This window comes from Labeo rohita, chromosome 8 (genome assembly GCF_022985175.1).
Source record: "Labeo rohita strain BAU-BD-2019 chromosome 8, IGBB_LRoh.1.0, whole genome shotgun sequence".
Classification (NCBI taxonomy): domain Eukaryota; kingdom Metazoa; phylum Chordata; class Actinopteri; order Cypriniformes; family Cyprinidae; genus Labeo; species Labeo rohita.
This window is the reverse complement of record NC_066876.1, coordinates 20187440-20259528: the sequence shown is the minus strand read 5'-3', so window position 1 is coordinate 20259528 and position 72089 is coordinate 20187440. Positions and strand designations below refer to the sequence as shown.

The 72089-nt window shown below is 36.3% G+C and overlaps 6 protein-coding genes across 11 annotated transcripts in view; 3 read left to right on the top strand and 3 right to left on the bottom strand.

The window, feature by feature from the left end:
- The window catches only part of LOC127169290 (uncharacterized), a 5153-nt gene extending 4890 nt beyond the window's left edge, over positions 1-263 (top strand). For all 5 annotated transcript variants that reach the window (XM_051116537.1, XM_051116538.1, XM_051116536.1 and 2 more), the window contains exon 6: positions 1-263. This exon is cut by the window's left edge and continues 504 nt beyond it. The gene's annotated coding sequence lies outside the window, so the exon portion shown is untranslated.
- A 1212-nt stretch (positions 264-1475) lies between these two features.
- prok1 (prokineticin 1) lies at positions 1476-5691 on the bottom strand. The gene is made up of 3 exons (XM_051118085.1): positions 5424-5691; positions 3986-4111; positions 1476-1624 (listed from the first exon to the last, which is right to left on the bottom strand). The coding sequence occupies exons 1-3, from the start codon at positions 5493-5495 to the stop codon at positions 1505-1507; spliced, it is 318 nt and encodes a 105-aa protein (XP_050974042.1). The 5' UTR covers positions 5496-5691; the 3' UTR covers positions 1476-1504.
- A 4471-nt stretch (positions 5692-10162) lies between these two features.
- On the top strand, positions 10163-12665 carry lamtor5 (late endosomal/lysosomal adaptor, MAPK and MTOR activator 5). The gene is made up of 4 exons (XM_051116533.1): positions 10163-10323; positions 10410-10471; positions 11892-12009; positions 12303-12665. The coding sequence occupies exons 1-4, from the start codon at positions 10289-10291 to the stop codon at positions 12361-12363; spliced, it is 276 nt and encodes a 91-aa protein (XP_050972490.1). The 5' UTR covers positions 10163-10288; the 3' UTR covers positions 12364-12665.
- Positions 12666-19450: 6785 nt separating this feature from the next.
- Positions 19451-37871, top strand: slc16a4 (solute carrier family 16 member 4). The gene is made up of 11 exons (XM_051116547.1): positions 19451-19771; positions 20332-20454; positions 21438-21564; positions 24571-24703; positions 24785-24917; positions 24991-25134; positions 25216-25377; positions 27186-27761; positions 32084-32295; positions 34982-35075; positions 36683-37871. The coding sequence occupies exons 3-11, from the start codon at positions 21542-21544 to the stop codon at positions 36886-36888; spliced, it is 1683 nt and encodes a 560-aa protein (XP_050972504.1). The 5' UTR covers positions 19451-19771; positions 20332-20454; positions 21438-21541; the 3' UTR covers positions 36889-37871.
- A 3615-nt stretch (positions 37872-41486) lies between these two features.
- rbm15 (RNA binding motif protein 15) lies at positions 41487-47834 on the bottom strand. Its single transcript, XM_051116546.1, has one exon. It carries the CDS (start codon positions 47684-47686, stop codon positions 45122-45124), a length of 2565 nt encoding a protein of 854 aa, XP_050972503.1. The 5' UTR covers positions 47687-47834; the 3' UTR covers positions 41487-45121.
- Positions 47835-52366: 4532 nt separating this feature from the next.
- Positions 52367-59386, bottom strand: alx3 (ALX homeobox 3). 2 transcript variants are annotated; one of them, XM_051117800.1, is made up of 4 exons: positions 59010-59386; positions 54918-55192; positions 53477-53602; positions 52367-53165 (listed from the first exon to the last, which is right to left on the bottom strand). In XM_051117800.1, the coding sequence occupies exons 1-4, from the start codon at positions 59332-59334 to the stop codon at positions 52809-52811; spliced, it is 1083 nt and encodes a 360-aa protein (XP_050973757.1). In that variant the 5' UTR covers positions 59335-59386; the 3' UTR covers positions 52367-52808. The 2 variants fall into 2 exon arrangements, with proteins under 2 accessions (XP_050973757.1, XP_050973758.1); XM_051117801.1 differs by having other exon boundaries at positions 54918-55189.
- Between the last annotated feature and the right edge of the window lie 12703 nt (positions 59387-72089).

Here is a 72089-nt window from a genome sequence, read left to right as displayed (position 1 = left end):
GAAACTCTAGATTTTGAAATCGGTGCAAACCAGTTTTTGCAATCCAGTACTTCTTTAGGCAGCAACAGTTAGACCCATTAGAATCTAGAAATAGTCTAAAAGCTAGGCAACATAAACAAAATGTGGTGATGCCTGTAGTGTGTGACATATTATGTTAGTATCGAATAGGATTTAAGGGACACTGGGTTAATCAAGGCCACTCAAATGAATCAAGTCTACCAATTTCCACAAACCATACCAATAAATTCAGCAGTGACATTTTATGGCAACCTTGTTTTGTCTTCATCCAAGTCCTTGGATAGGTAGTTTGTTGATCTGTTGATGTTGATCTTCCAGCAGGTTTTAGAGGTAAAGAGAATCCATTGCATTTACTACAGAGTTCAGAGGAACTTGTTATTTTTGCAATTTCTATGAACTGATATTCAAACTGAACCAGTCATACAGAACAATTAAAGACTGTTAAACAGAAGTGAAACTTAAAAAGGGGGATTTTAAATACAAAATGACTGTTGTGTGCACAAAGGAAAATATGTTTTAGGTGGACTGCTAATTTAATATTGACCACCATTCTTCCTGTTGTTGTTTTTACACTTTTATTTTAGATTTTTACATAAAGCAAAAGTTTTTACTGTATATTCTAACACATATCTATCATTTCCAATTTTGGCAGCAAAAATTAAACAAAAATATTTTTAGGGGCATCTGTTTTTCTCTTCAGTGTTTTGTTTTCATTAGTATCTTGGAAAATTAAACTGATGATTTTTTCAAGCTTTGTTTACAAACAGTTGTGTTGACACCTCAATACAACGGTGAATATTTGTTTTATTGTTAATGTTTTATTGTTGTATTTTGTTTTTTTATAGAAATTGTCAAAGGGTGAGCGTTGACATTGTTCAAAACTGTCCATGTTTGAAATTAATTTAAATCATTATTTTTTTCCTGTCATACTTTGCACAAATAATATTTGTGTTAACAGATGCATTAAAGGGGAAGGCAGTGAAAAGTCAAAATACATAGGCTAAAAAGGTACAGCTCACATAGACACAGCTAGCACGTGTTCACACAATAAGAAAAGCACAAAGACCATTTAGACTGATAATAATTTAATTACCATAACTTTGCCTTCATCAAATCCACAGCATATTGAAGATAAATTCATCCAGAAATATGATTCCTGCCTAAGCACATTCCTTACAAAATGACTGTTGCATGTATACTCACATAAAAGTGATGAAACTAACTTTGTTTTTACTCTTAACTGTAGTGGATGCCAAGGTAAACCAGTAATTCTGAGGCAGACCAGAATCCACAGTGGATAATGTATGTCGGCATTTCTGGGGAAGCTGGATAACAGCGTTTCTGTAGTGCAAAGTGCATGAGAGTGAAAAATGAAAATGACCAAAAAGGTGCTATGGCACTTGTTATCAATCTTCTTGTGCTGTCCCGCTTTCCTTTTCAAGTATTCCCCACCTTCATTTGTCTCTTTCTCACACTCTTCGCAGTGTTAAAAGTCTATGCTTTTGAAGTCGCTGGTACAGCGATATCTGTTGTCGCTGTACCTGGTGCAAACCAGATGTGGCAGGCAGGGGCAAGTGTGATGTTGTCTCTTGCCAGGGAAAGGAACCTGCAGGGAAGTCCAAACATAGACAATTAGTCACTAAATTATATTGTTGTTTTATATCATTAACACTTTTTTGATCAGCATTGATTGTAAAAATATAAATTGCTAAATTCAAATGAAAGACAACATTTTGTGTATATATATTTAGGTCTGCTATAATGATATCATTTTAATTAAATCTTTCAGCTGTTCAAAACTCTATAGGTTTAAGTTTCTGTTTAAGGATCTTGTCAGTTTTGCTAGTCATCAATGAGTCACAAACACCCTCCAAATCCGTTTTTCTTCGCCTCGTAACCTCAGCTGAATGGCAAAGCTTCTGTATCTCTGAATCAGTCTAAGACTGTCCAGCACAGTGATAAACAGCCCTGATCTGTGTGACGTTCGATCAATATCAGTTAAACTTATCAGCAGATTCTTTTATAGCTTTTCTCAGTCATCTCTGGCAGTCACACATGTTTACTCCACAATCCAATCAGCTGTTTAAAAAAGAGATTGCAATCTTGTTTTCAATGCGTTCCTTTTTACCCATGGGGGAAGTTAACCCAAAAATCTTATTTACTAATAAACGCATAAAAAGCATAAAAGAAGATATTTTGAGGAATGTGAGTAACCAAACAGTTGTTGGTTTCCTGTAGGGTTGGGCTGATAGACAATGCTGACAGACATCACGATGTTCAGTTGAAGAGTTCAGATGCAAAACCAGCTAAAAGCCATCTCGGTCAAAAATGAGATACTGATACTGAGTGAATGCTCCTGACACATATTATATGTCCATCAAACACTTTTACTTCAAACTCACTAAATTCCAGCCTCAGCCCAATCAGAAGTACCAGTACTTACATAGAAACCTATACAAAGTACCCAGAAAGAAATACTCATTTTAAAGAAATACGTCAGATGGATTTAGCTGGTTTTGCATCTGAACTCTTCAATTGTCATCTTGATACCTTTCCGCACTCTTAGGTAATTATACTGTGTTGGCATCAGAGAACCGCTATTAAAATATGAGGCATTGAATGCATGTTCATTTTTTACTTTCACTTGGTTCGCGATCATGTACTCCGTAAATAGAGTGTTTTCGCAATGCGTCATCAATCGGCCAAATTGGCGGCACTGAAGGTAAACAACGCCACTGCACCAAAGGAAACTTGCATATTTTGCTGATTATTGCTGCTTAAAATGGTCAATTATTGTCATGTTTTGGGTCGGATCGTGAAAAAAAAAACATTTGGAGGAAAGTTACTAAAAAGTGGAAAGCAAAACAAGGAGAAGAGTGCAAAAACTGTCTGAGGAACAAAAGGCATTTGTGGTTGGCCAAACTGAACCAGGATTTTCAGGGCAAGAATCTGGACAACATTCACGTTTGTTCTTTTCATTTACGGTCAGGTTGGTGAAATATCTAAATAGTGCTCGTACGTATCTTTACCACCTATTAACTTTAGTTCATCAAAATATTGTGCTCTTTCCTGTTTACTAAGTCCTTTGCTATATGATTTAGCAGCTTCCACACATTTTTTCCATTGTTTATACAGCATAAATTAGCAGATCAACATACTCAGTAGTACATTAACTGTGCAATTCATGCTGTTGTTTACATCTGAGTATCACCAATATGGCAGAGCATCTGGTAACTGACCAAGTCGTGACGCAAGTGCAAACCCTCTATGGAGCAGCAGTACTTACCACAGAATTCACCATTGTCCTATCAGTCATCTCTTCTTATTCTGTTAAGTGTAATTTTATGGACTGTAATGTAGGCTAGCCCCAGCAAGCAGCTAACCATGTCCCTTTAGTGGCACTGTAGAACACGTTATGCATTTTCCGTGCCTGAGTCATAGTGATGTTTCAGGTGCGTTCGACTTGAAGCAGCGCTGTGTGGACCGACTGGTGTATGACCTCAAAGAGCAGACAGCTCCGTATGCTTTCAAATTGCTCTTGCAGTATCTTGATGTCATCTGCTTCAAGTCGAACACACCTATCGTCTGATGCCAATATGGTAGACATTGCCCAACCCTAGTTTGCATTGACTTTCATAGTATGAAAAAAAAAAAAAGGCTAGCCTATGGATGGGTTTTCTTTCATGTTCAACAGAAGAATGAAACTCATACAGGTTTGAAACAACTTGAGGGTGAGCAAATGATGGCAGAATTAAAAATCTTTGGTTGAACTTTCCCTTTAAGAGTTATTTGACCATCCATATAAGCTGTATTTTCTGGTCTGACTAGTCTAAGATAAAATTGTCTTTCTGTCTGTATATCTCTATTTCTCCTGGCTTCTATTTCTCTTTCAGTTCTTATAACAGTTAGCCCCTGTTGCCTCAGGTCAGCCAGATGGCTATGTGGGAGTGTATGTGTATCTGTATACCTTGTGGCTGTACGGGTGGCATTCGTCTCCTTCCAGCCCCTGGGGTGTGCACATACGCAGGCCTCTGAGCCACAGACTTACAGCACAGCACAGACCCACACCACACTGCACATCCCTGTCACATGCCTGACACACAAACATAACACAACACAACGTCAGTCACATACCATATGGCATTTATTCCTACTATCTTACTCTGGCTTTGTAGAAGTCTTTGTTAATTTCTAAGTTACAAATAAGTACAAAGAGAGAGGTTAATTAATGCAAATGAGTTTTTGCTTATCCACGTTATTATAAACGTCCTATCTGGATTTTTTTAATAAATAAATTAATTATGCTTCTCTCTCGGATCTATTAAAACCTGTGACAGTCAAACAAGCTCAGGTACCTCATTTAAAAGAGAGGAAGCTACTTTCTTGGTAAGTCTCAATATGATCAATATTTATTTCCAGTGCAACCATTGTTTTTTGCTTAAAAGTGAATTAGTGCAATAGTAATATTTAATATTCTGCACGAAATGACAATACTCACTCACATCAAGTTAAATGTGACTCTAGACCACAAAACCAGTCATAAGTAGCACGAGTATATTTGTAACAATAGCCAACAAAACACTGTATGGTTCAAAATTATAGATTTTTCTTTTAAGCCAAAAATTATTAGGATATCAAGTATCATGTTTCATGAAGATATTTTGTAAATTTCCTACCGTAAATGTATCAAAACTTAATTTTTGATTGGTGATATGCATTGCTAAGAACATTTCGACAACTTTAAAGGTGACTTTCTCAATATTTAGATTTTTTTTGCACCCTCAGATTCCAGATTTTCAAATAGGTGTATCTCAGCTAACAAACAATACATAATTGGAAAGTTTATTTAATTCGCTTTCAGATGATGTATAAATCTCAATTTTAAAAAAATTATGACTGAAAATTTATGACCCTTATGACTGGTGTTGTGGTTCAGGGTCACAAATATGAGTCAAACGGAGGATGTTGAATGGGGATGTTAATGATGGGGCCGAGTAAATAAATAAAGCAAAAGGGGGAAAATGTGTGATAGAAATGCAAAATGGTTAGTCTTTATGTACAAAAATGTGGAAAAACATATCTAAATTTTGATTATGAAGAAATTGTTTGTATAAAACATTTTTTTTTCTAATGCAAAAAAACAATTAATTGACATATATTGGCTTAAATGCAAACATGCTTTTTAAACAATTAGTCAAATCATAAATGAACTGAATCCATTTTGGAGATAAGCAAACCTCCTGCTTTTTCAACATTAGTTATTAAAATGTATTATTAAAACCATTTATGCAAATGTATAATTGCATAAATGAATGATCAGTTAAATTAAAAATTAATTAAGTAATACAATTAAATTAAATTAAATGAATAAAAGTAAATCCTGCAAGATGATTTGTCGGACTTACCCCTGTGATGACGGCACATCTGCACCAGCTCAGTGACAGCAGGAGCACGGACAGAATCAATACCCTGCACATAGCAGCAACGGGACACAAACACACACCTAAACACTAAGAGCTTGATCGTTATTTTTTGTGTGCGTGTCGTTCTAATTCTCCTTATTGATCTCTGTTCTATCCTGTGGAGCTTCCAGAGAATTTTGTATGGCCTGAGATGAGTTCACTTCTCTGCTGTTCTTGTCCTCTTGTCTCAGAGTGTGGAGTCTTTGGTAACTTCTGAAATCAGGTCTGAGGTCTGGCTCTGTCTCTCTCTTTCTTTCTCCATCTCTCTTTCTCTTTATCTCCCCTCGCCCCTCTCTTCCCCCACCCCACACCTCCGCAGGGACTTCGTCATCTCTTTCTGTATGACGCTGGACCGGATGATGGAGAAGAGACCTCGCTGGACGTTTCACTTCAAGCCAATCCTTCCTAATGACACTGGCTACAGTAGCACATTTTCACTGGATTTGTGTGGTGATAAATCAGATGAGTTAAATTTAGAACAGCATTTTTTTGTCTTACATGCCCCCAAAGCCCCATCAATAAGGCTTAAGTACTTCTTAATTGAAACCTGAAATGTGTTCATATTGTCAACTCATTTTATCCTGGATATCATTTAAAATAAAAATACAATTAAAGTCACACAGCTGAAATGTGAGTGGAAAAAGGTTTACCAAGTAGCACATATATTCTGTTATGAGTGCCATCCACACTAGTTTATGAGAGTACACAAAACAAGATTTTGTTAATTCATTTATTATTTTATTTCCTTAAAATACCCTTTTTAATCAGTTTTTTCTGTTTTAAAGGTTTAATCAAAATAATTTTAAGCACCCCTGGTTGGGAATCACTACAGCTCAAATGACTGTACAAAATTTCTGTAAATTCTCCAGTTAATATTTATATATTTTTTTACTTATTTATGAACATACTCATATGGCAAATAAAACATTTTTTTTTCTGGCCAAAATATATTTTAAATATCTGACTCTGGACCACAAAACTAGTCATAAGTCACACGGGTATATTTGTAGCAATAGCCAACAATACACCAATAATTGTATGAATCAAAATGATCAGTTTTTCTTTTATGCCAAAAATCATTAGGATATTAAATTTTGTAAATTTCCTACCAAAAAAATAATAAAACTTAATATTTGATTAGTACTATGCATTGCTAAGAACTTCATTTGGACAACTTTAACAGCAATTTTCTCAATATTTATTTATTTGTTTATTTATTTTTGCACCCTCAGATTCCAGATATTCAAATAGTTGTATATCGGCCAAATATTATCCTATTTTAACAAACCATACATCAATGGAATTATTTATTTATTCTATACCTTATTTATTCAGCTTTCAGATTATGTATAAATCTCAGTTTCACAAAATTGACCCTTATGACTGGTTTTGTGGTCCAGGGTCACATATATGCTAAATATATGTTGTAAACAGTGAAACTCAATGAAATATATATTTTTGAAATTAAAAATATATTTAATTTCAACCTTCATATATATATTTCATTTATTATATATATATTAATATATTTCAAAATGTATTAATGTATTTAAAAAAATCTTTGTGGCACTGACGACTGATAAAAGACTTTTGTAATGTTGACTAGTCCAACCACACATTGGTGGGTGGAGTTAGTGTAAAAAGACACTTTGTTACAGAAAAAAATAATAATAATAATTAATAAATAAATAAATAAAAATATATTACAATTTAAATATATTTTGGCCATTTTCCCCTGCCATAAGAGTAATTTAATTTTTTTTTCATAGTAGTAGTAGTAGTAGTATTTGCAGTACAACTACCTAATTTATTCAATTATGCAAATTTTAAAAGAGTATTTTAGGCATTTTTTATTTTTTTTTACATTTTGAAATACACAGGATTTGTAATGATGTAAGATCTGTAAGGAGTTTGAAATTCTCAAACAATAATTTGAAAATATATTTCCAAAATGCTTTACTACATTATCAAAAAGTAATAGTTCTCAACACCTTCATCATCCAATATCCTCCATGCATCCTGTTTCATGCACAGCTTGTTAAAGTCATTTCAATTTTTTCCCCCGTTCCCTCATTCACTGCTCCACTAGGCACTTGTTCATTTTACAGGAGTCCACAAGCCATAATTATCACCTTCTCATTTGAATCATTAAGATTCATCGCCCTTTACAGTGCCAAAGTAATGTCAGACTTGCAGCCAAGTTTCAGAGTATCAACACAAGTCAAGTAAGTTCATAGGAAATGAGTCATCAGCGCAAAGGGTTGACGAGAGAAACATTTATTTTTGCTTCCTGACAATATGATGCAGCTCGCAGGTAAATCACAACAAATTAAGCACTTGTCAATTCATTTGAGACGTTTAAGCCTACAGTCACTCCATGACATAATATACACTGTCATTCACTGACAATTTCATACTTACAAGTCTCAAATGTGCCATTCAGCCACAGACAGTTAAACGCATTCGACATCATGTCCTCTCAAGCCTGAAAACTTCCTTGACCCAGCAGTAGCAAGAGTAATTACATCTCATCATGGACACACATGCCCTATACTCACTACAAACAGTGAGTTTCTCATGAAGGGACTCTTTAAAAATAAGGACTCTTCAATTTCATGTGTCATATTCAATCTGGTCTCATCTTTCTGCTTTTGCCGCTGGAAGGTCATTGGAAGGCCTACGCAGTATTCACACAAAGATCTGTGGTTTTATGCAGAATTAGAAAGCCTCCCTGTTTACATGTTTGGTTTTAAGTATTTTAATTGTGCTTTAAGCTAACAGTACATTTAAAGGCATAGTTCACCCAAAAATAAAAATTAACGTTGTTCCAAACCCGTAAGACCATCATCTTCGGAACGCAAATTAAGATATTTTTAATGAAATCCGAGAGCTTTTTGACCCTGCATAAACAGCAACACAACTACCACATTCAAGGCCCAGAAAGGTAGTAAAGACATCAGGGTGAGGGTGAATTTTAATTTTCGGGTGAACTCTTTCTTTAAAGAAATACAATTATGACATTTTATGTGGTCTTGCACCTTATAAAGACCAGCACACTCTGCATCAGAAGCAAATAAAAATGTGGATATAGACTATATAAACTGCTGATCATCAAAGACCTTGGGATGAAGATACGTGATGAAACGCAGCTATACAGAATCAATGAGCTTACTTGAAATTATAGCTAAATAAAATATCCAACTTGGCGGCAGTTAGAGTGAAAGATAGCAGGCTGGAAAATGTCAGTCCTGTCTGTTGGGATTTGATTTATGTTTAGCGAGAGCATGAAAATCCCATTAGTTAGTCAGCAATGCATTACTTGACTGCAGTGAAAGTGATGGATGTCACTGACGCCCAGGCCACGTAATTACATTGCAACTTTTTGCCCCGTCAGCAGACCAACTTGGCTCTAACCGCACAGGACTGGGCAGAAATCATCAAGCGTTGCCGGCAGGGGAGAACCCAAGTTAGCTAAAAGAGCCTGAAAGCTGTTAAGCATAACTTCATAGTAAATGCAGTGTGAAAACTGAGCCAAAAAAACAAAATCTTGTCATTTTTGGCACAATAAGTCCTGTCTTTTGCAATAATATTAGTATATCAAATGGACCTCATATCCAAAATGTGATATCCATAAATAAAGACAGACAGAAATAATGTTGCTCTGCCTCATATTTGCATGTATATTGAGTTCAGTAACCTGATTTATACTTTACACTTGCGCAAATTGTGTAGTGGTAGGCTGTACACAGTATGTGTTAGTCTATATGCTACACAGTTACATAAACATACATTTTATGAGTTTATATATTGGATATGACATAAAAAAAATGTCTTTGTCAGAACTGATTCTAAGCAGGCTGACAAAACACAAAAGAGCGTGCCTCACTATCACAAGTTCAAAATGGAGAAGACAGCATTGCTTTCTGATAAAGAACTTCTGTTCAAATACAATTGATGGTGAGAAGCAGGACTGGTCTTTTATTCTTCTTTTGGTCAGAGCGTGGGGTCGTCTAGAGAGATATCAACAGTGAACATTGGCACGTTCCCCTGGGAGTTTTCATTGACAATGACAGCGAAATGTTAACCGGATGTATTTGCCCTTTAAAGAATTCTTTAGGAATGTATCACTTATAAAAAAAAAAAAGAAGTAGATGAAGATGTTGATCTAGCCACTGAATCATATGTGCTGCAGTCGTGACGTCAAAACTCTGACTAATTCACCATGGGTTCCTCAAGATTTCCCTACGGCGTTTTATAATGGTTTTGTTTTTTTAATTTACAAGTGAAACATGGTCTGTCATAAATATAAATTGACTTGAATGTCAATTTATATTTCTGGGTTTTGACGTCACAGCTACAGCCCTGCAGGAACATCTATCTTAAGCTGGTTGCTGAGTTTTAGCAGCCTACTACATTGTAGCCGTTTATGGTTCAAGCTGGTAATAAACCATTTTGGTCCAGTAAAAACAAACATTCATCTTGTTAGTTCTCTTGTCATATGTCTGTTAACCTCCATCAGATTACTGTTTATTTAACCCAAACCCCGTAATGTATTACAGGCTACATGAAGAGGGTTTAGCTGCTTACAGTATTTTCTTATTTACAGGCAAGATTAAACTTTGAGCTAGATGGCGCTAAATCATTTTCGCGTTTAGTATTTTTTCCTTAGAGGGCGCCGTAGTGTTGTAGTCGCGTGTTAGAATGTCAGCTGACATCCCGGAAGTAATACAAATAATAAATATCGCTGTTACTCTCTTTACAGTTTAGCATTTTCCTGTTAAATTAATAACGTTATTTAGGCTGCTATTATGGAGGGTGCACTGGAGCAGCATCTTGACGATACGTACGTTAAATGTATCATTATTTTTCAAACATGTATAACGCTACTTATTTTGGGTGTTGCTTTACTAATCTGTTTTCTTCCACTAGAATGAAAAATCCTGCCATTGTTGGGGTTTTGTGCACAGACGCTCAAGGCCATAATCTAGGATGTAAGTATCACTTTGTGTCATTTATACGCTAGTTAATTTTATGTTAATGTTTATGTAAGTGTACAATGGAAGGTTTAGCCAAAAAAAAATAAATAAATAAAATAAATACACTGCCGTTCAAAAGTTTGGGATCAGTAAGATGTAAGTCTTTTTGCTTATCAAGGCTGCGTTTATATGATTAAAAATACTGAAAAAACAGTTATATTGTGAAATATTTTTGCATTTTCAAATAGTGTTTTTATATTTTAATATATATTAAAATAGAATTTATTCCTGTGATGCAAAACTTAATTTTTAGCATCATTACTTCAGTCTTCAGTGTCACATGATCCTTCAGAAATCATTCTAATATGCTGATTTGTTATGAGTGTTGGAAACAATTGTGCTGCTTGTTGATTTATTGTCAGTGTTGGGAACCTGTGATACTTTTTTTCAGGATTCTTTGATAAAATGTTAAAAAGAACAACATTTATTTAAAATACAAATCTTTTGTTAACAGTGTAAACTACTGGGTCAATACATTTTTTTCTTTCTTACTTTGAAAGAAATTAATACTTTTATTCGGCAAGGATGTGTTATATTGATAAAAAGTAATAGTTAGATTGTTAGAAAGTGATTGTTAGAAAAATGTCTGTTTTGGATAAATTCTGTTCTTTTTAAGTTTTTAAAATCAAAGAATCCTGAAAAATAAATCAGAGGTTCCAAAAAATAATAAGCGGCACAACTGTTTCCAACATTGATAATAAATCCGCAAATTAGAATGATTTCTGAAGGATCGTGTGATACTGAAGACTAGAATAATAGCTGATGGAAATTCAAGTATATTTAAGTATATTACAATAGTCTGTTGTTTTAAATTGCAATCATGTTTCATATTATTACTTTTATGTATTTTGATGAAATAAATGGAACTAAGAATATAATAGACTTCTTTATAAAAAAAAAAAAAAAATTGTGGTTCAATTTAGTTTACTTTCATAAAACTGGTGACGGTGTTATTACTCAAATCACCAATTTTATAACCCAAACTAAAAGTATTATGTGTGTTTTTGTATATGTTTATATTACTTAAAAAAACTGTTACATATTATCGAAAATATAAAAATAAAAGCTAAATCCAGCTACAATACTGTATATGATTAATACTAAAATGACACTACTTTTATAATACTTTATAAATTTTAATTTTTTTAATAAGACCAGTGACAAACTCCTTAAAGATTACTTTTTTTTTTTTTTTTTTTTTAATGTCCAAAACAGTATACAGGTATAACATTGAACGTGTCTTTGAATAAAACATAAGGTTACAGAATTTTGCTGTGTGTTTTCTTGAATATTTGAAATCTGTTATATTGCTTACCATAATTTGTGGGTAACCCATGTCCTGTAACTGTCAACTTCTTCAATGTTTCAATCTCAGGCCGTGGCTCGCTTTCTGATGAACATGGAGGAGTTGTGTCTGTGCTGGCCAAGCAAGCTGCTTCTCTAACCAAAGACCCCACTGACTCTCCTACTGTGTGTCTGGAGTCTGACTCTGGGTAAGAAGCAACTTGATAAACATCTGCCTTGTTACTGTGATCTTGCTTAGGCTTAGTTTTAAAAGACAACAAAGAACAATAAAAAAAAACTCCAGATCTTAAATGTATAGTAACTTTGCTTTAAAAAATACAGTTTAATAATTCAGTGGCATGGCCATCATTAGAAACTGAGGGCATATTCTTCAAACTGCCCCCCTGCCACACACTCTTCAGATAGTATGTGCACTAAAGTTTATTATAACATGATTTTAAGTATTAAGTGGGACCCTTGTAATGTAATTCTCTCATTGCAGGAACATTTTGGTGAGAACACATGGGACAATTACACTGGCTGTACATAAGATGGCATCATAAATTCAGTTTGTTTCTAATTGTCAGATATTGAATGTGTGCAGTGTTTTTAAACATCATTATTTTGAGTTTGAAAAGCTTCAGCGGTCTATTGTCAGCAACATACAAGTTTAATGATTAGCTGTGGATCGTGTCTTCCATCATTTTGGAAACCATCAGATATTTGTGTACATGGTTAATCAATCATTTCTTTTCCAATATCTGTACTTTCTTTCAGCCATACTCCACAGTTTAGATGTTTATTGCTTTTTGTTTGGTCAAACTTTTGTTTCCCAGTTAATAAATGTGTTATTTAATGAAACTAATTTTGACTGAGTCTAATTTGCTCATTTGTGAGGGGTGTTTTAGTTGAAGTACCATAATGTTTTCAGAAGAGGGCAGTACCTGTAACACATTTTGCTTTAAGCAGAACACTAAAGATAATCTCAATGATTTTACATTCATTAAGTAAGTAATTGGAAATTAGTTGAACAGGTTGAAACAGGTGAGTTTTTTTTCAACATGCTTCTTAGTTAATTAGGTCAATTATAAGGCAATTTTGTCAAACAGCTAGTGTTTAAAATGTAACTTGTGTAACTTTTCAATTATTTTATTAATGTAACTTATTACTTTTAATTACTTTTTAATTACTTTTCTAAATTTCTAATATTTTCAACTGTTAATCATTTTGAAACATTTAAACCAAGCAGAGTTAACCTTACAGTAGCACTTAACACTGTTTACTGTCAGACTTTCAAAATTTTGTATCAAAAGTTTAAGTTAAATTAAGATTATAATAAGGGATAACATACATCTTTATTTTGCGATAACAACTGGCTGAATGTACATTATCTCACTTATTACACAGCTGCTTGACAGATTGTTTAGATGTTTCGTGGCAAAATTATTAGACACGAAACATTGATCTGCGTTGAAATATTTGAACGCAAAGCTTCCACAAAGAAATCAGTTGCTAGCAAATGGCAAGTTCAAACTAGACATTTTAGGGATACAGTGCAGTCATACCAGTTTTTTCTTACACAACATTTCACCACATAAATAATTAAGTAGTAGTACTTGTTTGTTAGTTATCTTAATCCATTACAGTGTATAAAATAAATAAATAAATAAGTAATGACAACAGTTGCATTTGTATGAAACAATAGAGCGAGTCCACGATACCAGGATGACAGAATTAAGAAACTGTCCACATAATATTGAATTAAGCTTTAATATTTTATGAGCTAACCAAACTCAAAGCTTCCGCAAAGAAAAATGATCAAGCATATAACACTGACTTAAGTTGCCCCGAATGAGTCTGAGCTGTGTAATAATTTAATTTAAAGCACTGCCACCACAAATTCGGACTTTTTTTTTTTTTTTTTTGCTTATTTTTTGGAGGGCTTTTTATGCCTTTTATTGTGATAGGACAGTAGAAAGATAACAGGAAAGAGCTGGGAGGAGAGAGGGGAGCGGAATCGGCAAAGGACCTCCAGACGGGAATCGAACTCGGGTCACCGCGCTATATGTCATAACAAGATCATAACATAAATAACATATAGAATATAGTTTAACATATAAGAAATAGTTTAATAGCTGTGATACTGCACTCTAAAAAAAATTTTCTATGATCTACTCAATTTTTTTGGTGAAACATTTTTACACTGAAAAATATTAAGTAAATTTAAAAGTTGTGAAATCATTGAAATATACTTTAAGAATCAAGTAAATGTAACTAAAAAAATTAAGTAGATTCAACTAATTCAATTAATTAATTTTTTTAAATAAAATTGAGTAAATATAATTAAAATCTTTATGCAATGCAATAGTAATTCAATAGTAAATCCGAAACAAAAAAATTGAGTAGATTTAATTTATATTTTGTATATACAAATATCCTATATTTACTTTTTTTTTTTTTACTTATATATTTTTAATTGTATTGTACTTTACAATAAATATAACAAAATTAAATGACAAACAAAACACAGTATTTTAATTACACTTTTATTTGCCATATTTGACCATAACTGCATTTCAACCATACTTTGCAAATGAAAACTTGTTACATAAATTTTAGCCACTGAACTGTGGACACTTACAAACATACAAAATTCATCAAAAATAACATTTAAAATAATAGGCATTAACCGTTGCTTACCAAATTAGACCAAAGATAAAAAACATGTCATTAAAGGGTTAGTTCACAAAAAAATAAAATTTTGTCATTAATTACTTACCCTCATGTTGTTCCAAACCCGTAAGACCTCTGGTTCATCATCAGAACACAAATATATTTCTGATGAAATCCAAGAGCTTTCTGATCCTCCATAGACAGCAAGGGTCCTACCACTCTCAAGTCACAGAAATGTAGTAAGGACATTGTTAAAATAGTCCATGTGACATCAGTGGTTCAACCGTAATTATATGAAGCTACAGGAATACTTTTTGTGTGCAAAGAAAAGTAAAATAACTTTATTTAACTCTAATTGAACCACTGATGTCAAATTGACCATTTTATTGATGTCTTTACTGCATTTCTGGGCCTTGAACTTTTCATTTCCCTTGCTGTCTATCGAGGGCCAGAGAGATCTTGATTTCAGTCAAAAATCTCTTTATTTGTGTTCTGAATATGAATAAAGGTCTTCGTGGTTTGGAACAACATGAGTGTGAGTAATTAATGATCTAATTTTCATTTTTGGGTGAACTATCTCTTTAACTATAGTTTAACCTGGTATACTTTGCAAATGACAACATGTTAAATAAATTGAAATTTTAGCCACTGAACTGTGGATATGTAGACTTGCAAAGAAAAAAAAATCATCAAAAATTACTTGACCTTACAAAAATTAAAAGGCTGAGTACAATTAAATCTGACATTAAAAAACAACAACACCAAACCAAAATGCATTTTTACAATTATACAACACGTGGACAATGGAAAATAATATATATATAATAAGTTATTTTTTTCGTTATTGAACCTTTGTTGAAAGTTTCAGCAGATCTAACTCCAGAAAAAGGTTTCAAAAGACCTCCAAAGTATATTTAAAGGGTTAGTTCATCCAAAAATGAATATTAGCCCATGATTTACTCACCCTCATGGCATCCTAGGTGTATATGACTTTCTACTTTTAGACAAATCCAATCGGAATTATATTAAACATTGTCTTGGCTCTTCCAAGCTCTGTAATGGCATTGGGTGGGTTGTAGTGTTCAACAGTCCAAACAAAAATCAGATAAAGTGCATCCATCCATGATAAAAAGTGCCTCACATAAGCCCAATGCCATTATAAAGCTTGGAAGAGCCAGAACAAATTTTAATATAACTCAGATTGAATTTGTTAGAAAGAAGAAATTCATATACACCTAGGATGCTTTGAGGGTGAGTAAATCATGGGCTAATATTCATTTTTGGATGAGCTAACCCTTTAAAGTTCTTGGGGTATCACAGGTCCAAGGCACATGTCAATCCCACAAGACAGGAGCAGGCTCTGCTAAGATCACGGAGTTGGTTGAGGACAGCTAATTCCTCTTGAACACCAATAGGTGGATCAGCAACATCCTGAAGACACAAATATAAAGAATAGCAGGTTAGAGCTAATATTACATAAAATAGATAAAGATAAAATACATTAAATAATTTATTAATCAATTATTATTTTGACCTAAACCTTTTCTTTATCTAAAGGCTGAAACGAGGTTTACCATTTTATGAAACCTTATTAAAGATTTTTTTTTTTTTTTTTTTTTTTATTTATTTATTTTTTTAACATTTCATATATGCTGAAACATTATATTTTCACATATACTGAAATATTATAGTAAACTGCTCTTACCTCCTGCCTTGTGTTGTTATTTAGATGTTTTTGGACGATGATGTCAGTGCTGTAAAACAAATGTTTTGACCATGAGATTCATAGATTTACACTTCAAATTAATAACAGTAGGGTAGTAGTTGACTGCCCATTTAAAAATTAGCCAGTGTTACTACAAAAAAAAAAAAAAAAAAAAAAAAAAAAAACATTAATACATTAACCATATCTCTTATCCATGATATTTGTAGTAAAACTGTCCAATACAAATAGTAATGAAGCTGCCAAAAAAATGGTTAACTTAATACATTTTACTACAATAAAACCATGGTTGATTTTGCGCGATAATTTCTTCACTACGTTATTCCTCCACCATTTAACTGATTCCGGGTGATGTTTCGGTGCTTTAGTACAAATGTGAGCAGGGGCTCCGGGAAAACTTTGCACCGAGTTTACAGTTGTAATTACGAGTTATACAAAGAGACGTTACGTTAGCTTTTCACACACAGTAATGTTGTAGTTTTTGGCTATTTCGACACAGTGTTAGAACTCACCCAGAGCGACGGCCGATAAAAAAAAAAAGTTTATTTCAACTGGCTGCAACAGCATTGATTGTAAAATTACACTTAACTTTTTACGTGCCCGAAAACACAGCCAATATTTCATTAACTGTTAATACTGACTTACCTGCATTTTTAAAGGAGTCTTAAGTTGGTTTAAGCCTCAGTTTTCTTGTGACCAGCAGCAGATTTCCCGTTGTTGACCGCGGTCGTTGTGTCCACGTGATCACGATAGCCGCGAAACTTACTCAATTTCTTAAGTCGATGCAAAATACAAAAGAAATTGATAGAAAATAAGCAATAATTTCTGTTTAGAAAACTGACAAGTTTTATTGCAACTTTCTCAAATATTTTCATTTAAATGTACCAAAAACATTAAGGACATGTGAACAATATAATTTGTTAGTTAAATGCTTAATTTTTTTTATTAAAACATACTTAAGCAGAACAAGTAAATTAGAGATAAAATAAACTGTGGGATTTTTACTTATTAATTTTGGTAAGCCCAAATCAAATAATCTCTTTAATGATACTCAGAGACTTTATTAAGTTAATACAAGTTTTTATTTTTGTGATATTTACAAAGCCACTGAATTATTTTTTACAGTGTGGGTTTGAAATCAAATGTTTGCATAGTTATGACAGAAAACACTAGCATCTAACAATGCCTTGGAAAAAACAATCTTAAAAAATAATGTTTATGCATAAACCCAAATAGGAAATAAAACAGTTATCGAATAAGTGGGGGTGGGTGTGTGGAAAAAATTCAGATGTAATCCCCTTTGTAATCACCGGCATTTTTCAAAAGTAACTGTAATTTAATTACACATTTTTTCTCAGTAACTGTAACTAATTACAATTACATTTATTTTGTAATTGAATTACGTAATTCCGTTACTTGTAATTTATTACTCCCCAACACTGATCGTGACCAGGTTTCATGCCATAACTACCCTCATTTTAGAATCCGACTTGTAAAAAATAATTCACGTCCTCGTCATTTCTGAGCTACTTTCAGAAGCTTTCTCGCTCCTAAAGACGGCCACCGACAATCAAAAAATGTAATGCCACAATAGACACTTGACTTTTCATTCAATTTTCACTTTGTTCGCGACACACGCACCGCAAATTTGTATGTAAGTCTTAAGTTTACATACAACTTGCACAATCTGCAAGATATCATTATTAGCCGACGAAAAAAATAGAAAATTGGAAAAAAAAAATTCGTTTACACATAAATTAAGCAGTTTAAAAGTTCACATACACTTGATGTTTAAACATTAAAACATGTTGTATTAAGAACTGTATTTAACGAACATAAAGGCAGTTATCCTGTAAACGCGGTTGTGTGTAATATACGTTTTGAAGATTTATTATCTGTAAGTACTTGTTCATGTACGAAGTAAAAGAACTAGTATTTTGTAAACAAGAAAGAAAGAAAGAAAGAAAGAAAAAGAATTCAGAGAATTCGCCATTGTTTCACATTCCCGGTCGCTGCTACTGTTTCGGGCATCGCCACACTTGCTTTTTGGATATGCACTGTACGTACGAACATAGACAAATATAAATATATGTATATAGTATTGATATATGTCAAGTGTACAAATATCAACTTGATTATTAGCCTAAGGCGCTACATGACTAGAGGCGCCCGCGCAATCCCTTTTTTAACCTTAATCCCATTTTTTTTTTTTTTTTTTTTTTTTTTTGTGCGGAAAGAACTTTTCCGGACTTATGTATGTACACTCAAGATAACACCAAAAGGTTGTGCTTTTTTAAAATAAAGAAAATAAACGAGATGCACTCTCTGCCGTCCCTGCGCGTCACCTCAATGAACTGGCTATGCTTGCCTCACAAGGAAATCCATGGAGAGCTTGAAATATTAAACGAACCAATTAAAAAATATAAATTTTATTACGTGGTCGGAATGAAAAGGTACATTTCTCTATTAAAGACAAATTCATGTGGAGATGGCAAATGTGCATTGTCGGCATTTTCGTCTTTTCAGCCAACAGTGACTGAGAAGAAGCACTAGTTTATTAACAAATAATTTAAATGTTTTCTTTTCCCCCAGTACATTCATAATTATTACTTTTGCCGGAACCTGTGCAAGCTTTTGGGCGCGCTTGAATGCACAATAGGCTATACGCCTAAATTATGGTTATAGAAGGTTATTATATTAATCAGTTTAATATAAACATGTGAGTAGTTGACTAGAAAAATCTTTAATCGGAGGCAGGCCTACTTGGCTCTTTCCGTTGTTAAAATAAAAACGGAAAATAAAATAATAAATTAAATAAAATTTCGAAAAGCGCGCCTGCTAATCATGTCAAGTTAAATTGCAATGCACTAGTCAATTGGGGTGGTGCTTTGGTCTTCTTGCTGGCCCCTCCCTAGCGCCGCCCATGTTTAATATTTTTTATTAAAAAAAAATATATATATATATATTTCTGCATCTATTTTTAGGTGTCTAAAATGGCACACGACCCTGACCTGACGTTTTTTGCACATTAATCTGACAATTAATTTGGCACACCCAGTTTTTCTGATGCCCAACCAAGAGGCTCTTTTCTGGCTACGCTACTGACCTAAACATACTTTATTTGTCCCTAAAGCAGTTACAATGTAGTGCTTTGACCTCTTCAAATAGCCACGTCCTCTGAAATTAGTTCCACTTCATTACTGAGCTTTTGAGTTCCGGTCACATGGTCATTAAATGCGCTAGGGGCAGTCTTTGGCTCAGCATTGCCTGAGCCCTTAGCGCATTGCATCCGATCTGTGCCGGTCTGAGGGGTAAGATGTGACCCCCGAGAGACTCAGAGACTAGGGGCAAATTTTCAGAAAGTAGGAGAAATCAAGCGCAGGGAGTCCAGCCATGGTCAGGGATGACTTTAATAAGACATACCACCGCATAGGAGGAGCTGTCACCGGGGAATCTATGGATGTTGCCGGCAGCATAACTGCAGATGCGCGCATTAGGAGACGTCTTTCCAGATCAAGTCTTAACAAGTGAAACCTGGAATAAACTAACTGATAGCTGTCGTTTCGGGAAATATGGTAAGTCCTTCTTTTCTGTGCGTTTATTAAAAAGTCAATTCACAAAATTTTTTTCGTTTGCAAACATGTTCACAAGTCTATTATAGACAAATCCGAAGTTTTTCAAGGCTAAGTCAAGTCTCTCTCTCTCTCTCTCTCTCTCTCTCTCTTTCTCACTCACTCACTTACTTAACGAGCCAATTTGGTCATTTTTAATTTATTTTGAGGGATTTCCGTGTTTATTAAGTAATTGTCTAAAATAAAATATTTTTTATAATTCTTAATTTACTTTTATAATTTATTTACTTTTAAAAGCGGAATCATTGTAAGGTAGCAAAATGTTATGTGTTAGTGTTTTGTTAATTATTTAATTTATTTAAATAAATTGATATGCAACTATCTAACACGAATGCGTATAAACGACAAGCAGCTAACTTTTTTAATAACATTATTTTTTTCCAAAAACGTACTTAACATACAGAAAAACACAAAACCTCTTGTGTTTATCGGAATATAAACCATTGATCATATGATGCCGGAGGTGTAACTGAAGTTGTTTTTCTATCGGCTGTTATCGATAGGTGTAAAGTACTGCACTACAGTAGTGCGCATTCACATGAACGCCGCTGGGCTCGGTCGATCCACACACGAGCGCTATGCGGCTGCAGACTGCTTGCGACTGCATCGGCTCTCTGGCGTTTGAGGTAAGCGCATAAGTGAAACATCCTCGTGATTTTCGCCACTGCTTTGTGTCATAATGTAGGATTTTAAACCGAGTCTAAGTTTTTGGAGGTTTAACTACACAAACGCACGGCTAGTTGTCGTACAGGATGGTTGAGTTGAGGATGGGGAGGAAAGATCACGTTGTAGTCTGAGTGGGATGTCCTGAACGGTGCGTTCCCAGTGTGAACCTTAGAAGGTTGCAAGCCCTTTACAAACGTTTGTTAAAATACAAGTTGTGAATCACGAGGTTATTATTTATGGCAATGTAGGCTAGAAGAGTGATACTGGATCATAAATATATAGCCTACATGAGAGCACTTTCTTCTAAAGTTAGTACATGCTCTTAGGTTAGGCCTGCTTATTCTTAATACACTACTATGTTTCGCATTGTGAAAAGTTTTCATGTTTTTCATAGACTCTAAATGTTTGATGTGAAGACACTTGTAGGCAATGTTTGGAAACGTACTTCTGTGAATGTGTTTATAAAACATTACAGTGAATCAATGGAGAGGTCAAGGGATTTCCTTCCACTAGCTCTTAACTGTAATGTCACAATAACAAGACTGCATTTGTAGATTCATCAGTGACTGAGATTTATAGATCTAAATGCAATTCTCAATTTAATTGAGGTTATATAACTAATTGAAAAGGCAAACTCCTTGCACAAACCCAACACAAGGTAATCGTGAGGTGTAAAGTTCCCTACAGGTATGTCAGCACAACAACTGTTTGTAGGTTTGATGCCAAAGCATCAAAGTACTCAGACTAGAATTCACCACAGTTATAAAAGCTTGTGACACCCAGTCAAACATCTCTAAGAATGTTATATGATTAACCACACCATGCATCTGTCCATCTGTAAATTAATCATTTCAAAGATGCAAACCTTGAACACCCAGTGATTCAAGATTCTTGTGTGGGGAAGGACAAAACAGAGTAAGTTATAATAGAGTTTGTGTAACAGGTTCATCACAAGCAAGATCTGCAAGTTTGGGTTCCAGTGCAGAAGATGGCTCAAAGGAAATAAGCTGTTGCCTCAAAGATCCTTCATTTTCCTCTGCAACAACTATGCTGCCAAAAGAGCAACACAGGTGAGTGTTTTTCTCTACCTGCCTAAGTTCTGAGCCCTTTTCATCTATATATTAATTTTTATTTTTATTTTTTGTTACTGTTTTAACAACAGTTAAAAAAAAGTGACAAAATTCTGCATGACTGTCACATAACCACTAATGATATAATGATTCTACAACACAAATCAGAGGAGGTAATCACTACAAAAATTACTCACTCAAATGCTGCATAGGGCAATTACCAAAAATGCAATTATCACTGGATTTTGAGTGGTGGACCGTAGTCCTTTTCCAGTGTAGCTTCCTGCACTTAACCTTGTACTGAAGCTTTCACACATGTGATCTGGCATACATGCATGCATGCAAGCACACACATGCACAGACACACTCCAGGGTGGCCCTTGGTAAGCACATGGAAGGAAATGTTTTCACTTACAACACACTGGCCCAATTCATTGCCCTGTAATCCTCTAAGCAGTTTCTGCATGCTTTGGCCTCTCCACTTGTCTGTTTTCTCTTGAAGGAACAGCCAACTACTTGAACTCATGCGCTTTATGTACAAGAGCTCTACGAACCACATATTTTCTGTCTGACACAGTTTTTTTTTTCATCAGTGAAGCTATGAATTTCCGGATCACTTCGTCTTCAAATGTTCTGCACACAACGGCTTTAGATAAGGAAATAAAATTCTGTTGTCTTTTACTTCAAAATTTGTATGATTTTCTCTCTTCTGTGGAACACAAAGCAGATGTTTTGAAAGTGAATGGACCATGACTTCAGTGAATAAAGTGGTAAATCTTTGTCCAGTTCTCATTCCAGGCTATTGAATGGCTCCAAAAGACTGAAATGTAATGCATTTATGTTCTTTTTGTGCTTTTTGGGGCTTGGTTCCCATTCACTTTCACTGTATTGTATACAGATATTATGCTAAATGTTTCCTTTTTTGTGTTCCACAAAAGAAAGAAAATCATACAGGTTTGAAACTAAATGAAGGGAGGTAAACTGTATATTCTGAGTGAACTATACCTTTAAGAATTTTTTTTTTTGTTTTTGTGCACACGTGCATTTTCAGATCAGCAAATTTCATGTTCCTGCTTCAGCTGGAACCACCTAACGTGCTGAAGTTGATTGCTTAGTATTTTTAGTTGAGCAAGCGTTTATCTTTATGAAATATCCAGACGATCCACCATCTCTGCATAGAGGCTCGCCTTTCAGTTAACTTCATGCCAGGTGTTTGTTTGAACGAACCCGTTAGCCTTTGACCGTTCTTTCGCTCAGTCTCTCTGTGTTATTTTGAACACTGTACTAGACACACATTGTATTCAGCTGTATCAGCGGTAAATATAGAGATCTCAGGCCCGGATCCAGAACACTTCATCTCATACTGATAACCAGATTAAACCAGTGACATCTTCATGTTTATCACTCTTTATAGAATAGCCCATGGTACTGATGTCATCACAGTCCACTGCATTCTGGGATTAGAAAATGTTTAACAGATAACACCAAACCAAACCACATTATGCTGGCGATACTGTATTTAGGTCCAAATGTAAAAAGGGCAAAGGAGATGAAAGAGTAACAGAAGATTAAATTAAATATTAACTGTATCACATGGGAAAATTTTTGTATCATTTTTTGGTACATTTGTCTTTGTTTTAATTAAGCCTGTTGGTGTTATAATAATTGATTAATTATTGCGTTCTTGGAAGCCTTTTAATCTATAAGTGGTTGTATGTTTCAGATGAAGGGGGACAATATTTTTCTACATGTTCTCATGATAAGTTTTGAATCTTTATCACTCATTGATGTTAAAGGAGACCTATTGTGCCCCTTTTTATAAGATGTAATATAGGTCTCAGTTATCCCCAGAATGTGTCCGTGAAGTTTCAGCTCAAACTAGCCCACTGATTATTTATTATATCATTTTAAAAATGCCTATTTTGAGTGGAAGCCGAAACACGCTGTTTTTCGTGCATGTGTCTTTATATGCAAATGAGCTGCTGCTCCCTGCCCCCTTTCCCAGAATAGGGCTTTACCTTTACAGCTGTACATCAGATACTCTGCTAAAAAACATCTGTTTGGTTTTGGTTATCATGTCTATCGCACTGAAACCAAGCATTTTACACCATATTAGCTAAAACTTCCGATATAGAGTTTTCTGAGTGCACACATCCAAACACACGAGTTACAAAATGTTGTCTGTGAAGGCAAACAGCTGGGAAAGAAATCTTATGTTTATATTAAGGCCGGGACGCACCAAGCGGACTTCAGAACCAGCGGTGATGAAAGTCGACGGTGTTGTCGCCTCGCGTCGGCAGCATCTGGACAAAAAGCTGTGCTCGATCACAGCACATAGACTACAGCCGACTACTGCAAACTAACCTGTGAGAACAGTTACCTGTCTGTATCAGCAGTCCCGCGGTCCCGCCGCCGATTCAACATGTTGAACTGTAAACTCCCGTCGACCTGAGCCTGTCGAGAGCCGATGTATGGAACACACCAAGCAAACTAGCCTGACAGACACTGCCCAACAGCCCGACGAGAGGCGGCCACCCGCCGGGCCTTTAGATTTGTGTTGCAGCAGCATAATATACAGTAAATAAATCCACTGCTTTCTTGTGTCCTCTGAGGTTGGGACTCTAAATAGTGTTCTGTGCTCATCTGTGCAGCCAAAAACATAAGAGTTAGCATGCTTTGCTCAAACTTTTTTTTTTTCCATGGTGTTACAACTGATATCCCGTTGTCGTTTGCGGAAACACAATGGCGGCGCAGTTGGTGAAAATGTGTAGATTAAGGGGTGGTAATAATATAAAAATATCCCCTTTCTACCTCACGGGGCAAAATCTGACACGCTAGTTTTTTCACACGCTTCCAGAAAAATACTTACGAAGTTACTGGGTTGTCCTTTTTCACGTTTTCTGGTTTGGTAGAACCAGAAAACGTGGTGCGCTGGAGACTGATTACAGCATTTAAACTTGGAAAAGGTCAGATTTTCACCTTTAAGTGGATGTTGTGATGTTTCAGTGATGGCAAAGCTGCCAAAACCTCCTGCTCTGAACAAAAGCCCAAGGCCATGAAGAAGGAAAAGAAGGAGGTTGTGTACATGGATCCACCAGATGGTGGTTGGGGTTGGATGGTGGTTCTGCATTGTTTCCTGGTATGTCATGAATCCTACTGTTAGAGACTCTGATTTAGAGTTTCTGTGATCTGTATTGAACTGAAATCAGTGTCTTTTCAGGTGAACGTGCTGGTGATGGGAACACTGAAGAGTTTTGGGATCTTCTTTGTGGCACTGCAGGATGACTTTGGTGGCTCGTCTGAGAGCATCAGCTGGATTGGATCCATCATGTCCAGCCTCAGGCTGTCCGGAGGTACGGTCACCATACCAACCATCTTCGATCCAATATGACAGGTCCTAACCCAGTTTTGTTTTTGACCCATTAGGTCCATTGGCCTCGGTGGCCTGTGCCAAGCTAGGGAACAGGGTTACCTCCATAGTAGGGGCGCTTCTCGTCAGCACCGGCTTTATCTCCAGCATATTCGCCACCAGCGTGATCTACCTTTACATTAGCATGGGGATAGTTGTTGGTGAGTTCCGTTTTATCTGAAAAATAAAAGTATAGATATGAATGAGTAAAATATTAATCCACAAAACTTTGATTTTTCCAGGTCTCGGGTTTGCTCTTCTTTATCAAGCCACATCTGTTGTAATAGTGACCTATTTCCGAAAGAGGCTGGCAACTGCATATTCTATTGGACGCTCTGGCATGGGTTTGACCTTTGCCCTCGCACCATTCACTCAGCTGCTTTTGGATCAGTATGCTTGGCAGGGTAATTGGCTTTTAGCTACATTATTATAAAATCTGTAATGTAATATCAGTATACATCTTTAACTGCTATTTGATTTCTATAATATTGTTCAAAAGTTTGAGGTCGATATGATGTTAATGTTTTTGAAAGAAGTTCCTATTCTCACCAAGGCTGTATTTATTTGACTTTTTTTTTTTCTGTGATGACAAAACCTAATTTTCAGCAGCCATTGCTCCAGGCTTCAATGTCACATGATCCTTCATGATGACATGTGGAAAGAGTGGAAGTGTTTTTTAGACAGAGTTTTAAGAACAGCATTGAAATAGAAATATTTAGTAACATTATAACTTTATAGCTTTACTGTCATTTTTGAGTAATGTGGCCTTACTAAATACAAGGATCAATTTCATCAAAAAAAAAAAAAAAAAAAAAAAAAGAAAGAAATTGTACTGACCCCAAACTTTTGAACAGCAGTGCATAAGTTTTTTTTTTTTAGCACTTTAAGGCTAAAAAGTATGGAAGCCCGTTTTTGCCACTGAAAAAAAAGGTAATTGTGACTTTTTAATTCACAATTCTGACTTTTTTTCCACAATTGTGAGATACAAAATCACAATTCTGACTTTTTTTCTTAGAAATGTGAGATATACACAATAGTGAGTTATAAGTCACAATTGCGAGATATAAACTTAAAATTTTGACTTTCTCACAATTGCGTGATATAAACTTGCATTTGCTTGTTTTAAAGTCAGAATTGCAAGATGTAAGCTCACAGTTCTGAGAATGTATGTGACTTTTTCCCCTCAAAATTGGACTTTATAACTCGCATTTGCGAGTTTATATCTCACAATTCTGAGAAAAAAGTCAGAGTTGTGAGACATGAACTCACAATTACAAGAAAAAAGGCAGAATTGCAAGATACAAACTCACATTTGTGAGGAAAAAGTCAAAATTGCGAGTTTGTATCTCAGATTTTTATATTTTGCAGTTCTAAATTTATTTCTCGCGAGATTATTTCAGAATTCTGAGGGGAAAAAAATCAGAATTGTGAGAAGTTGCAATAACATTTTTAATTTTTTATTCAGTGGTGGAAACAGGCTTCCATAATAAAGAAATTTGTGTTTTAATTAGTTACTATTTTTTTCTGGATCTATTAATTTATCTGGAAAACATTAAAATGCAATGCAGCTATTGATTTGAATGCACCTCTTATGTAGTAAGCATGTTTTTAAATTCTAAAGTAAAATCAATTTTATATGAAGAGTTAAAAAATGTCAGGGTGTTACAAGTGGGAAAACTTGGTCAAGGAGCGCATGGGGAAAAGACAAACACAAAGACAGTCCATGTGTGTGACAGTTTAATTTATTTACATTAGTTAATGTATTAATTAATGTGAACAAACAATGAACAATCAAAGCAATAAGTGCCATGAAGTGTGGTTTACAGTTTTTTATATAACAGCTGATGGGCGTAGTTAGGCATGACGCAGAGCGAAATAAAGTGTAATGATATTAATAAAAACAGTATTCTTACGCCAAACAGTGTAGTGCCTCAGAAAAGGTTGTGGTTGCAACAAAGTGGTTGCCTAGCAGCACACAGTAAACTAAGTAAACAAAGGTGTAAACGAAGGTGTATGTTTGTAGAGTAATTACAACAGCTTCAAATGCAGCTCAACCAAATCAGAACCAAGGATCGGAATAAAATCTTAAGTATTGTTCATTCTTAGTTCATGTTAACTAATGTCGCTAATAAACCTTATTTTAATAAATATTATAATTATTATTATAAGTTAAAATATTTTTGATACTCACAGGTTTCTGTTTTGTCTCTAGGAGCTCTTTTGATTTTGGGAGGTCTGATGCTGAACCTAGTGGCTTCTGGGATGCTTTTGCGGCCTATAAATGTTAGACCTCCAGCTTCACCCATGTCAAACTCTACCCTTCATAAATCTGGATCTGAGAAAGATCCTCTTAAGAACCATATGAATGGGAACACATCACTATCCAATGGCACTTCCAAAATAGACAGCTCCCCTCCCATTCACAGGGACACACTTATAATAGAGAACCCCGTTCATGAACAGAACACTCTCCCAGACCTAGAACTCAAAAAAACCATTCAGAATGGGGTGAACGGTACAGACGGCAGCCAAATTAAAACCTCCCCCGAGATGAATGGGGTTTCTCCTGTGGATTCGTTACTTGAAAACAGCAGAACAGAAAATCTTCCTGAAACCCCCAAAAAAGTGCTGGACTTCTCACTGCTGAAGAACCCTTTCTTTTGCATCTACACCTGGTCGGTGGTCTTCAGTCAGCTGGCATATTTTATCCCCTACTTCCATTTGTCTGCAAGGGCCCGGAACCTGGGCATTGACCCTATGGATGCTTCCTTTATCATCTCTGTGGCTGGTGAGTCATATTACTTTTGATCAACCTATGTAACCCTAGAGTCCTGTTTTTCCACCATCAGCTATTTTAAGTATTAAGTGCTTTTTACTGAATTAATTTTGCATTAACAAGGAAAATATACATAAGGGGTTCGTGACAAAGGTTATAAGATGATTTAAATTAAAAAGTTACCTATTCCAGTGTCCTCTAGTCAGCATGTTTGTTATTGCTGTTCTCTGGCTGCCACAGTTCAACTGTACACTAATAAAGTGTAACAGTAGAGGAAATCAATAAGATGTGAGCACTGCGGAGCCTTGCTGTGGAAAATGGAGAGACAAAAGATCATGTAATGACAGTGCTAGCAGACAGCATGTCATTAGCAAAAATGTGTGGGGGTTTTTCTGCCTCCATCAGGGATGTATTCCAGGAAAGCCATAAAGGCATACCTGATAGGTGCACAGCGGCCATTGTGCTTTGCAGCAAGATGTGCTCTAATATGGGCTTTAAAGGGTTGATGCAAAAATGCGGCCAACTTCACATTAATTATTTGTGAGCAGTTTAAATTCTGCAGTGTTATGCAATGAGTGCTCTTACATAAAAAATGAACTTTGGCATAGTGGCTAAAACCAGAGGGCTTGTAAGTGTCCTATCAATAATGCTACACTGAATGAAAGCGAGAATGAATATGTTTATTCAAACATTTATTTATTTAAGGGTGTTGATTATTACCTCTAATGGTGCTCTTTGGAGAAACAGGAAATAAAAGGCACTCATGTTAGGTATAACATTAAAAGCCTTTATTAAAATTGAAAGTTTTTGCAACAAGAAATCACAACCACCATGTTTTCTATGTATGTAGAAAACATGTGACACTCTATTAAACCAGTGGTGTTAAGGTGTTATTTATTTTCAGGTTATGGCTGAAAACTATTAAACTATTTTGTCAAAATAAATTCTAAATAAAGCACTATCATGCGATCCCTACTTTGTATAGTAGCCCAAAAAGTCACCTTTTGGAGTCACACTTAAAAAATGTATCCATGTCTCTGAATTATATAATAACAGGTTTTGTACAAGGTGCTTAAAGTATTTAAATTGTACTTTTTGAAATTTAAGGCCTTTAAAACCCTTAAAAATAGCAATATTCCTGAAGAGGTACTTGAAAAGTGCTTGAATTATTGAAAGACAGTGTATCTATGAAATAAGTGTTTAATTTTTATATATATCTTTAATGTCTTTTTATGCAATTCAGAAAACAACAGATGAACCAAATCAGTTAAGTGAGTCATTAATGTTGGAATCGCTCCAGTTGATTCAAACTTATGACATCGATCATTCATTTCAAGCGATTCACTAGGAAAAAACAGATCAAATTAACAGAGCCAATCATTTTTGAATTTGAAACATTGTGATGGGTAAAACTGAGTTTGAATTTGAAACTCGGAATCAGTTAAACCATTGCGCCGCAAAGTGATTCACTGTTTAGAAGCGCGCCAATTGGATCGCGTATTGTGAATCATTTGATTCAAATCAAGACTTCAGATTGTGTCTAAAGAATCATTTGATTTAGATTGTGACTTAAGAGCGGGTTCGCGAATCATTTGATTTAGATCAGAACTTTGCGTATTGTGGAACATTTGATTCAGATTGGGACTTCGGAGCATGTATTGCAAATGATTTGATTTAGATTGGAACTTCAGAGCATGTTTACAAATCTTTTGTTTCACATCGAAACTTTGGAGCGTGGATCACAAATCATTTGATTCAGATTGAGACTTCTGTGCAGATTTGCAAATCATTTGTTTCAGTTTGGGACTTTGGAGTGTGTATCACAAATCATTTGATTTAGATCAGAACTTCGGAGCAAGTTCACGAATCTTGCTTCACAACGAAACTCTGGAGTGTGGATCACAAATCATTTGATTCAGATCAAGACGGCGGTGCAGGTTTGCGAATCATTTTATTCAGTTCAGGACTTCAGAGTGCGTATCGCGAATCATTTGAGTTAGATTGGAACTTTGAAGCAGGTTTGTAAATCTTTTGCTTCACATCGTAAATTTGGAGCATGGATCGCAAATCATTTGATTCAGATTGAAAGTTTAGTGTAGGTTCGTGAATTTTATTCAGTTCAGGACTTCAGAGCGTGTATCGTGAATCATTTGTTTCATATTGGGATTTTGGAGTGGTTTCATGAATCTTTCTAGATTTTTTTTTATTAAACAGAAAAGCTCAAACCATTAAGGCAGTACAGTTATAAAAACAAAACTAAGAAAAAAGAAAAAGGATTTCATCAAAAATATCTTAAGTTGTATTCCAAAGATGAACGAAGGTCTTGGAATGACATGAGGGTAAGTAATTAATGACATCATTTTCATTTTTGGGTGAACTGTCCCTTTAAGTGCACTTTTTCTTTCTGAATTTTCTGTGTGAATATACTTGCGATACATATACTACAAAATGGCTTCGAATAGTGCACAAACTGAGATGCCCCCATATTTCAAACATCTCCTTTCCCCCACGCCCTCCACCTGCACTTTGAAAGCTGTTTTCACATCGGACAGGGTGAGCGGGGAGCTAAAGCTCAGGCACCTCGTGGCTGGTCACTCACTGTCGGCGAGCCGAGGGAAGTCGCTAAGCAACAGCCCAAGTAGCTGCCGTGAGGCTTGGTAGTTCAGTCCCCAGTTCTGAAGTGGCTGACATTGTGTGGCGCGCAAACCGAGGCAGCAATGCGGACAAAAGCGAGCGAGGAGACGAGCCAAACACGTTTTGTGTTTTAATGAGCTGGTAGCGATCAGACATGCATTTGGGCGCTCTGTACCTCAGTGAGGGCCTATTGTCCGTCTTTGATGTAGTGGGGACATTGCATTCGTCCAGTCCTTTTGTATCCACTGAGTGAAGTACACAAAGACACAAACACCTGTCACATGCCCGATTACCCCGGTAAAAGTCCCCCTATACACTACAGAGTTTTGTGCACTTGGAACTTCCATTTAAAGACGTTTGCTACTTTTGATCACTGAGATTTTGTATTGAAGTTTCATTGTGCAAAGCATGACAGGAACAGCTGTGAAACTCAATGGCCCTGCTGGGATTTAAACACACAAACAATGCGCAAAATGTCTTTGGGTCCAAGCGGGGCTCACCAGGATGTCACCTTTAGTGGCACACCGAGGACATGCAAACATTGAGCAGCTGTTTTGTTTTATGTCTGGCCAGGAATAAATGACTCCACATGTGCGCAAACTGCAGCATCAGTTCAAGCCATTGATTCTACAGCATATGAGCCGGTTGACAACTCTGGGTTTTGTGTAAGCATATTCACTATGTGATTTGATAGGTTATGAATGAATCTGATCTTTTTATGTAGGCCTATTCAGTAAACTGTGACTGTATGTCAAGAGTGGGTGTCACACTTTGGATCTGTTGCGTATGTATGAATCTGCAATAGTGCTGCCTCAGGTTTTTTTCTAGACTGTTCAATAAAGCTATGCAACGCACATACAACTGTGGCCCAGACAACAGCAAACACAAGCCAGAACTGAACGCTTTGTACGACACAGCACAAAATAACTAGACTGTTATCATTGCTTCTGTTTCTGTCACTCTTTGAACTGAAAAACAGATTGCGCCAGAGGCTTTAAGCAAAAAGTGGTTCATCATGTTTGTTAAATTTACATCATGTACACTAGCATTCAAAAGTTTAAGGTGTAATGTTTTTGAAAGAAGTTCACCCAGGGATGACAAAGGTAAATGTTTAACATCCATTGCTTTAGTCTTTAGCGTCACATGATCCTTCGGAGATCATTCTAATGCTGATTTCCTGCTTAAGAAACATTTCTTATTAGTTTTTGCTCCTTAATATTTTTGTGGAAATCATGATACATTTTTTTAGGATTCTTCAATGAATAAAAAGTTCAGTAGAACAGCATTTAGCAGAACAGAACATGCATCCTTGCTAAATGTAAGTATTTATTTAATCAATAAATAAGTCAAAATAAAATCTTACAAAAATATTAATGAAAACCAACCCCCAAACTTTTGAACAGTATTGTGACTATCAATGAATGTAGCCTTGATGTGTCACGAAAATAACCAGCAGTTTCAAAAGACTTGACAGGACATGATAATGTGTAAGACAAGCTTGCTTTAGTGTATGTGTAGCATTTATGGTGTCATTTCAAATGTTCACCGTCGCAGTCGTTATTTAAATATTTCGTCAAACAGGTTATAATATAACAACACTATATTATACTATTATGAGACTTGAATGAAACCTTGGAAGAATCCCACACTAAGCAGCTCATTTTCAGTCGATCGGTTTAACAGGTTTGTTTGTCTCGCAGGTATAACAGAGACGGTGGCCCAACTTGCATCTGGCTGGGTGACAGACAGGAATCTGGTTCACAAATACCACTACCATAAGGCCTATCTGATCCTGTGTGGTGTGGTTAATCTTCTCTCCCCTCTGGCCACCTCATACATCTTGCTCATGGTGTACGCTGTCTTCTTTGCCATCTTCTGTGGAGGCTACATGGCCCTCCTACTTCCTGTGCTGGTGAGTACTGGCAGGCCTGGCATGTGGCATTGCCACAACTAAAAAAAGTCTTGCAAAGATCATGTATAAATGTGTAGATATCAATAGTAGACTTAAAATTAGTTCTTTCGTCACTTTTAATGTTTTCAATGTTACCGTCTTCAGTGTCTTATGTGTTATATGTGTGGACACCCTAATGCCATTTCCTTCACTTGCATTTTATGTGCTCATGTGAAAGGTCTTCTTTCTAGTCCTGAGACATTGAGTTCTTGTGCTGTAATACTGCGGAGGGCAGTGTAAGGAGAGAGGGCTAGATTGACAAGCAGCACTGCAGCACTCCCGTTCCTCTGGAAGGAATCTTAGGTTTTACCTTTCAAGTATTTTTACAACCTATGAAATCACTCTCAGTGAGCCAGATAGACAGAATTAGCACTTAAAAAGCCCCTGGGGGAAACATTCTGTTGCCAGCAAGTATAGACATTCTATAAGCACTGCTGTTGAAAAGTAGTTATTATGAAAATATTTTAAATTAAAGGAGTTGTTCACTTCCAAAACAAAAATTTACAGATAATGTACTCACCTCCTTGTCATCCAAGATGTTTGCGTCTTTCTTTAGTCGTAAAGAAATTATGTTTTTTGAGGAAAACATTTCATGATTTTTCTCTATATAATGGACTGATATGGTGCCCCGAGTTTGAATTTCCAAAATGCAGTTTAAATGCAGCTGTAAACGATCCCAGCCAAGGAAGGAGGGTCTTATCTAGCGAAACGATCAGTTATTTTCATTAAAGAAAAATCATTTAAATACTTTTTAATCTCAAATGCTTGTCTTGTTTTGCTCTGCCTGAACTCTGTGTATTCTGGCTCAAGACAGTTAGGGTATGTCGAAAAACTCCAATTGTATTTTCTCCCTCAACTTCAAAAATCATTTTAAAATCATCCTACATCACTGCAGAAGTACCGACCCAGTCTTTGCAAAGTGAACATGCAAAGACGATCAAACACCTTTACGAAAAAGGTAAAACAGCGATATAGGATGATTTTGAAGTTGAGGGAGAACATGAGATGGGAGTTTTTATGACATACCCTAACTGTCATGAACAGGAAAAAAAGGCAGAGCAAGGAGACAAGACGAGCGTTTGACATTAAAAAGTATATAAATTGTATTATTTTTTATGAAAATAACCAATCATTTCACTTCTTCCTCGGCTGGGATCATTTACAACCGCATTTGGGATCGTTTGAAGCCGCATTTAAACTGCATTTTGGAGGTTCAAACTCGGGGCACCATAGCAGTCCACTATATGGTCAACAATCCTTAATTTCTTTATGACTGAAGAAACAAAGTCATGAACATTTTGGATGACAAGGAGGTGAGTACATTATCCGTAAATTTTTGTTTTGGAAGTGAACTACTCCTTTAAAGGGATACTTCCATACTATGGAAGTCAATGTGGACCAGCTAATGTTCTTTCATGTTCAAAAGAAGAAAGAAACTCATATAGGTTTGGTAAATAGTAAATAAATAATAGCAGAATGTTCATTTTTGGTGAATTATCTCTTTAAGAGATTAATCAGATATTGATTCTTTGTGAACTCCCTGAACCTTAAAGGCACAATAAGTTTTTTTATTAAAATATCCAAAAAACACTAGAACAGTGTTATATATTTTGCTGACTTGTGTACTTACATTATGTTTCCAAGAATGTTTAAATCCAGAGAAATAAGCCATTTTAAGTAGTGTAACGGATCGTGTCCTTGCGCCGCCTGCCAATGGCATCATACTCCCTCGATTTTCTGATTTTAATTTTGTAGAAAACATAGAAACCCAAAAGACACTTTAATATGTTTTGCATTTTATAAGACAGGTGACGAGCGCACAGAGTAGCATTATAACAAATGTACTGAACAACTCAAATGTATCTAGTATGATAAACAGCGCTGTTTTACCTCACATATGCATGAGCGGAAGGAGCAGAAGCGACTGTGGCATAATAAAAGCTCCACTGTGTGCTTCATTAGCAATCACTCCAGCGTCCTCATTTCGCTTCCATGAGCCCCACCCTGCTTCATACTACAGTAACCTTAGTAAGTCTTTAAAACATTAGCTCATCCATAGACATGATTTCTGCCGAGTCCTAACAGATTGCATCGGCTGTGGGGATGAAGACTACAACTCCCATGATTTCACACACAATCACGGCATCATCAAAACCACGTCTTCGGTTCTTTGTTTGTTTTGAATATGCACCCTTGTGCTTGTCCAATTATAATATGCAAATCAGCTGTTCTAGTATGAGTAAATTTGATGAATGGCAAGAGAATTACTGTAGTACTGTATTGTGCTGAAAATGTATGAAAACTTTATGAAATGTATACACTACCATTCAAATGGTCAGTAAGATTTGTATTCAGCAAAGATGCATATATATTATAATTAAATTTATATATATATATATATATATATATATAAAATTTATATATATGTATATGTGTGTGTGTAATTTATAAATATGCTTTGGTAGAAAAAAATGTACATTAATATATTTGGTAAGAATATACAACTTTTTCTTTAATGATAAAGCCTTGTCTATACTCAAAGTTTGCTAAGCAATGTTCTGTTTTTTTCAGGCCTAGTCAAGACGTCATAGTCTGCAATATATCATCTGTCATAAATATTATTCATTTCACCGTCTGTGTTTTCCAGGTGGACTTGGTGGGTTCTGAAAAGCTGAACAACTCGATGGGGTTCTCAATGTTCTTTGTGGGGCTTGGCTGTCTAACAGGTCCTCCTCTGGCAGGTATGTGGAGTTTGGATGAACTCCTTGAGTAAATCATGAAAGTGATAAACATCAATAGGTGAATGTGGCCTTCATGTGTCACGAAAATAACCAGCAGCTTTCAAAAGACTTGGCGGGACATGATAATGTGTAAGACAATCTTGCGTCTGTGTATGTGGGACACTGAGGTCGTACAGTATCATATTTCTGTTTAAGTGGGTTACAGATGGAAGACGTGTTAACTCACCTAAAAATAGGATTTCCTGTCTGGTTAGCATTATAGCATTTTAAACTTATCCAAATATACAGTATATTTAGTTCCATTTCATGATTAAAATTATTGCCAAGTCAAATTCCATTAGGCTACTTCAGGAACAGATTATAGAAGAGATATATTTACTTGCTGCTATTTATTAACAATATTCAGTCATCAACACAAATGCAGAATCTCCTTATGTGGAACAGTGCTATATCAAAGTACAGTTCTTGGAAATGTAAATCTCGAAGAGGGGCCTCTTCAGGAGGCGAGTATAGACCTTGCCCTGAACTCTGTAACACAGTTATGCTAACATGAACCATCTTGTCAGGGCCCCATCCACAATCCCCCACCCTCCAAAAATAATGAGCAGCCAGGAAAGCAAAGCTGATTTTTCTATCCTACCCAAGGCCTTTCCGGATATGACCCGGTGCTGCCTGCATAGTAAAAAACAAGCAGTCGTTTTTAAAAGCATACCCAGTCAGAAAACAGGTGTGGGGAGATTCTGGGGTGGAAAGTGAAGAAAGTTTTCTTCATCAGTCTATCATCTTAAGTGTCAGGTTAAGTGATAGTCCTGAACAGTTAAACTGCCTGCTGTTCTTCAGAAAAATCTGTCAGGTCAAATTCAGGGAGTTTTCAGCATTTTTGTGTATTTTAACCCTTTCCAGCAATGACTGTATGCTTATAAGATCCACTAAGGACACTAAGGGACTCTGAGGGACTCATGTGTAACTATAACAGAAGGTTCAAATGCTCACTGATGCTAAAAAAAAAAAAAAAAGATGCATTAAGAGCAGGGGGTGAAAACTTTTAAACAGATTTTGCTTTGATTTTGCCTAAATATCTTTTTTTTTTTTTCCGAACTGCCCTTCAGAACCTACAGAGGATACTTACATGTTTCCCAGAAGACAAAATAAGTTAAATTTACCCTGATCTTGCATTGTGTTCCCTTCTGAAGCGTCAGTGAGCGTTTGAACCTTCTGTAATATTTTGCGTATGAGTGCCTCAGTTCTCCTCAGTGTGAAAAGATGGATCTCAAAATCATAGTCATTATTGGAAAGGGTTCAAAACCACATAAATGCTGAAAAACCAAAGAATCTGTGGAACCTGAAGGATTTTTCTGAAGAACAGCAGGCAGTTTAACTGTTCAAAACAAACAAGGAACTATCACTAAAAAGAAAACAAAACAGCTTTGGATCATTCAGTATTAAGAATCAAGCGTCTTTAAAGTAAACTTGAACAGGGTAATTTGCAGCTCGTAGAATGTAAAGAGAGTCTGTTTTCTTCATTGACTTCCATTGACTATTTAAGGAAAACATTCCAGCTTTCAACAGTTTAATACAGATCTAACGCTTTGCGTTTCGTCCCGAAGGCTTCCTGTATGACTACACTCAGACCTACGACTGCTCCTTCTACCTGGCCGGTGTGTGTTATCTGTTATCATCGGTTTCTCTTTTCCTCGAGCCTCTGGCGAGGCGCTGGCAAGCTCGAAAGAAGCGGATAGAGACACTAAATGAAGAATTGATGTGGAGTAACGGCTGTTTCTGCCCGGCGCCTCAGAGGAATGGTGTTGTATAATAAAGAAATAAACTCAAAGCCATTTTACTTTCCACTTTTGTGTGGTTTACCTTCTGAAGGCTGCTCGGAAGAGGACCTGACCTGAACATTTGGCGGGACCACAGTGTGGCAAGCAAATGAAAGTTCATTTGAATGCAGAGACCAATAAGTTAAAGCGACAATGCAAAATCTTTTGTTAATGGGTGCATGAGAATGGATTTTATAAACAAATCTCACCGCCATCCTTAATGGCAATCAAATCAACACAAGAACAAAACAAGAAATCTTTATCACTTCGTAAAGCTTGTATTTTACACCACGTGATAAATCGGGATCCTCCTACATGATGGTAAATTTGTATCACATGACACATTTTACTCACTTAGGCAAATATACTAGTGAACTAAGAGTATTTTGTCAGATGGTGATGGGTCTATGCAATAAGCCTATTAAGCCTCCTTTTTGAGCCTTTAATGTGTGTTCATATCTGTTGATGTGTTTTTGTTATGAAGTACTGTGTAATGGCCTGCATAAGGCCATAAGGCCTGCCATCGACAGATTTTATCATTGGTGCACCAACTGGAAGACATTTTGGGCCAGAAAATTTCAGACAATGACTTTTTTTTTTTCTCACTGGTGCCAAATCAGTCACACTGTCATTTACTGCTGACAACAACCAAGAGATTTTTTTGGAACAAACCGCTGTGTGAATACAAGCAAATATTCTTCTGATGCCAAGTTTTGCAGAATTAGGTCAGTTGGCTTGGTTCATGTGTTCACCTGTTCAAGAGGCCCAGACGTCAAGCATTTACATAGTGTGTAAGTGCAAATCCGTTTTACTTGTCATTTTTATTTTTAGGATTTTTTGATTTTGTTGGGTACACTACAGTGCACTGTTTATCACCACTGTTTGCCTTTGCACACAATGACTGTGCGAAGTATCCTTTGTTGAGAGCCAAAGATGCAATAGAAATATAATTTATAAATCTATGCATTTGAATATGTTTGGTGTTGATACTGCTCACATGTTGTTGTAGGTCTCTCTGGTAGTGTAGTTCTATGTGAGCTGTTGCCCTCTAGAGGCACAATAGATGTAGTGCTACTGGAATGTTGTATCAATTAACAGGCAGTTCATGTTCTGGAATGTCCAGTTCTTTTCTTTCATCAGCCAAGTAATGACAAACAAAAAAAGTATTTCCTAGAATGAGCAAGACATGCACAAACACATCCATTTAACAAATAAGCACATCAGAAAGAGAAGAACCGTACGCCTTTTAAATCATTGGCCACTGAAATCTTTTTTTTGGGCAGCAAGGTTTTATTTATCACTCTTAATTGTTGGAGAAATGTGAAGACTCGAAAACTGGAATTAAAGAGTTAAGAGGACGCAATAACACTATTAATGTCAATGACAGACTTCACCAGCTATACTGTACTGTTAGTAATTTTGTACTGATGTAAAATGTGATGCTGGCCTGAGGGTTATTAGCTGAAAGTTTTTGTTGTTGTTTTTTATTATTGTTTTGTTGACAATGTTCACAATTGTCAAGATCTACAAGATTGCAATTAAAGCCAGCAGTACGTTTGACAGCCATTGGGTTTCCTTTAAGACATTTGTAAATCCCTGGGAGATCTTATGTAAATTATGAAGAAAATATTAGAAAATACTTCATCTGCAAAGCAGAAAATAGAGAATATATTTTAGAAACTGCACTGTCTGAAGTCAAACAGTTATCTTATTATTAGCATATTAAAAATGCATTTTCATATAAAGATTTGTTGTCATTTAAAGCACACATTCATTCTTTTCATGAGTGACATCAAAATATTGCACAAACTGGTGTAAAAGGTATTTTTTATTGAGAATACTATCACAGGACATAACAATGGTTCCTCAAACATTCCTCAAATATAAAAATCTATATTGTTATACAAGAAATTATAGGCATTCATTCGTATTAATATCAACTTAATTCTAAGATATTTCAACTAAAATTACTTAGGTTAAAAAATGAACTGGTACTTACAGAAATGTGAGCCAAGATGAGATACTGTTTAATTTACTGATGTTCTGTGGACACCAAAAACAACACATAAAAATGTGTAGAAAATCTCAATCACATACATTGCTTATATGCTTACAATTAATAACAAACCATCTTAGTTTTATCTGAAGACTGTCCGTTCATCCCTCAGCAGATACTTAGATCTGTCCACCTGAAACAGATTCAAAACAAGACATTAGTTAAAAAAGGTCAAATTATATTATATTAGTTGCCATTAGTGTTCAAATCTGGTGATAACTGGTCACTAACAACATCAATAGCTGATGTTAGTTATAAAGTCAGTGTAATGATTGTCAAACGTGATTGTTAACTCTTTACAGAGCAAAGTCTGACTGCGTTCAGTCTGTGCATTTACCTTGAGTTTGCAATAAATATTTCGAGTAGTAAGTTCATTCCTAGTAAGATCAGAGGGTTGAAAGCCTATTTTGAGGCCTGAAATAGCTTATAGTCATCATGTGGTAGCTTATGCAGAGAACTAAGCTACAACCAGGAACAATGAGCTAATGTTTTGCACTGTCAGACTTAATGTGCTCTTTTCATTACTTGGAAAAGTGGGAAGAGAACAGTGGCTGAACTACACAAAGAGATTATGTAAATGAGGCCAGAGGAGGGGCTTCGGTGTTACCGTGGAGACCTACGGTTACCAAGTTACCAGGCCCATTCCATAGCATCTGAAGAGACAAGCCTGTCAGTCAGAACTGCGCTGGAGATACAGGAGAAAACATTAGAGACTACAGCGGAGGGCCATGGACTGAGACAGCTGATTATGTGTAACTGAAAATGAAGTACTAAACATATGTTTCAGTTATGTGTGTTAATGCAAATGGATTTTAATGTTAGCCAGTTCTCAAAACCTTTTCGCAGAGAGCAGATTTAGGTCAAACTATGTGTGCCACATGTGTACTTGTAATGAAAGCTGTCTCATTTTAAAGGCTGTGCCCTCAAGAGGTCGCATTTGTCAGGCACCTTTGTCATTAAGGATGTCTCATTTCAGAGAAGTAATTAACTGTTATTCCTCATGAGGCATTAATTATTGTAATTTCTGTCTTAATTTGGGCTGTAATGGTTACTTTTCTGAAATGACGCAAGTGTGGCCTTCAGAAGGTGCAGCCTTTAAAATGAGACGTTAACAATAGTCAAAATATGAAATAAAAACCAATGTATTTTTAACTGTACTGTGAAATCTGAAACTCTGGATGAATATGTAAATTCTATTTATATTCATAAGCAGTAATCTATGCTTGTATGCTAAATTCAATATACCAATATTAATATCAGTGTAAACAGTAAAAACCTGTCCTATGGAGGGGAAAGAAAAAAGTAAAACAACCTTATGTAATCAAATTACTTTTAGACACCAATCATAATTTAAACTAAGAAATTCAACCCTCAGTATTTTGGTTGAGCCTACAATGAATAAGGTTTACTGTAGAGCTAAATGAGCTGTTTTATGATTTTCTATAATCATTTTTATTCTGTTTCTTTTTTCATTAGGACAAAACAATGCTGAGACAATTCAGTAGGACCCTACAGTATGAGGCCTTAACACTGACAGTCATAGTCAATTATGCTCCTAATTTTTAAGACATCATCACAAAATGATACAAATTTGTCATTTAAATTCACATTAGAACTCAAGCTAATTAACTGTTAGGATTATAAGGCTGACTAAAAGATTTGGAAGTCTAAACGTAAATGTAGTGAAGCTTTAAACTTTTAACTTTATGACATTACAGGCTAAAAGTAAGTGTGGATTGTGCTGAATTTTGTATGTAAATGTATTTATTTTAAAGACTTAATTTTTTAATTATTTTATTCTTTTAAATTAGTGTTTTGGGGGATTTTGAATTGTTTACTGTCATTACAAGTCATGAACCTGTTTGAGGATTTAAGGAATGCTATTAATTCATTTTGCATGTGTGAATAATAGGTAAGTTATTAGGTTACCTACATTTAAAAATGCAACAAATGTAATATTCTTAATTTAAACACAGTTCACCTAGAAATTAAAAATGTCATCATTTACTAACCCTCATGTCATTCCAAACATATATGTGACCCTGGACCACAAAAACAGTCATAAGTAGCATGGGTATATTTGTGAGTAATAGCCACTATATGGGTCAAAATTATCATTTGTTATTTGATGTCAAAAATCATTAGAATATTATGCAAAGATCAGGTTCCATTAAGATATTTTGTGAATTTCCTACTATAAATGTATCAGAACTTAACTTTTGATTAGTAATACGCATTGCTAAGAACTTCATTTGGACAATTTTAAAGGTGATTTTCTCAACAAAAAAAAAAATTATTTTATTTTATTTTTTTTGCACCCTCGGATTCCAGCTTTTCAAATAGTTGTATCTCGGCCAAATATTGTTCTATCTTAACAAACCATACATATGGAACACATATGTGACCCTGGACCACAAAACCAGTCATAAGGGCTGGTAATCTTTAAATTGAGATTTATTCATCATCTGAAAACTAAATAAGGCTGAAAAATAGGAAAATATTTGGCTGAGATACAACTGTTTGAAAATCTGAAAAAAAAAAAAAAAAAAAAAAATATTCAGAAAATTGCCTTTCTTTAAAGTTGTCCAAATGAAGTACTTAGCAATGCATAACACTAATCAAAAATTAAGTTTTGATATATTTATATCATGGAACATAATCTTTACTTAATAGCCTAATGATTTTTGGCATAAAAGAAAAATTGATAATTTTGACCCATACAATGTATTTTTGGCTATTGCTACAAATATACCTGTGCGACTTATGGCTCATTTTGTGGTCCAGAGTCACATGACTTTCCTCTGTGGAACACAAAAAGAAGAATTCTGAAGAATGCTTTAACTATTTTTACCCATTCAACTGAAAAAAAAAAAAAAAGCTAAATGGAGAAAAAAAGACATTCATTTTTTAAAATACCTTATTTGTTCCACAGAAGAAAATCATGAGAAGCATAAATGATGACAACTTTAACTTTGGTGGAACTTGTTAACATTTGATCATTGTTGCCAATTTACATGTGTAAAATTACCAGCACAATTATCTCAAATTATCTACTTCAAATATTACATAGATTTCTACATTCTTCTTTTTTCCCCAGAAGAAACAAGTAAGTTTTTAGAAACTTTGGAAACCCAAGATGTCACAACCAATGTTCTACATTTCTAATGTATTTGCTTAACTGACACTTACCTGCACCAGGTAGACTTCTAAAGTCAAAAGACCTGGTATAAAGCAAATACTCCCTACTCACCACCCACACCAGAGGACTGGTCTGGATCCTCACGTCACAGGCCTGAATGAGCTGCTGGTGAAGTGATGCAGCTGACCGGGACATCTTACTAAGGGAAGGGAAGGAGGTGGAGTTCATTTTCTTCCTCCTGATGAGGCTCCTCGCAAGCAAACTCCATGTTAACTTTGGGTGGAGTTCACAGGGGCAGCATGTTTTCGTTCAAGGGTTCTTCACAACGGAAGGTCAATTTACCACGTACCGATCAGCATTTTCTCTTTCGGAAAATAAACGTTTAAGAAAACAAAACTATCAAAACTTGACACAATTTCGAAGGCTAAAAACGCTTTTGGCTTTTCTAAATCCTCTTCCTTCACTGATTTGCAATGGAGCAAAACAAAATCCTATCAGACGAAATCAAAGGATGGGATAAACAAACGCCTGCTCCTCTGAATTGGAAATCACCGCTTTGAGGTTCATTCAGGGCCTCTATCGCGCTGGCAGTCGTGCTGGCAATGCATAGTACGGCCGGACGGGTTACAGCAAGCCTGGATACTTCCAGATGAAGGACACATACAGGAAGCAGCCGCCACGCCTGTGAGACTCGAAAGAGACGCCAGCGAAGGTGCTGAAACAGAGATTTCAGTTTAGGTGAAGGTCTGCGCAAACATCATCTCTCCACTCATTCTCAAAGCTCAGCAGAACGGCCCCCTTCTCCCTGATCTGTTTGAGAGTTGGGGGGCGGCAGCACCCTCGGGTTACTTAGCGTGTGGGGCAACTCCAGGACACAACAACAACATCAAGCCTCAAAAGAGGGCTCTCTCGCCCTTCGCTCTCACTGCCATGACTGATCCCGGGCCGAACACAAAGGAGGAGAATTTCTCTTTCCTGAGCAGAAACAAGCAATCGAGCAACAATTCCTCCCGAAACACAACCGAAAAAAGCAGCGGCAGGCGTTCTTCAATTGACTTCCAACGAATAAACATTTTCTCCCTCAAATGAAACAATTTATTGATAGCGTGATATAATCAAATGAGGGGCCAGTGCACTTTTTGTGTGTGTACAAACAGCCACGTCAAGAGCTGTGCAAGGAGTGAGTGACTGCTTCCTTTCTCCCCCAATCAAGAAATTAGGTAAACACAGCACAAATCAAGAGTGTCATTACTTCCGTTTAAATACGGGAACTGTAAGCACAAAAAAAAAAAAACAATTACACAAGCAGGAAGATGCTCTCAGTGAGAGTACACTAACACTAAATGGAAAGCTCTTGCCCCTGTGCATCCAAAAGGGCTCCTGAATCATTTCAAACAATCATTTCTGCTTCCACGTGAAGTCCACTTGTGGAACGGTCCATTTCCTGTCCTGTCCTGTCGTGTGTGGCCGGGACCGAACGTACAGTATGTCCATGTATTCATGTACACAAACAGCTGTTATATCGTGAAATAACCAACCGATCAACTTTTAAAACACAATTTAGTGTGAAAAGTCATACATGAAAAGATGTTAGTTATGCATCAGATCAGTACACTGCAATTAGCTAAACAGACTAAGAACACAAATTTCTACGTCTTCAGGATTTTAGAGAAAACTGGCATTTTAAAACCATTCAAACAATGACATCTAAGAACCAACAACACTGTGTAAGATCTCAACATAAATGGCTGTTCAACTAAAAACATACTTAAATGTACATCGATACTGTCAACTAAAAGTATGTCAATGAAATAAAACGTAGGACTGTCTTACAGCTGCACAAGAACCAAATCGTTAGGGCATCAAGTCAGGAGGGCTTCATTTCTTAGTGCTACTCACATGGCATATCTAGCAAATGTTGACAATATCACATTATAGGCCACATGCACTTTACAGTGATCATTTGAAAAGTCTTGTTTTTATAGCAAATGCACCTTTTTGCCTTTATCTTTATAAAGAGACCTTCATAAGAATACCATTATTAACAACATCACTCTAAATAGGCTTTACCTGAAAAATTATGACAGTCCTATGGGGGGAAAATGAATTAAAACCACTGTATTAATCAAATTAATTAACTGAGACCAATCATAATTTAAACACACGATCCCATTTTGAAACCAGAATTATGCTTCATTCAAAACCAACTCAAAAACACAAAAACAGTATGAACACTTTTTTTCTTCTTTAAACACAAACTGAATGCTTGATGTTATGCTTTGGTCTAAGGAGGGCTTAGAAATATCTGTTTATAATCAAAATATGTTCTCAAATTATTTTTAATGAGATAAGGGGTGTTAAAATGCAGCCTGTATCAATTGCTATAACACTGACGACATTTTCTGGCTACATATATTAACCTCTGCAACGGCTTACTGTACAACACTAGCATCAACATGCAGTTCACTGAGCAAAATATTCTGCCTGTTTTAGTGGCCTACAGGACTCTATATACCTATATTACACTCCCCATTACTGAATGATTGTTCAAAGCATCAAGACACATAAACCAGGTTCCCATTAAATCAGATTAATTGTTAATCATGAACATGAGTGAAATGAACATTCACAAAAACAATTTGGTACAAGGATGACTGTCTGGAATCTGACTGAAATACATGTTGATAGGAAGTGTTGGAACTAGACAGCGTTTAATGACCAATAGCAAATTAAATTCCTATTCTAATATTCCCAATATCATTCATTCTTTTATGCAGGGTACAACTTATCACAAACTAGACATCTGAATAAATTGCAAATGAAAACAAATATATTGCTATAGAGCTAAACTTTGCTATATGAATGGGCCTTTTCTCTCTGTTTTTTTTTTTGTACATGTTTGGCAGAGCAGGTAATAACATTTGCCCTTTACTCTAGTACCACTTCTGCTTTAGAGAGCATGCAATTAAGAGACATTAAGAGAAGCTTGCATTTAACAACACTTGTGTGTGTATTATCATTAACAGCATTGTTAAGATGCTCCTCGCACAATGATCATGACCAGGAAGTCCTCTTCCGTTTTGGCAAGAGCTTTCGCAGAAGAATCTAAGAACTGCTGAGAGAAATCACATGGTGGAAATGCGTGCAGGACCCCAGTGTTGTCCTTATCTCTACTACCCCCGACGGGTAAACTGATGACCCCTGCGGCCTGCTTTTGCTTCAGGTATGAAACCAAGTTGCGCAGGGGCCTCTGCGTCGAAGCTGCTGGGTCTGAAGACGAAGTCTCCTCGGAGGTGCCCGGAACCGCTAGTAGAACCGCATACCCGCCTGGGCCTGCGACTTTGATGCGTCGAGACACTTCGTCGATCTTGGGCTGGTCGAGGCGAAGACGTTGTGTGATGCGTAGCTGTGTGACTTTACCACCCGTGCTGCCGTCGATGAGGAGACTGCTGGCGACGCTCAGGTCCCCCTCCAGGAGGTGCATGCTGGCTGGGAAGTTACTGTTTTTGAGGAGCAGCATGCCATTCCAGGCCATGCTCAGCTTGCCCCCTGCGTCCTGCTTTGAAGCCTGGCTGTTTTTGGAGCTGCTCTCAGATCGGTCCCTCTTTGAGGCACCTTTGGCCGAATCGCCCGCTTTGCGCTTTCTCTCCGCAGGGCTCGCGCCGACGCTGGACTCTGAGATGCTGCTGCTGCTTTTGATGCGCTTTTCACCAGGGCCTCTGTCCAGGCTGCTGCGGCTCTCTCGTGCAGGAGACACCCGGTCCGCTCTCGCTGGCCGCTCGGAGTCGCTGAATCGTCCATCTCGACTGCTCCCTCCTGGGCTGCCCTCGAGGGAGGGCGGTCTGCGACGACGGGCCGCCCACTCGCTGCTGCTGTCAGGCGAACACTCCAGATGTCTGCCGTCCTCCATGAGCCGTCGTTTGCGTGCAGCATCCCTGCCTGGGAGCTCCCGCTCCAGCGACCACGCCTCTCGCCGTCGCTCACGCTCCAAGTGTTCGAGGGGCTCAAATGCAGGAGTTCTTACACGTTCACGAATGGCAGGTGCGGGCCATTCAGCCCCGGCGTACAGTTCTCGTTCTCTGAAGTGCAGTGGCGGGGGAGTCCGTTCTCGGACTCTGATGGCCTCGGGGGTGGCGCGATGGACGAAAGACTCAGCCACGATTTCATAGTGTTGCAAAGGGAGGGGCTGCAAGAACTGCTGCTGGTAGCGATGCTCAGTGTCAGCAAAGTCCACCCTCAGCCTCCTGTCAGGACCGCCGAGAGGAAATCCACGCATGTGTGTGCAGGCCGCCTGAGCGGCATCCAGGCTTTCATACTGAATGTAAGCCCAGGTGTCGCCTTTTCTGTAGTCTATAGTCCTGATAGTGCCGAAGCGGTCAAACTCCCTGGCTAACGCAGTCAGGGGCACCCAAGGTCCAAGACCGCCCACCCAGAGGCGTGTGGTGGGGGTGGCTTTGCCATAGCCGATTTTAATGGGGTTTCGGCCCACAACTTTCCCAGACATGCTAATTTTTGCTCTATGGGCCATGTCCAAGTTTTCAAATTTAAGAAAGCCATAGGTGCTGCTTTGTCCACGTGTGGGTCTTTTAATGTCCACCTCTGTGATGGTCCCAAATCGTTCAAAAGCTCTCCTCAAGTCATTTTCAGTCACAGTAATATCCAAATTACCCAGAAATAGTGTGCGGTTGGCTCTCTGGTCGTCCTCTGGGGAGATAAAGTCCTCCTCGCGGAAAGGAGCAGCCCGCTCCGCGATGTACGCGGGCCGCGCCCTGGCTTCATAAAAGGCGAATTCTCTTTCTCTTTCAAGCTCCCTCGGTAAAGGCGGGGGTGGGGGAGGAGGAAGCCGACCCAGCGCTAGCTGCTGTAACCGGTAGTCTCTGTAACCCAGACCGGTTGGCGAAAGCGGCCTCTGGGTGTGCAAATGTCTATGGCCTGCAACGACAGAGAAATGGTCCTTATCTACAGGAGATCGACTTCGCCTCCTATTCAAGTAGACCGCCTCAATTTTCAAAGGACGGTCGTAGAGCACCAGCCGTCCTCTGGCGTGCTTTGCCGCTCGGGCATCATCCGGTCTCCTAAAGTTGACGAATGCGATTCTCTCGTCGTTGACTCGGCTGATTTTAACACTCACATCGCCGAATTTTTTGAATTCGTGAAAAAGGCCGTCCTCGATTTCCTCGTCGCTCAGCTGCGAGCCGAGCTCGCTGATTTTTAAAGTTTTGTACTCACTTTCGTTTGTGGGAAGCGGGGCGCGCGACTCTCCTCGCGAGTTGGTGCGCGCGGCCGCCTCTAAGGACAGGCTCGAGGCGTGATTCTTGCCGCTGGAGCTCGCAACAGGGCTAGTGTAGCCGTGGTTATTTCCAGTCCGACTGGAGACATGTCCGTCAAAATCTCGTCCGTCTCTTTTATCTCCGATGAGTCCCCGTCGTGCAGAACCCCCTTCGCTTTTCGACGAACTATTGCCGTTGTTGCTTCCACCGCCAGAAATCGAGATAACCCCCATTTTCTTACTGGTCGGGTGGCTTCCTCCCCTGTCTCGTATATCATCCAAGGCCCTTGAACGCTTTTTCACCGGCGACCGCTCTTTCCCTTTCATGTTAGATATCCTCTGGCTTCGCGCGCCTAACAAAACACTTTTTTAACAGTTACGCTACCGCAACGTCAACGAATTTACACGAGAAATTGTATAATTTGTTCAGTGTCCCTGCGGCAAAACAACCGCATACGCCATCTTGTCAAGACTAAAGAACGACCCGCCCGTCGACTTTGATTGGTTTGAATCTCTGAGAAACGACAACGCCATTGGTTGTTCTGTCTGTCATTCTAGACTTCCCGTACAGCGCCCAGTCTTGGTGTACACCATTTTAGCTTCAAACGCCAAATATTTACCATAGACACAGGAGAGGTGACATTTAACTAATCTTTTCCTAGGTTGTGAGGACATGCACTGAAAATATTATGTCTGCTTCTGCACTCTATTCACTCTATTCTATTATTAATATTACACTACCCAGTCAATAGTTTTTTTTATTGTTTTTTAAAAAAAAAGTCTCTTCTGCTCACCAAGCCAACATTTATTTTATCCAAAGTACAGCAAAAGCAGTAATATTGTAAAATATATTTCCTATTTAAATTAATTGTTTTCTATTTGAATATATTTTGAAATGTAATTTATTGCTGTTATTTCAAAGCTGAATTTTTAGCATCATTACTCCAGTCACATGATCCTTCAGAAGTCATTCTAATATTCTGATTTGCTGCTAAAAAAAAAAAATTATTATTGTATATTACAATTTTTCAAGTTTCTTTGATGAATAGAAAGTTCAGAAGAACAGCATTTATCTCAATGTCTTTATCATCACTTTTGATCAATTTAAATTTAAATCATCCTTGCTAAATAAAACTATTAATTTCTATAATTATACTGACTCCAAACTTTTGAATAGTATAGTGTATAATGTTACAAAAGCTTTTTATTTCAGATAAATGCTGATCTTTGGATCATTCTATCCATCAAAGAATCCTGAAAAAAATTACTCAACTGTATAAAATATTAATAACTAATAATCAAAAATGTTTCTTAAAAGGCAAATCAGCATATAAGAATGATTTCTGTGGGGTCATGTGACACTGAAGACTGGAGCTGAAAATGTAGCTTTGACCACAGGAATAAATTACATTTTAAAATATATTTAAATAGAAATCAGCTATTTTAAATAGTAAAAATATTTCACAATATTACTGCTTTTGCTGTATTTTAAATCAAACAAATGCAGGCTTGGTGAGCAGAAGAGAATTCTTTAAAAAACATTAAAACTCTTACCGTTCAAAAACTTGTGACGGGAAGTGTATTTTTATCAACATGATAAATCCACAGATCATGCAGGGGTAAAAAAAAAAAAATTTTGATGCTTTTAGTTGATGCTAAAGACTGTGAATTTCGCCCTACATTTAATTTGAATTACAAATGTAGGCCTGTAATCTATTTAAATTGTGAGTGATCAAATAAATAAAACTAAAAACAATCTCGTAGTTCACTCGTATGTCCAACAGATGGTGATGTTTGCCTGTTCCACAGAGGTGAAGGGAAGGGTCACGTTAGTGTAAACGTGAAGAACAGCTTTTTTACCATGTCGGTTCAGTGTTGATTTAGCATTGTCAGAGGTACACCCTTATAAAAATGAACTCATTTTAACTAATAAAGATTTTCAGAACAGCAGAAATGTACTTTTGTCCGCGAAATAGCCAAAAAATGCTAGGTAAAAAGCATGCCGTTAAATACTAAAATGAACGTGTTTAAATGTAAGTCAACAAACAGATGCTCTAATTTGGAAGTACATGCAAAACTGCTTAAGCTGACCTCACAATTGCTACTTGTGTGGTCAAAAGATAGCATGCTAAGCTATCTGCTAGGAAAATAAGTGCTTTCTATACAAATTATTGTGTCTAATACAAATAAAGGTTAAAGAGTCCGAAAGGCTAAAGTTAACACGCAGGCCTATGTCATTTTTACTTATTCACTTATAGTTTATCTACTGCCAACATGTCATTCAAAGTTGCCTACAACATATCTCAACTTAAAGTTTTAGAGATTTCTTTATGTTAATCTTAAATTTAGTGTACTTGTGTGTCTGTCTTTTTCACAGCCTACAACATTTAGCACACTATGCCCTCTTTGTGTGCATTTTTCATCCCACCAGCTTCATTGTAGTTCACATCTATTTAGTAACGCTTCTCTTGTATTCCTGAACTGTATTTCTTTATCGCATCCTTTAATCTGGGATTTAATCAGTTTGCATGTGTAGCTGGAGCTGGCTCCACTTTCTTGAAAGATCAGGCTGGAATTCGAAGCTGTGGGTGTGGAGAGAGTTTCTGTCAGCCTCCCTTTCTATCCTCTATTGGAACCACATGTCAACTCTCCCCAAAACACGGCACGGTCCGCTAAACTGGCACTTAATGTGATCCAGCGTTTCTGTCATCCTCCATGCACAAAGGAAAGAAGCAGCAGGAAATGCTTGCCCCAAAGCGACTGTCAATCTGTTCCCATTTTGAGAATTAGGAAAATGAGAGAAGCTTTGAAAATCCTGTCACTGCAGCTTTTTTCATCTCGAAGAAATTTCGTCTTATGTGTCATCTAAATTAAGTGAATCACCCTGAAAGAGTGGCTGGCAGGATTGGCATGCAGTCATTAAACCCAGATGGAGCTGAACAACCCACGCCGGTCCCATGGCTGGGTCACAGAACTGCCCTCCTCAAGGCTGTTTGGCACTTGTATCAACAGAACACTTTAACTTCAGCTATTTCCCACAGGATTGGGATTCCAAAAACACATCAAACACGATCAACTGTATACTGACATTGAGCTGTCTTAGAAACAGAATTCAGCATGCTTGTTGTTTTTTAAAAGCGCTGCTCCTACAAGGAACAAAAGTCAATGTCACATCAATTGAGTGTGCAAAAATATGTAGGTTTTCACCAGCCAGATTTTGAACTGGACTAGCTCGATTAGTTATCGAGGCCCAGGTGCATTTCAAACCAATCTTGTTACATTTTCATAATAACATAGCCAGCTTCAGAAACTTGGAGTCTGCATTGATTTTTAAGTTATGTTTTGATTTTTGTCCAAGACTCTTGAATTAAACAGTAGCATAACATGTAAGTTGACTCATAATTCATTAAGCTTTGTGGTTCTGCACAGCTGTCAGACCCCAGACCTATGGGTAATGGCTATGACAAAGAAAAACCTTGGAATCCATCACCAGTCTTTAGAGTGAGGGGTTTGTGGTCACTTAGTTGGTTTTGTATTAGCAGGCCTGTCACATGCTGCGGATGTATCGGCTGACATTTGACAGCCTTTACAACCAGCCTACAGCAAAACATAAAATTAGATGGCCATACTTTCTCTCAAATACAAAACGTTTCACCTTACATGTAAGCGCATATCTATACTAGCCTTAAGAAATCAGCACAAAAAATATTTTTGTTGCATTAGAATTTTATGAGAGCGTTCGTATGGAGGCCATTCAATCATCTATGTTATACTAAAACCACATATTCCGCACATTATTCAGAATTAGAATTAGGGATGCATGCGTATTAAAATTCTTGTTGATACTAAAATTATTTTCATGGATGATGGTATTAAAATTCTGTGCAGTTTCTGTGTAAATAAATAAAATATATAAAAAAAATCTAAATGCAGAAAGTACATCTGGGCTACACAACATTATAATGTTCAGTATGAAAAATTAGTATTCTAAAGATTACATTTAAGAGTAAGTTATTAGTATTTTTAAAGTGAGTTTTATATAACAGCTTTACTTAACCCAAATGTAAAAAGGTAACACTTTACAATAAGGTTTCATTAGTTAACATGAACTCTAAGAATGAACAACACTTCTACAGCATTTATTCATCTTATTATTCATTTTAACATTAACTAATGCATTATTAAAATCACAAGTTGTGTTTGCTAACATTAGTTAATGCACTGTGAACTAATGAACTAACAATGAACAAATGTATTTTTAATAACTAACGTTAATAAAGATGAATACATACTGTAATAAATGTATTGTTCATTGTTTGTTCATGATAGTTAATACATTAACTAATGTTAACAAATAACACCTTATTGTAAAGTGTTACCGAAAAAAAAAAAAATCAAGAAATGAACATGTACGTGTTGATATTATGCCAATAAGACAGCCGATATGTGACCCTGGACCACAAAACCACAAGTTTATTTGTAGCAATAGCCAAAAATACATTGTATGGGTCAAAATGATCAACTTTTCTTTTATGCCAAAAATCATTTGGATATTAAGTAAAGATCAGGTTCCATGAAGATATTTTTTGTGAATTTCCTACCATAGATATATCAAAACCTAATTTTTGATTGGTAATATGCATTGCTAAGAACTTTATTTGGACAAATTTAAAGGCGATTTTCCCAATATTTAGATTTTTTTTTGCAAATTTTCAAAGATTTCCAAATATTGTCCTATCCTAACAAACTACATATCAACGGAAAGTTTATTTATTCAGCTTTCAGATGATGTTTAAATCTCAGTTTCAAAAAATTGACCCTTATGACTCATTTTGTGGTTCTGGGTCACATATGATACCAAAATATCATGCATCCCTAATTAAAATAAGCAATCAGCAACACAAAATGCAATCTATATGCAGAGATGCTTAATTCCTGCCATGGTTTACTAGATCCACAAATTTATTTGCTGATTTTAGTAGTGACGTATTTCAATGCACAAAGTCGGAAAATGTAAAATCATTTATTGACTGGGGCTACATATATACATAATGGGGCTAAACCACTGCATACACTGAAACTATGAGATTAACATTAACATACTTAAATAAACATGTTGCACATCCTCTTTGGTAATTATTATTACATCATTTTTACAATTTAGGTATCCCAGAAAGAAGTTTACATTAAGGCACGTTGTGTGCAAAGCCCATTATGGCTCATAGAATTTCAACAAACACACAAACAAATGAGATGCTTCCATAGGGAAACAGATCCGGGGCATTGCAGTGAAAACATCTGGAAGCCCGCAAAAAAGAGACGTGTACATTGAGCGTTAAAAAAACTGTCTTTCAGTTGTGTGTTTCTGAGTAGCACTAGCATGCCGGTTTGTGCAGGCATGCTAACTGTTTGTTGGCTCAGTGATGTCATCGCAATCGCAGCTGCACGGTCACGTCGGCCAGGATAACAGGCTCCCGGGGTCTTTGGTTTTCATGCGCAGGGCCACCAGGCCCGAGGGCTTGTATTCAGACTCTGGTCCGGGCTCAAAGGAATGGGCCCCCAGGCTTCCTGGGAAGCCATGGAGCGAGTATATCCCGTTAATGCTTGGGTGGTGGGGCGGGTGATGATGATGATGAGGATGGCCTGGAGATGCAGACATACCCATGAGCCCGGGTAGGTTGCTGTGAGGATGGGGGTAAGGGGTCATACAGGATGATGCCATGTTTTCCGCTCCCAGAACACAACCGCTGGCCGCTCCGCCGGCACCTCCCGTTCCCGCGCTGCTCGGCCATAGGTTATTTTGCATCTGTGTGGACAGAAACAAAAAACACATTTTGAAATCATTTTGTTGAATATTTAATTAGCACGTATAGAAATGTAAATATGTTTAATGCTAGCCTGTGCCACATGGCATGACTGATGGCATTACACTAACATACAATATAAAACTAAATTCAGTCTGTGTTTCAGTCTGTGTTTCTGTGTTATAAATCATTATAATGTGCACTGTCTCCAGCCAAACCAAAGCATCTCCCCTGTGTGTATTGAAATATAAGACGAAAGTTCAATTTTTGCTCTCAAGCTCTCTCTTTGGGTTGTGTGTTTGTGTATTTATACCTGGTATGAGTCAGAGCGAGGGAGAAGGGAGATATCGTATGTAGCAGCAAAGTGATTCCGCACCTCTTGCATCTTCCCGTAACGCTCTCTTTTCCTCCATTTGGCCCGTCTGTTTTGGAACCACACCTGGGGAAAGAATATCCGTATATTAAACTTAATCACTGATTTATATAATATAGGCTCTGTCAAAATTGAACACTCTGGCTTTCAGTGAATTCAATGCATTAATAGATGAGGAACATTAATATTACTGAAAGCATTTAAATCTGTGCAAGAAATAGTGTATGTTGTCACAAGTGTATTTTAAAGAAATTAATACTTTTATTCAGCAAGGAAGTATTAAATTGACTGTAAGGACTTTTAGATAATTACACTACCAGTCAAAAGTTTTTGAACAGTGAGATTTTTCATGTCTCCTCTGTTCACCAAGCCTGCATTTATTTGATCCAAGGTACAGCAAAAACAGTAACATTCTGAAATATTTTTGCTATTTAAAATAACTGTTTTCTATTTTAATATATTTTAATTTATTCCTGTGATCAAAGCTAAATTTTTAGCATCATTACTTTGGTCTTTAGTGTCACATGATACTTCATAAATCATTCTAATATGTTGATTTGCTGTTCAAGAAACATTTATTATTATTATTATTATCAATATATAAAACATTTTATAAGAGTGTTTTTTTAATGATTCTTTGTTGCACAGAAGATCCAAAGATCAGCATTTATCTGAAATAAAAAGCTTTTGGAACATTACACACTATACCATTCAAAAGCTTGGTGTCAGTATCACTAAAAGAAAAAAAATACAGAAATTAATACTTTTATTTAGCAAGGATGCTTTAAATTGATCAAAAGTGATGATAAAGACATTTATAACATTACAAAATATTTCTATTTCAGATAAATGCTGTTCTGAACTTTCTATTCATCAAAGAAACTTGAAAAAATTCTACTCCACTGTTTTTAATAATTATGGAGCGAGTAATACACATACTAGCTGTGGATAATAAATGTTTTTTGAGCAGCAAATCAATATATTAGAAGGAATTACATTTTTAAAAATATTCAAATAAAAAGCGGTTATTTTAAATACTAAACATATTTCTAAATTTTACTGTTTTTGCTGTACTTTACTTTTTTAACACAGATAATAAGAAATATAATGATTTTTGAAAGTTCACTGAAGACTGGACTAATAGTTGCTGAAAATTCGGCTTTGCTATCACAGGAATAAATCACATTTTAAAATATAATGAAATAGAAAACAGTTATTTAAAATGTATTTATATTTCATAATATTACTATGTCTACTGTATTTTTCCATCAAACAAATGCAGCCTTTGTGAGAATAAAAGATAAAAAAATATAAGACCCCAATTTTTTTGAGCGACATAATTATTTTAACAACCTGTCCTAGGAGGTGGAGTCTAACACACCTGCACTCTTGCCTCGGTGAGCTCTGTCCTCAGTGCCAGCTGTTCCCGTGCATACACATCTGGGTAGTGTGTCTTCTGAAAGACCTTCTCCAGCTCCTCCAGCTGAAAGGTGCTGAAAGTTGTCCGGTTACGCCGCTTCTTGTTCTTGCCTGAAAGGTCGATGGAGTCTGCGATGGAGTCTCCAGCCAAACCGTTGGACGGCTCTTTCAGTTTTCCACAACACTCTGAGTCTAGAGCGGGATAGCCAAGAGCCTTGGGTCCGGTCTTATCTCCTGCTGACACCAAAACAGAATGAGTGTTGCGTTGCGCAATGTTACAGACGAGCAAGATTTGCCACTAAATACAGATCACTGACCTATTAGTTTCTAAAAAGCAAATATAAATACAGGGCACAGGCTAATTTTCCATCATGTTCTGTTTGAGTAATGTACTTTCCTTGTCTTTCAAACTGCAGTTACATGAATATTTTTTCCTCACCTGATTTAGACTCAATTACCTCAAACTAACCACAAACGCATTTCAAATAAATGTTTAACTTAAACAGCAAACAGAATTATAACGTTGACAGATTAAATGAATGCAAATTACATTGCAGGTTTCCATATGAAGCAGCTCAACTTAAATTCTTTACATATACTTTGTTAAAATAAATAAAATAATTAAACACATATTTTTATTTTGTAATAAAGATCACTTGTTCATCAACAGTGGTTATGTAATGTACTTCCAGACTGTTCTGAAAAAAAAAATGGTGTGCAACATGCACATAAAATTAAAAATATTTTGCTGTTTATATTAAATAGTAGAGCATTAAACCAGCATTGCACATACATTTTCTCATTAAAATATTTAGTCTATTTTTAAGTATTTCACAAACTTAAAAAAGATACTAACACACTGTCAGCAGAGCTTACTGTTTTGATTAAGCTGGAAACTTGAGATTGAATGGCTTGAGTTAAAAATCTATTAACGCTTGGTTGAGTAGTAAAATAAAAATCCATATCATTACAAAATCCACAGCTATTATGATATGACAGGTTAAAATGTAAGAAGTAAAGGAATTTTGCCAAAAAAAAAAAAAGTTCCGTTAAAATCACTATAATAATAAACATCATTCAAACAGGACATGTTTGCTTTTCTCAGGAGGATATAAAGGATGGGAAGAGCTTTTTTTCATGACTACTTTTGTCTAAAGTAGAAACATTTTTGTGTCTTTTGTGTTACAGTTTTTCTTTTTTTAATCTAAAAGAGAAATTTGTAATGCAATATTTCTATTCCTAATTTAGTTGAAAAGAAAGCAAAACACACACCTAAGTGTGTTCTTATATAAGATCATCTTTTTAAAATATCTTGAGATTTATCAAAGTTACTTGAGTATGTCATTAACCAAGTGTGATTTATTCTGTGCATAACGATAAAATGATGTTATTTTTTTAAACCAAGATCATCTGGGTCATGAAAATGACTAAATTACGGCTTTAATGAATTCAAACATACAAGAGTAAAAGCCTTGTTCTTGAGACATAATAAATCAGTTATTATATTAATAGTTTTAATAAGCACATCTACAACTGGCTCATATTGTTTGGCTTTCTTACAATAAGTCTACTGTATCCATCTGAATTAGAGTGAAATGCTAAATTAGATGTTTTTGTAGATATTAAAAACATCTGACCTTGGGTCATAAAAATCTCCAGGAAGTTTGCTTAAAAGTTCAATGCCAGTCTTTGCTCAGTTATTAAGTAGCAGAAATGAATTATGGTTCTTCGTAATCTAATTTCCAACAAAACAGAGGAAACCATTTACTAGAGCTACATAACTTTAAAGAGATGACATTATTATGTTTGATATTTTCGAATTAGTACAAGAACTAAAGAAAATGCTAAACTCAGTTTCAAAACAGAGGATAGTTATACTGTACTGAGAATTACCCTATAGTGTAATAAAAAACTAATGTAGCTACACTTACCCAGTTTCATTTTATTCAAGTTAAATATCTCCCAAAATGTCTCCATTGGCCTTCAAAAGCCCGATAAATTATTAAAGATGTAGAAATACTGTAAACATGACAAAAACATGTCTAAAAATATAAAGTAAGTGCAATGATGTATCGGTAACAGGTTTGACGCTTTAACCCCGCCACATATGGCAGAAATGACCTTGCACTTTCTTATCCCTTATAGATAAAACACAAAACAGGACGAAGAGTCTGGCTTTGTATTGGCTTATTATTATTAAAGCGTTACCTTCAGCGCTAGTTCGTTCCGACCAATCAAATCCAGGCTAAATTTGTTTGACACACCCCCATAAGGTAAGGTCTCCAATTAAAAGGCTGAAGAACAGTGGCTCAACACGTCTCTTCATCTTAAAATAAATAAGTTATTTTAGAAATGTAAACTTGCTTGTTGACGTATGGAAAATGCTATCAACATAATCGTTTATTAATGAACCAAATTTAGAATCCAAGGGCACCCTAGTCGCCTACGTTCTTCAATTGAGGGAGTCAATGTTCGTGTTTAGAATGTGTGACAGTATTATGAGGTATTTACACTCTTAAAAATAAACGCTCCAAAGATGTGTTTTTGCGGTGATGCCAGAGAAGAACCATTTTTGGTTCCCCAAAGAACCTTTCGGTGAGCGTTTTAAAACATTTGAAGAGCATTTTAAGCATTTTCCACTATAAAGAACCTTTTCTGCATTTAAAAGATTCCGTGGATGTTCAAGGTTCTTCATGGAACCATCGATGCCGATAAAGAAACTTTATTTTTAGGAGTGTAAACGCAAACAAGACAGACCATAGGACAGGCCTCAACGATGCGCACACAAATCGACGGCGATAGATTTGAAAGCTGATATCTGACGATTGTTTCTGAGCATCAGGTCTACACATCGCGATCATTTTTGATTAGGCCTCTATAATGAGGAAAGAAAACGATCAATCACAATGTTATTTATCAATGTTATTTAACCTCCAGTCTAATTATTGTTTATTATACTAAAACTTTATAAATGATTTTTAAAATCATAATGAGGACGAAATGCGCTATGGATATTGTGAGCAGGCCTGAACCTAAAATTACTGATGCTCTTGAACAAGTTATAAAATAAAAAAATAGCTAAGAATAAGTTATTTGTATAACTTATTTATAACTTATTATAATAGCCTATTTAAAGTGAATCATTTTTAAGACCAGAATAATATAAACATATTAAAGCTATACAAGCTAAGCTATTTAATATCAACTAAACCAAAAAATGAAGTTTGTAATTAGAGCTAGAAAAACTGAAACTTCATAGTTTTGAAACCTAACAGAAACACTGTGTAAATAAAATATGTAATAAAAACGTTTTATTGTGTAGTTATTTAGAAAACCGTCGTTGAACATTGCAACAATTACACTGATCTGAAGACTTTAACATCGTGAACTTTTTCGTTTCTCCAACGAACCCAAAATTCTTAATAATGCTTAACTGCACCGAAGTGAAGAACCTTAAGTTTATTTTTATTGATTTATTTTATTTTATTGTATTATTTTTTGTTTTCAAATGTTGGTATATATATATATATATATATATATATATATAAAGTTTAAGATTATTATGTATTTAGAACTTATGTAGATGCTATTAAATGACATTGAACAGACCATTTCCAAAGTGTTTTAACAAGTTGGATTCTAGAACGAACGAAACTCTGATTTACCGAAAAGACTAATTTAATAAATGAACTGGTTATTAAAATTGCCTTAATCTAGGCTATCTCTAATCAGCACAAATAGCACTTTGCTTGCTGAAGAAGAAATTATGCGTAAATTATATTAAATGATAATACATGTTAATGTTTTAGTCACATTCCTACGTAGTAGGCTACTAGTTTTGGGCCTCACAGGTGGAGTATTTAAAAAGTTGTCTAAACGGATTTTGAGAATTTCTATTAGGCTATTATTATTATTATTATTATTATTATTACTACTACTACTACTACTATTGTTGTTGTTGCTGCGGTTGTTACTATTAGTTTACGTCGTTTACAGTCTAGACGTTTGAAGGTTTTCCTCGCTGACATTCAACAGCTGAGCTATTTTCACTTACCATCTGAATTAGTCTCATAAAAGGACGAGTTCTTCTCGGTGATCGAAGGTTTTTGGTCCTGGTTCATATTCTCCAAATACTTTGTATGCTTTCCAGGCGAGGCGCGGGGAGTTGTAGTGCTGACGCCGTGCGTAAAGTCCGCGGAGCCGCCGTCAGTGTAGCGTCCCATAAAAAACTCATGTCGATGCGCTAGAGGAAGATGCGGAGACTTTTGGAGGTCGTCACACTGAAAGAAAGCGCCGGAATTATGCTCCAAACCCGGTGAATTCTCCGGCGTGATCCTGCTTGGAGGGGAGGAGAAAGACAGACAACTCTCAGTCTCCATCACCTCGTCTCGAGCACGAGAGCGCAAATAGTGGACTAGGATGCTGTTAACAGGGGACAAGTTAGTGTATGAGCAAGAGAGATGGCGATTTTTTTCCACCTCTTCACTTCAAGTGGGTGGGATTTAGAGGATCAGAAACAAAGACCCGTGAACTGGGAGGGAGAGAGTGAGACAGCGGTCTGATTCAATACGCCCAAAAATCAATCACGTGCGGCTCCTGTCAATTAACCATTTACCTTCTAAACATTTTCTCTTAATAAAACAAAATTGTTACGAGAGATAGGTGAATGTGATTAGATCGAGTAATTGTGACTGGCTGAACACTTATGACTTTAAATCACCAAAGTAGTCTCCTAAATCCAGATTTGATGGATTTTGATCCAGGAACATTTTACGCGTAACACGCACTGGCAAAATTCTTGAATGAATCTGATTTTGATATATCACGTCTACATCGATGACAAAATGAAGTTGTTTTGAACTTACGTATGACTTTAAATCATATATGCAACAGCTGAAATGCCATTATGGGTTTTAGTTAGGTTACGGACAAAATATTTCAGATACTACTCTGCAACATCGTTTTTGTTTTATTATGCGACGTATAAGCACAATTCTAATAAAATACGCAGGAACAGAAATAATTGTAATTGTATTTACATAAGAAAACAACCTTGTAAAACAATCACAAGGCCTAAAGCAACAGCAAAAATAATAAACTGCCGCTGATTGGGATTTAAGAATTTTAGACAGGAAAAAACAATAGGCTACTATTGATATTTATCCCTCTTATTCTATTTCCCAATTTAAATTAATATGTATGTACAATACAAACAAAGGCCATTATTTTATAAAATAAGGCATCATGAATTTTTAGTTATTTTTTGCGTCAAAAGGAAATTTTGATAACCGTAAACCTGTCACAACTAATTAAAGTAGTTTAAAGTAGTTTAATAGCAAACATCACATTTATTTAATTAAAGTAGTTTAATAGCAAACATCACGTTTATTTTGTTTCAGGAAACGTAAACATATTTATAAACTACTAAATAAAGAAAATCAGCGGGTTTATGGTTAATACACATTAACAAAAATTGTACAAACGCTGATCCAGTTGCAACATTATAAATCAATACAGAAGATAGGCAATCTTATTTAAGAATAAAATTCATTAACATGATGATCATCAACTCACCTTATTTTCACTTCTATTATAGCAGATGCACAAAACCTCACGCCTAGAATATGTACAGAAAAAAAACCTAAAGCAACCCGCTATCAATAGCCTATGTATAGTACATTAGATGGTATCACTTAGTTCTTGCTTTTCGTAGTTCATTTTTTATTTAAATTACCAACGATTCGTTTTAATAAGTCTGCTGTAGCTATTGCATTTTTTTCTACTCGCTCTGTGGTTCTTAAAAATGCATTCAGAGTCCAGAAGAAAACTTAAAGCTTTTATCATAACTGTCCTTTTATGTTTTAGTTTTCTGTTGTTTTTGATTTTTTGCTGACTTTTTGGTAACTCCAAAGCTTGAGGTATAACATTGTAAACGGCAGACTGTCCGCCGAATTGATCCAAGCGAAAAAATTAAATAAAAAATAAAATCACCTTCCATATAACTTTGTGGAGCTGCTTGAGTTTGGACATCCAAAGATCAAAGAAATTCAAAATTGTTGATATTGACGTGGCAGCTCAAATCTCTGCAATAGATCTCTAAACAGAGAGCACTTAAACGACTCGCGCTGCTCTCCAAGATGTCTAACAGTTTTTTTGATATCTGTAAGGCCGCATGGAGCCAACCTGACGGACAAGTGTGTAAACATCCAGTCCATTTGCTTCGGTCAGCCCACATGAGAACCGTTTCATTCGATGATGAATTCACCAAGCAAACAGACTTTGGGAATACGGAAAAGATCATATCACTTCCTCTGACAAGTTGTTTTGTTGCACTGCAAACTGCATACTCTTCTGAAAACTAAAATCAAATTCCGATTCACTTCTATGACACTGACGTCGTATCCTTCGTCAAAACTAAACAGAAATCTCATTCAGTTATTCAGTTGCATAAACTTACGAAAAGTCTTTGGAAAGTCAGTTATTGGAGTTTGGATATAAAGAGGGACGTAATTTGTAATGGGCAGAAAGAGTAAATTATGTTTGCTACAAATAAGGATAAAAAAAAAAGAATTTGAGTAAACCCTTGAGCAAATAGTTCACAAAGCCATGCAGAGACGAGATGCAGATGAAAAAGGGACTAAAAACGCCGCCTTTCATTACAGCGATCCTAAAGGCATTAGAAGGACCCCGTTAATTACCAAGCAGAGAAGTTAATCAAAAGGACATGACCGGCTTGCCACTCGTGGTTGCAGTGGCATGTTTATAACCCAATTAATAAAGAACATGACTTAGATTAGGATGTTGTGGGAGATCTGAACACATGGGCGAAAATTGGAGACCCTCTGAGTAAAACAGGACCACCGCACTGTCTATGAAACTAACCTGCAGCCACTGATATACGATGGAGTTTAGTAAAGTTGGTAACAGAGCCTAATGCATTGTCAAAACAATACAGCTGGTTTAATTCAGCGAGACAATGTGTGTGATTACTCAAAAATAAATACTGACTAGCCTGTATACATACTGCGGGGAGCTGTCATACGGTCAGTAATATTTGGACAATTTTTCAAACGTGGAGTTAAAACACTCTTATGTTTTAGAATGATTTCGTGGATTTTAAACCCAGTTTCTACACTGGACGCGATCGTCGTAGTGTCGCGTAGCGTCGCCTACACATGGACGCGACAAAGCGACTGCTGAAAATTCATTTAGGCTATCCTATTATTCATTCGTTCATTATCGCGTCAGAAATAGCGCAGGCGCGCGCCTGGAGTGCGACAGAAATAGAGCTGGGTACACTGATCTATATATAATGACTCTATGTTCTCTATTATAGATCAGTGGCTGGGTATGAGTTTTCCGTTGGGGATTTATCGTGTCGCGTCGCGTCGCGAACGCCCCATCCAAGTGTAGTCAGTATGATAGTTTAGATACTTTCCAATAGTGTCAATTTTCTAACCCCATTGGGTAAGTAGGTGAACGTAAAAACCTGACCCTGGCATAATTTAGATCAGGACAAAAATAGTCATAAATGTCAGGAGTAATAATAGCGGAATTATTCAATAACTTTCTGTAGCCCAGATTTGGGTTTGTGCCTACAGAATTTGATTGACTTTCAAAAATAAACCTACTCTGAGAAACACTCACTGAGGTAAAAAGTGTGACAACTAGCCCCGTTCTCTCTTACTCTCTGTGCTTCAATACGTCTTTGTTAACATGAATACTGTATATGCAGTGCACCCTGGACAATCTTCTTGTGTGTGATCCAGTAGCCTCAGCCAAGTTTTGTGATTCTGGCTCATGGTTAAATGGCTGAAATCCCATAGAGAACGTTCCACTCTAGCCTGAGGTGATGGCGTGTTCTTGAAATAAAAAACCCAGTAGAGAAAATGCACTCCAGAAGACACGTTTAGAGAAAATATCAACTATAGATTGGCTGGATGGCCTCAGGAACCAGAGCTCTTGACTTTGGTGTTGACAGAGTTGGCGTGCACACAACCACAGCTGTATCATTCGCATCTGCAGGAAAGCAGACTAAGAGCTGATGCTCTCCTCTACTTCAATAGCTTGCTGTTATCTATACAATATGACAGAATATGCCCTCCTTTTTTTGATCAAATGCAGCCATTTAAGAGCAAGGACCAGAATATGTTCAGAATGTAAAGTAGTTCAGAAAATCATGTAGTTCTTGCATGAGCAGATCTCCTCTTCCAATGCTTTCCAATCATAATCTACAAGTGAGTGATCTGAGTGTCCAGTAAAGAGAGCTGATTGAATTCTGAAAAGATAGGACATTTTCTAAAGGTTTCTAAAGGTTTCCCTGAGAAAGGTTCACACTCAGGCCTTTATTAAAAGACCCTGATAACCTAAACCCCAGTCACCAAACCTCTGCAGGTTATAGATTAGGAGGAAACACCGATTTCTGCGCAGCTGTAAATCTCCAGCGGCTCTTTGGATTTCTGGTAAGTCTTCAAACGGCTGACCCTCGCTCCTCCGCTTGCTGTGGCTTTGTGGCCACTCTTGTTTCCTGAACCTGGGGCGGCTGAACCTGTCCCTGGCATGACCCCACTCAGGAAATCAGTCCAGTCTGTGGCCCACGGTCTCTCTTTTCCACTTTTCCCCTCTCTCTTTTTCAGAGCAAAGTTGGATGTGACCCTTCTGAGACCTTTAATTCACACAACGCTGGATCACCCTTCATCTCCCTGTCAGCTTTCTTTATCTGCTGTAAAAAAATGTTTTTCAATGTTGGTCCACTCCATCAAACATGGGTGTGTGCCATTTCAAAACTGAATTGAGAATGCCTTGTAAATTCCAACTCAGTTCCCGAATTTAAATTGAATTTGAACTAAGGTAGCAAACAGGACGTTCTAAATTAACATCAAACTACACTTGGAGACGAAAATGTGGTGCTTTTTGCACGTTTATAGGGATCATGGTGTAATTTCATTAAGAGCATACAGCATAGTGTTTAAACAGGGAAAGCACTGTGCTGTTAACAAGCTGATTCGCACACTCTGATCATGAGTGGAGGTCTTTATCATTGCATCCTACAGGTTTGCATTGGAATATGTGGAGGGGAAAGGGCAATAATTAAATTATGTGCCCTGCATGCAGAGAGATGATCCCATATAAAGGGGAAGGATTTTCCTCTGAGGGTTCTTTCTCTCTCTTCCTCTCTCTCTGTCCAGCAGTTTGATAGCCAGCTGAAGCCAAAGCTCTGATTGACAGCTGCCGACCTCTGGGTCATAACACATGACAGAGGGAGTCTGGGAAGCGGGAGCTTGTGTCAGAAAAGCACTGAAGAAGGGCCAGTCTGTATGTGTGTGCGGGGGGGACTATTGGTAAGAACAGGCTGACTGTCCCGCCAACGACCCCACACAATTTCGCTGTCTCTCCAGACTGCATGAGAACACTGAACGATGTCTATATTACCAAAGAAAGGTGATGTGAATGCATTGATGTTCAAAGTCAAATGTAATACATTTGCTATAAAAAAGTTCATAGAGGGATTTTTAAAGACTTTTATAATCACACTCAGTCAGAATAAATGCATGTCTATTAACAGGGTTGAGCAAAAGAATTGAAGATTTGACTGTTGTTCAAATTCATGAGTTGGAATTCAGATGGAATTTGTTATGATCCACAAGAAGTTGAACTGGAATATGGTATGAGAGGAAAAGGAAGTTACTGAAAATTACTTAAAGTTAAGCTTAAAGCTAATTACATTTGATGACATATATATATTAATTATATATATATATATACATTTAAAATGTTATCTATCTATCTGTCTATCTATCTATCTATCAGGGGCATTTCCTCCAAAAAAAAAAAAAAACAAACAAAAAAAAACAACAATGCAAATATTACAAAATATGACATTAAAAAGCATATAAATCACTCGTTTTTCGAAAGTGAAACTGTCCAACAGCGACACCAGCAGGTAAAATTACATCAGGAGTCCGCGTCTCTCTTGCCTCCCCTGAGCCCATTGAGTTTTAAAGGGGTCACTGAATGCCCATTTTTCGTAAGTTGATATGATTCTTTAGGGTCTTAAAGAAAGTCTATAATATACTTTGGTTAAAAATTCTCAATGGTTGTGTAAAACAACACCCTTTTCACCTTGCCAAAATCAGCTCTGCAAAAATCATCCTGTTCTGGTCAAGGTTGCTTTAAATGCAAATGAGCTCGGCTCGCCCCGCCCCCTCTTCTCTCTGTGGAGTGACCAGCCTGTTTACTTTATCTGCATTTAGTCACATTTAGCTAAACTTGCTAACTACCACGTTGTTACGAAAGGTAATTGCAGAGATCATAAAAAAAACCTTATACTCACTTCTGCTGTAGGTGAAGCTGGATAATGAATGATTGGTGACGCCACAACGACAGGCATCTGACAATGGCTCGATTTGAAAAAGGGGATATTATTTTTACAGATTAATTAAAAACCACTGCATGGATTTTTATCATTATAGGGTAGATTTGTATATACACTGCCAACACACATTAATGTTCAAACAACATGAAAAAGTGAACTTTGCATCCGATGACCCTTTTAACAGACCGACTAAAGCCTGAGATGACTTTGGTAGGGGTAACTGAGAATGAATGCATCAGTGAGAGGAGGCAATGCCTTCATCATGATATGACTGGATATGGTTACGTTCGGAGATATGGTTATGTTCGGCTGTGATTGGTTCTTGCGATAAATCCCGCCACTTCTGTTCTTGAATCAGTCTGAATGAACAATACAATGGGGTTAAAGGGAAGACTAATAAAAAAAGTAAGTAAACAACTCGCACACTTACATATCACCACTTCATAAAATATATTGTTTAAATTGTTACTGCCTTGAGTTATTATTTTGGAATAAATGTAAAATGCTTATAAACACTAAACTGATTAGATTTATACTTGGTTTTATTAATTACTTTGGTAATGTAAAAATACAAAATAGATTTTTATTTTGGTAAAGTTATGTTTATTTTATGTTTTATGTTTACTATGTTTATGTTTATTATGTTTAACCAGTTTTTTTACAGTTAATTAAAAACAACGCAAATATTACTTATGCAATATATATATATATATATATATATATATTATTTATTTATATATATATATTTATTTATATATATATATATATATATATATATATATATATATATGCTATACCTAATGGTGTAGAGGAAATTACTGAATAGCAAAATCAAAGAAATTCAACACATATAGTACCTTTTGGGAAATGAAGTGATAAATGGGAAATATGATCAAATAAATAAAAAATATAAATTATAATAATTACAATATTGTATAAATGGCATTTCAATTTTATCTATCTATCTACAAAATTTGAAAACGTTTTAAATTTATTTCAGTTCCTTAGATTTAAATTCAAAATGAAATTCTGTATTCTGTTCAAAAACTCAAAAATGGAATCCTCAGTTAAATTCTGAATGGTGCACATCCTTGTCTAGTACCTAATCTATCCATCAGTCCAACAAAAAATGTCCCTATAGCAGCTACAGCATTAAAGCTGACCTTATTTAGCAGGCCTGAGGAGTAACGTTCATCATGCAGTGCTCTTATCATTCCTGCATGTAAAGCTGAGTGACTCTAATCAGCGACATACCGACAGATCCTCGCTTTCCTCCACTCTGACTGCAGGAATCCGTAAACAGGCTCCTCAGCGAAACCATCTGGGTATCAGTTGACCTAGCTGCCGTGGACGCACGCCACAGCTAAAAAATAAATAATCCCTAAATGTGTTTATACTGAAGGAGGGGGAGCTGGTGGCGGAGAGTCTCTGTGACCTGTGGCTCTGATTCAATTAAAGGTGCTCACACAATGACCATGAAGAAGTATCTGAAGCTCAGATGCTCAGCCATGGGATTTTCATTAGCTGCAGCCTGGGGCAGGGACTCACTCCTCAGATATGGATAAATCCAGAGAGCTGGCCAAGCATCCCACTTTACCTCTCTTCTGTCCCATGCTGGACCTCTGTTCTAAGCAGCCAAAACATTCCTTGAGCACCCTGTGCCTCTAAATGTAATTGTTCTGGTATGCAATTTGTACTGCACTTTGCCCCAAATCCATAAAGTCCTGTCAAACATGTTATTCTAGATTTCGTCTAATATCTATTTTCCTTTTTTAGTAATTCCAGATCGTCAAAAATATTGGGAGAGTTTAAGGTAGCCTGTCCATGGTTGTCTCTTCTGGTATCTTTTTTCTTTAACGAGAATGGACTTTTTTTTTTTTTTTTTTTTTTTTGGCAGGCTGCAGTAACCTGAAATTTTTTTGGACATCTCACCAATTTCCGAGGTCGTGTCATGACCTTTTTTCGCTAAGAACGTCGCTGTGGCCTTAAGAATATGCAGTACAAAGACCGGAATTATTCCTTTAACCGTGCCAAAAATAATTCCATGAAATTTCTGCAAGCTAAAAACAAGAATAATTTACAGTCTTGTTCGAGCTGTGGCTGTGGAATTTTGTTTTCCTAAATAAAACAGACCCTTATTTTCGACACAAGCATTGTGGCTATTTCATGAGTCATGCGTACGCGGGTTAGAAAGACCCCTTTTACACTGTCACCGAAAAACGAATGAGTGCTCAATTCCCTTCAAAGCATGTCGTTAAATCCATGCCAACTTTCTGTCCGTTCCGTGGAAGTCACCAGCGAGTCACAGAAACCAATTATAGATTTAAAGCTACTGTTCGTGAATTAACAATCAGCTTCACTGTCACATTTCTAGTAGCTTAACAGCCAAATCCAAAATACTTCTAAAAGCATACGGGAATTTCGAGGCCTATAATGCTTATACATCTAGCATATAAAGAGAGAATGAGAAAGAGAGACATCTAAAGAGATCATTTTAATTGTGAGTAAATGATTGGGCCTTATATCATATGTATAAGTTGCATTCCTTATAACATATTTGTTATATGATCTTACATATTCGCTCTTTTTTAGGCTATAAGAACTAGAGAAATGTGTCACAAGTAATACAGTTCCTGCCAACTATCCCAAGTCTGTTTCCTGATTTTTCAATCCCTATACAGACAGATCTTAAACAGATTATATTTTAGATGCTTTATGGCTTCAATGTTACACATTACTTTTTGTAAAATTTAAAAGAAATTGGGAGAAAACTCGAAAACAGTGGGGGGAAAAAACTTGTGTATAAAAACGTTTCAGAAAAAGGCGAATTGAGGCTTCCTTGCCGCCACCATCGAATTCAATACAGGTTAAATATCTGACCTAAATATTAAAGTTTATTATTAGGCTATTCTGTGTATTATTATTATTATTATTATTATTTAAAAAGCATGAGAATTAATGCTAAATAACATAATTGTTTTGACTGGAAAGCTCAAATATCATTTGACTTTCCCATGAAGCAAAATAGCCATGTGAGTAGAAATTATATTTTATATGTTTCAATTCGTCTCGCAGTAAATCTTTTGGTGTAAACTCGACTTAAACAAACGCCCACCTTTCAGCAATATTGTTTCCAGCGCCCCCCGATGTTGTCTGAACGCCCCCAATGAGAAATGCTGGGCTATTGATAACGAAGGACTGACTGGTGCATGGGGTGGAGGGACTGAACAGCTGTCTGTCTCAAAGCATCCTCCACGGAGAGTGAAAGCGAGTCCGCTTCAAGCTAAATATTGTTGTTATGTTTTTAGGTTGTTTTAAATCATATGAAATTAAACCTTCACTGAATGTATATTATTTTTATTTGGTCTTTATTTTTATGTTAGTTCATGTTAGTATTTTTGTGCACATTGGTTGCTTAGTTGGCTACAAATGAGACAACATCGTTCAATAAAACATTTAATTTATAAAGAAAACTTGTAAATTATTTAAATAAATAACTAGGTGAAGACGACCCCAATACATTTGCTGATAAAAAAAGAAAAAAAGTATGAAGGTCCATCCCGCCCTTTTCACTTCAAAATAAAACAAATTCCTCATTAACAAATAAACATAATAATTTTTTTTTTTTTTTTTTTTTTTTTTTTTTTTTTTTTTTAAAAAGTAAACATAAACGCAGACATAAAATGAAATTGCCTCAAAGATGTTCCGATAGAATACATCTTACAAACGTTGTTGGAGGCCGTCTTTAATAAATAACTCTTTCAACAACTCTCTCTCTCTCTCTCAATTCAAAGTCAAATTTCAAATTTCGATTTAGGCTCAGTTTTTAACTAAATATCTAATTAGGCTACCATGTACTTATTTAGTAATAAAGTAACAATTTTAAAAATCTGCTAAAATATTTTAGAAAAAAAAAAAAAACAATTGATATTAAAAACAAAAACGAAATGTAAGTTTATAAACAATTAGTTTAACTTGTCTGTCGATTTGCTTAAAAAGAAAGAATACATTTGTTAATTAGGCTATTTGTATGAATACTTTTATTTCCACGTATGTAGCTCTTTATTTGTATATTGCTGGAAAAATAAATAAAGGCATCCTGCTGCCGTACTGAGTCATACAATTCCTTTCATTCATATTTCTTTTTACTATTTACTATGGTTCAGATTAAATGAAGATTTCAATTAATGCGTTGGGATAAAATGCATGTGTACTCCAGGGGGCGCCTTTACTATCTATCAATAGCTCTCCAAACTAGAACCACACAAAAACATTTTGTGCAAATGCCTTTCGTAAATGTATTTTTCTGCTTAAGTGAAAATAGCATATTTTTGTAGCTATAAACGCTATTTACACTAAGTGCAAATAGCCATGGATTCTACTTACACTAAGTGCAAATAGCTGTACTATTTACACTATGTTAAAATAACAGGATTTTTTGCTATTTATACTACTCATTGTAAATAGTGGCAATTGATGGCACCTCAGTATTGCAATACATTACAAAACAGTATGCAATAATAACGTATTGAGTGTAAATTATGATTTTAACTCAAATTAGTAAATGGATCTTACTTTATAGGACAATATATCCCTCCCTACACCTACCCGATACTTTTTTTCAACTTTTCATTTATGTCATTCATTTTATTTGAAAATAAATGCCTTTCCGAAGTGATATGAGATTTGAAAAATAAGAAAAAACAGTTCGGCAAAAGTGGATTCGAACTCGGGTTCATCGCGTCAAAAAAGGATACTGCACGGGCATTACCATCTACGCCACTGTAGTCCTTGTTTGTTAATGTTTTCTATAGTGTTGACCAGCCCAATCACACGTTGGTGGGCGGGGTTAATGTAAATAGCTTGTGTCAATAAGTATAATAAGTAGTGTAAATAGACACTCCAACAAAAAATTGTGATACATTAGTGCACTATAATTTCTTGATTAAAGAAAAATTACCTTTTAAATTGTCTGTGTATGTCACGGGATAGAACAGCATTTTACATAGGCCTACTTTTCATAGGCCGATTATTCATTTGAGAAATACAGCTCATCGTTCACTTTAACAGTGAATATCTGTGAGGAATACAAGCATCAAATTAATGCCGCATTTCAAAGTAAGCAACCTTGAAATCTACAGTGCAAGATGGAGGATGATGACCTACATTTGGCTCATGGCCTTTGGTTGTGGGACTGGTCTGAATGTCAGACTGCAGCAGCTGTGCAAGCGTAACTGCACAGGAACAGCTCGGGTCATCTTCACGTGTCCTGGAGCTCATCCTGACGGCCCGAGGCACTGGACGCGTGCTCTGACCCCTCACAGAACCACCCAGACGCTGGACATAATGCAACCTTTCATATCCATGTCTGTCTATCTCCTGTGCGAGTATCGAATTCTTACATCCGCAGGACTGAAGTTGATTCTTTCACTAAGGATACACAGACACTCACAATAACATAGGCACATGTGTACATACACAGACTCACACACCAAACAGAGCCAGCACAGAGGCCCTCCTCATGCCTACTCTAAAACACACAAGGAAAATGGCAGCGAGAAAGACATTTTTATTACCAGAACTCTTCCGACAGCAATACAGCCATGTAGATTTCAACACTCAAATGTTACTCTCACTTCCAAAAGTGAATGAGAAACCACATCACACAACTAACAAGAACATTACTACTATTTCATGTGAATTCAATCCTCCTCTAAAAGACAGAGGCCGACCTTGAATTGGACACTAGTGGAATCAAAACCTAAACTGTTTGGAAATACTCTGCACCTAAAGCAATGAGAAGCAGATGACGATCAAAAGCAACATCAGATTAATGCTCCATTTGCTAACTGTCTCTCAAGGACAAAAAAATATATAGAAGAGGGAAAGAGAGATTTTTATCCATTCAGAACAAAGACACTTAAGTACACTTGTCACCACATTCAACAAAAACGTAATATAGCAATACAATTTAAGGAAAAGAAACAAAATGTAAAACTGTTTCTCTTACTTGTTTTGTAATAAAATATAAAATCAAAATGATCGGGTCAAATGTGCAATAAAAAACAAAAGTGTTGACAAACAAAATCACGGCGATACACACACACAAACACACACACCAAAATCTATGAATTGATCATGGCACTGCTGCCCAACCGTGCTCTGGAGACTTGCATCCCTGAAGCAGTGCAGAAAATCTAATTTATTGAAGCGCAGCAGCAGCTGGATTTGCACTTCCGAGAGAGGGATTCCGTTACAGCCAGCGGAACTTAAACTGGGATTCTGAGAGTTGTGGACTGCTGAGGGAGAGCGAAGAGGTTTAGCCTTTGGGCAGAGCCTACAGAGCACCAGCTCACCCAATACCCTGCACATACATCCTAGGATAGCCAACGGTCATGGTGCAGGCCTCAGTGTAGCATCTTTGTTGAATTTTGGATAGTTTATGTTGAATTGCATGCATGGTTCAGCAGCTAGTCCAGCACCAAACCAGCGCTTTAAAATTTGAAAGTTGTTTTGTTGATTATGATCACCCGAATACAACTGTTTCAATCTTATTCCGTATGTTAAAAACTATTTTTGTAAGTTTTTTAGAATATAATTGTTAATTTATTACAACATACTGTAAATACACTACCAGTAAAAAGTTTTTGACTAAGATTTTTAATGCTTTTTTTTTTAAGAAGTCTTTTTTGCTCACCATTTGATCCAAATTACAGCAAAAGCAGTACTATTGTGAAATATTTTTACTATTTAAAATAG

Coding starts and splice junctions, on each gene's coding strand:
- prok1 (XM_051118085.1), bottom strand. CDS start 5,495: ATGTGCAGGGTATTGATTCTGTCCGTGCTCCTGCTGTCACTGAGCTGG. Junction 4,112..5,423: donor GATGTGCCGTCATCACAGGG/GTAAGTCCGACA, acceptor TTTGTGTGTCAG/GCATGTGACAGGGATGTGCA. Junction 1,625..3,985: donor GCCACCCGTACAGCCACAAG/GTATACAGATAC, acceptor ACTTCCCTGCAG/GTTCCTTTCCCTGGCAAGAG.
- rbm15 (XM_051116546.1), bottom strand. CDS start 47,686: ATGAAAGGGAAAGAGCGGTCGCCGGTGAAAAAGCGTTCAAGGGCCTTG.
- alx3 (XM_051117800.1), bottom strand. CDS start 59,334: ATGGAGACTGAGAGTTGTCTGTCTTTCTCCTCCCCTCCAAGCAGGATC. Junction 53,603..54,917: donor TCACCGAGGCAAGAGTGCAG/GTGTGTTAGACT, acceptor TTCTTTCCCCAG/GTGTGGTTCCAAAACAGACG. Junction 53,166..53,476: donor CTCGCTCTGACTCATACCAG/GTATAAATACAC, acceptor CTGTCCACACAG/ATGCAAAATAACCTATGGCC.
- lamtor5 (XM_051116533.1), top strand. CDS start 10,289: ATGGAGGGTGCACTGGAGCAGCATCTTGACGATAC. Junction 10,472..11,891: donor TCAAGGCCATAATCTAGGAT/GTAAGTATCACT, acceptor TTTCAATCTCAG/GCCGTGGCTCGCTTTCTGAT. Junction 12,010..12,302: donor TGTCTGGAGTCTGACTCTGG/GTAAGAAGCAAC, acceptor CTCTCATTGCAG/GAACATTTTGGTGAGAACAC.
- slc16a4 (XM_051116547.1), top strand. CDS start 21,542: ATGCTGCCAAAAGAGCAACACAG. Junction 24,704..24,784: donor TGGTTCTGCATTGTTTCCTG/GTATGTCATGAA, acceptor GTGTCTTTTCAG/GTGAACGTGCTGGTGATGGG. Junction 24,918..24,990: donor CAGCCTCAGGCTGTCCGGAG/GTACGGTCACCA, acceptor TTGACCCATTAG/GTCCATTGGCCTCGGTGGCC.